This window comes from Vigna umbellata, chromosome 5 (genome assembly GCF_029865625.1).
Source record: "Vigna umbellata cultivar VRB3 chromosome 5, Vumbellata_1.0, whole genome shotgun sequence".
In the NCBI taxonomy this organism is placed as follows: Eukaryota; Viridiplantae; Streptophyta; class Magnoliopsida; order Fabales; family Fabaceae; genus Vigna; species Vigna umbellata.
The window spans coordinates 41524690-41596515 of NC_142169.1; the positions used below are offsets into that span (position 1 = coordinate 41524690).

General features: G+C 36.0%; 5 protein-coding genes and 2 pseudogenes across 12 annotated transcripts; 3 read left to right on the top strand and 4 right to left on the bottom strand.

Moving 5' to 3' along the window:
- Positions 1 to 9310: 9310 nt before the first annotated feature.
- On the bottom strand, positions 9311 to 10086 carry LOC148198365 (uncharacterized; annotated as a pseudogene).
- Positions 10087 to 16528: 6442 nt separating this feature from the next.
- Positions 16529 to 21149, bottom strand: LOC148198366 (uncharacterized; annotated as a pseudogene).
- Positions 21150 to 31541: 10392 nt separating this feature from the next.
- On the top strand, positions 31542 to 35764 carry LOC124843070 (uncharacterized). 6 transcript variants are annotated; one of them, XM_088091765.1, is made up of 10 exons: positions 31543 to 32389; positions 32555 to 32641; positions 32778 to 32842; positions 32987 to 33120; positions 33241 to 33313; positions 33389 to 33466; positions 34192 to 34281; positions 34833 to 34900; positions 35012 to 35138; positions 35369 to 35764. In XM_088091765.1, exons 5-10 carry the CDS (start codon positions 33311 to 33313, stop codon positions 35399 to 35401), a joined length of 399 nt encoding a protein of 132 aa, XP_087947891.1. In that variant the 5' UTR covers positions 31543 to 32389; positions 32555 to 32641; positions 32778 to 32842; positions 32987 to 33120; positions 33241 to 33310; the 3' UTR covers positions 35402 to 35764. The 6 variants fall into 6 exon arrangements, with proteins under 6 accessions (XP_087947894.1, XP_087947891.1, XP_087947892.1 ...); XM_088091766.1 differs by lacking the exon at positions 32555 to 32641 and having other exon boundaries at positions 31543 to 32023; positions 32114 to 32389; XM_088091769.1 differs by lacking the exon at positions 32555 to 32641 and adding an exon at positions 33901 to 33954 and having other exon boundaries at positions 31545 to 32389.
- Positions 32228 to 33118, top strand: LOC148198367 (aspartic proteinase-like). Its single transcript, XM_088115776.1, has 4 exons — positions 32228 to 32389; positions 32482 to 32554; positions 32778 to 32842; positions 32987 to 33118. Exons 1-4 carry the CDS (start codon positions 32228 to 32230, stop codon positions 33116 to 33118), a joined length of 432 nt encoding a protein of 143 aa, XP_087971902.1.
- Positions 35765 to 38909: 3145 nt separating the features above from the next.
- Positions 38910 to 41999, top strand: LOC148198368 (uncharacterized). Its single transcript, XM_088092222.1, has 10 exons — positions 38910 to 39188; positions 39276 to 39812; positions 39904 to 40248; positions 40312 to 40625; positions 40712 to 40947; positions 41022 to 41183; positions 41261 to 41365; positions 41432 to 41507; positions 41596 to 41691; positions 41772 to 41999. Exons 3-10 carry the CDS (start codon positions 40158 to 40160, stop codon positions 41865 to 41867), a joined length of 1176 nt encoding a protein of 391 aa, XP_087948348.1. The 5' UTR covers positions 38910 to 39188; positions 39276 to 39812; positions 39904 to 40157; the 3' UTR covers positions 41868 to 41999.
- Positions 42000 to 46478: 4479 nt separating this feature from the next.
- LOC124842057 (uncharacterized) lies at positions 46479 to 49034 on the bottom strand. Its single transcript, XM_047318468.2, has 6 exons — positions 48751 to 49034; positions 48561 to 48660; positions 48081 to 48475; positions 47040 to 47335; positions 46668 to 46864; positions 46479 to 46589 (listed from the first exon to the last, which is right to left on the bottom strand). Exons 1-6 carry the CDS (start codon positions 49032 to 49034, stop codon positions 46479 to 46481), a joined length of 1383 nt encoding a protein of 460 aa, XP_047174424.2.
- Positions 49035 to 50205: 1171 nt separating this feature from the next.
- On the bottom strand, positions 50206 to 53522 carry LOC124842056 (uncharacterized). 3 transcript variants are annotated; one of them, XR_015779781.1, is made up of 5 exons: positions 51988 to 52095; positions 51301 to 51376; positions 51152 to 51223; positions 50529 to 50577; positions 50206 to 50404 (listed from the first exon to the last, which is right to left on the bottom strand). XR_015779781.1 is itself a non-coding variant. In XM_088091642.1 (4 exons), exons 2-4 carry the CDS (start codon positions 52930 to 52932, stop codon positions 51199 to 51201), a joined length of 378 nt encoding a protein of 125 aa, XP_087947768.1. In that variant the 5' UTR covers positions 52933 to 53262; positions 53369 to 53522; the 3' UTR covers positions 50875 to 51198. The 3 variants fall into 3 exon arrangements, 1 of the variants encoding a protein (XP_087947768.1); XR_015779780.1 differs by having other exon boundaries at positions 50529 to 51223; positions 51988 to 52073; XM_088091642.1 differs by lacking the exons at positions 50206 to 50404; positions 50529 to 50577; positions 51988 to 52095 and adding exons at positions 52656 to 53262; positions 53369 to 53522 and having other exon boundaries at positions 50875 to 51223.
- Positions 53523 to 71826: the final 18304 nt, after the last annotated feature.

Below are 71826 nucleotides of genomic sequence, written 5' to 3' on the forward strand. Positions count from 1 at the left end.
TGGGTTCAAACCTAGTAAAATACATTTCTCCAAAAATATATTTTTATATGTCAAAGCATGCAATGACCGATCACTTGACTCTGATTGTTCGGACTGTATGAATTCTGTGTAGCTACGACGTTTTTGCACTCGGGTTATATAATAGCTGGGATACTCTCAACAGCTGCCACCCATGGTTTAGGACCTCCTGTCATTCCCACACATGAGTTACTCTTCTCTACGTGAGAATGAGCAATCACGGAATATCAGGATAAACGCCAGCTAAGCTTTGTTCACATTCATACTCTACCATTCAATAACCACTCATGAGATATTCCTCCCTGGAATTCTCTTTCATTTCCATACTATTCCATTCATATATCACAATACAATCAAACCGAACCAAAACTGAACAATAACATCTAACCAGAGACAATACCGAACGTTTTGAATACTTTCTAGGCTAACATAGCTGAACACTTAGTGTAAGACCGAGCGGTCTTCCACTTATACACATAATAGAATCGAACAGTTCATTCTAGATAAGACTCATTATAAGCCGTACACTCGTGATACTATTTGGGCATTTACTGGTTACTCAACAGTTACTACAAACGTTATTTTACTAGACAGGACTTCTAAGAATGAATCGAATACTAAAGAATACGTATATTTTAGACTTAACTGAAAATCATAATAGTTATTGAAGAGACCAAAGAACTTAAACCGAACCCTACAAGCTTAAACCGAATACTATTGACTTGGACCGAATACTCTAAGTTCAAATATAGTACACACTGGAATATAATAAAAATACCGAACGCTTGGTTAAAGACCAATCACTATGGAGACCGAGCGCTTGGTTCAAAACCGAGCACTACTGGAACCAAGTTTTACCGAACTTATATAAAAAAACGAAGGAGAATATATATATACAATTACACAACACTTATTTTCAATGAAGGATAAAAATATCGTCTATGACTTTAAATATTATAAAATATATTAAATAACTGATTAGGAAGCATAAAAGAGAAACCATACTTAGACCGAACGCTTACTTACAATTATTCTAAGAGGAAACCGATCGATTATTAACTTAAATTCTTCACAGAAGAAGAATCCAGTTCAGACCAAATACCCAAAGATAAACCGAACGGTCAATAATGACTCTCGGTTACAGTTTACAGAATTCTGCAGATTAATGCAGAATTTGTAACGCCTTGGTAACTTACAGGCCTAGAAGGTCACCCATCCCTAAATTACTCCAGGCTAAGCACGCTTAACCATGAAGTTCTTATGGGTTAAGCTACCGAAAAGCAAATGCATTTTGGTGATATGAGTAGCCAAATCAATTCCTTTTTTAAGCTATCCTTCAACTGTATAGTCCCATACCTATACAGTCTCTAGATCCCTCTCATTCCGATGTATCACAATATACCTCAAACACCTTGTCTATATCTGGAATAATTAGCACTGGAGCGGTTGTCAACCTTTTCTTCATATCTTCAAAGCTTGCTTCACACAGATCAGTCTAGACAAACAGTTGGTCCTTCTACGTCAACTGAGTCAGAGGACCTACTATCTTGGAGAAACCCTCTACAAATCTCCGATAGTAACCTGCTAGTCCAATAAAACTCCTTATCTCCGACACCGATGTAGGACGCTCCCACTTCAACACAGCTTCCACCTTGGTTGGATCAACTGATATTCCTTAAGCAGATATCACCTGACCAAGGAATTGAACTTCATTCAACCAAAACTCACATTTCGACAACTTGCCATACAATTGGTGCTCCCTCAAAATCTCCAACGCTATCCGCAGATGTTCAACATGTTCCTCTCGGTTCTTCGAGTAGATAAGAATATCGTCAATGAATACAACGACAAACTTATCCAAACAAGAACGAAAGATACGATTCATGTAATCCATGAATATAGTTGGAGCATTCGTCACACCGAAAGGCATTACAACATACTCGTAGTGCCCATAGCGTGAGCGAAACACTCTCTTCTGCACATCATCAAGCTTGACAAGAATTTGATGATGTCCTCACCGTAGATCAATCTTTGAAAGCACTCCATCTCCTTTCAACTGGTCTAACAGATAATCAATTCTTAGCAACGGGTACCTGTTCTTGATAGTGACTTTATGAAGCTGTCGGTAATCCCATGGAGACACACTTGGTCAGAGAAAAATATGAATTTTGTTTTAAAGTGAAAAGTGAGAGATGTGTGTTTGAAAGGTCAAAAGTGGAAGAAAGAGTGGAAGTAAGTGTGTGTGTGTGTGATTTTGACGTTAAAAGGGAAAGAATAAATCCGTGAAGAGAAACACTTGGATGTTTCTTCCAGGAAAAAAAGAAGAAGAAGAAAATGAAAGGGAGTAGTTACGTAAATGTTGAAGGAGAAAAAAAATAGAAGAGAGGATGGAAGAGTGGTTGACGTGAAACAAGGGAGAAGAAAGGTTTTTTTTTTGGGTTTTGGTTGAGAAAGAAAAAGTATAAGAAAGAATGGGATTTAGGTGTGTGTGCATGGAGTTCACGTAAATGTGGGTAGAGAGTGAAGAAAGAAATCAAAATAAAATGGAAGTGAGTGTGTGTGAGTTATGTTACGTAAGACAGTGAAGACAAAAAACAATAATAAAATAAAAGAGTGGTGTGTGAGATGGTGTGTGAGATGGTGTGCCTCGTGACATTTAATGTAGAAAGGAAAGAAAAAAGTGGGAGAGTTGGGTGCATGGAGTGTGCTACCTAAACATTGGTGAGAGGAATGAATGATTTTGGTTTGAAAAGTTAAATAAAATGTGAAGTGGGGTACATGGTTTTGTGAGAAAAGAGGAGGGAGTGAAACTTTGTGTTTTAATTGAAAAACAAAAGAGAAGGAGAGGAAAGAAGATAAAAGGTTACGTAAATGGTAAAAAAGGAGAGAGAAAGAGAGAGTTTGGTGAGAAATGAGTGACTTAAAGTGGGACCTACCTTGGAAGTGAGAGAAAATGTAATTTAATGGCCTTGGAGCCCACTTGAAAAGGTAGATATAGAAGGGAGTGTGTTTAGAGTAAAAATGGAGTGTACTGGAATTAGGTGTTTTCTTTGGTGTTGGGAATTTAGTAAAAAGTGGGGGTGCACTAGAAATGTTGTTCTAGTTTATGGAAGTGTGAAATTAGTAATTTCACGGGGGTGTTAGTAGGAAAAATAATTAAATTAAGTTATTTAATTGTTTGTGAATTTTTAATTAATTGTTGGTCAATGACTTTGATTGACTTTGTATATGATGGTGATTTATGTATGGTTGTGATGGTGAAGTTGTGAGAGCAAATGTTCTGTCATTTCCTTAGAATTTTTGTCGAATCGATGGTGTTCGCCTTGCGATACGATAGTGTGTTGAGTCTCTGCGGAGACTGAGATTCGAGTGTCACCCTTTCCTCGTGCGTGAGGACTAGAGTGGGTTGGATTTCTCGCCCAATGACTTCGGCTCGTGTGAGTATAGTGCTCGGCTGGTGCGCCTAACCGTAGTTTTTACTCGTAATTCCTTGAGGAGTCGGGGAGATAGGTTTGAAGTTGCGATGGAAGACGACTCGAATCGCCCTGTTTTGCGAAACAGGTTTGGTACGACAAAATTCAAGGAAAGAACAGAAGCTTGTGATGATTATCTGAGTCATTGTTTCGAATATCGTGATGTATTATGATGTTATGACTATGATAGTTTGGGTGGTGATGATTTGGGATATGGGTTGAATAATGTGATGTATTGTAAGGTTATGACTAGGATCGTCTATGTTATGATGTTTTGACATTGAAATTATATGCTATGTTAGGTTCTTAGTTACTCACCCTTTCCTTTTGTGATTGCGGTTCCACCTACGATGATCGTACTTGTACGGGAGTAGTTGGCGTTGCAGATAAGGAAGAGATGGAGTAGCATGACGAGAGATATGGGAATAGCTATGGGGAATTTATCATGTGTTTAAAGTTATTATATGTTTTTGAATAATGAATTTGATATTTGTAAGGTTTGAACCTTATGTTGTAAGACACTTAGACTTTTAAGGTTTTCTTTCCGCGATGTTATCTTTAAAAGAAAAAAAAAACTGGCGTAAATTTTGGTGTTTTTTTTATTTTCTAGTGGCACTCCGTTAGGGGTGTTACATTTGGTATCAGAGCTAGGTTTTCAAAAAAAAAAATTCTTTTGGGGCTTTTGGGGAGTGAGCTCGACTAGTTCGTTTGCGTAATTTTGATGTTTTTTTTTCTTTTTTTGGGTGGTTATTTTTCCTTGCTTATCTTTTGCGTTATAAATGATAAGGATGTCGGGATGACCAAGAAATCCTACTCCAATCGATGCTACTGGAGTGTTGCTTTCCGGCTAGTGGTAAGCAGTAACAAGAGTCACAGTTTCTGGCTCTTTAGTAGGGAAGTATGTCTGTGTAAGACTACAAGGAGAGATTCAAGTATTTTGCTCGTTTCTATACTCAGAATATGAGTGAGGATTGGAAGTGTACGAGGTTTGAGCAAGGATTGTGCCACCATCTTTTGAAGGCACTTGTTCACCTGAAGGTTAATGAATTTCCAGAGTTAGTGGAGCAGGCCACGATAGTTGAGAGGTTGGATGAGTCTGGGCGTGTGATGAGGAACCAGAAGAGAAGCTTTCCAAGGGCAAACAGCAGAACAAACCGTACGAGAGGCCGCACCAGTTTAGGTCAGGTTTGTTGAAGTGCTTTGAGTGTGAAGGAGATCACATCTGAAGAAATTGTCCAAAGTTGAGTGACGTCAAGAAGGAGGTGAGGACGTGTTTCAAATGTAGGAAGCCTGGGCATATCTCTCTTAATTGCCCTCAGAAGAGGTCATTTGGTGGAACGCCTCAGAAGTCAGCTAATAGTGGAAAGTCATAGGCTGCGGGTAGAGTGTTTGCCATGACGGGAGCAGAAGCCGAGAAGTCAGGTAACCTGATACTTGATACTTGTTCTTTGTTTGGTAGAAATGTGAATGTCCTATTTGATTCGGGTGCGACACACTCGTTTATATCATTATTGTGTGTGGAGAATCTTGGACTCTCTATGTTTGACTTGGGGTGCGAGCTTGTTGTCTGTACTCCAACATCCGGACAAGTTTCAACCAGTTCAATCTGTGTTGGGTGTCCGATCGAGGTGGCAGGTCACAAGTCCAGAGTCAACTTGGTGTGCTTATCGCTTAAAGGTCTAGACGTGATCTTGGGGATGGATTGGTTAGGTGATAAGCATGTGATGATTGACTGTGGACGTCAAAGGGTAGTCTTCTAGGAACCAGAAGGCATTAAAATGTCAACATCAAAGGAAGTGGTACAAGATCTCAAGAGTGGAGCTGTTTGCTTTATGTTGATAGTGAAAGAAGTTTGGTGTCTTGTATGGAAGAAGAGAATGAAGGAAGAAAATAAGAAGTGGAAGAAGGAGATGGGCATGGCTATGTGATGAAAAATGGGGGCAAGGAAAAAGAGGGGCTGCAATGGGAAGTTTTCCCAGAAAGTGTACGAGTGAGGACAAAGCACATTGGAAAGCCTCGTGTTGATGTGTGGGGGCAGTCAATATTCCTTGTAAGTTGTCGGGGCGTTACAGATTCAACATTTGATAACTAGTCTGTACAAAACTCGATAGCTTCCTCAGCAATATATCTTTCAACGATTGATGCTTCATGATGATATTGGTTTTATACATAACCTTTTAATATCTTCATGTATCTCTCAATAGGGTACATCCATCTTAAAAATACTGGACCACAAATTCTAACTTCTCTTACTAGATGAATAATTAAGTGTACTATAATATCAAAGAATGATGGAGGAAAGTACATCTTCAACTGACAAAATATGACCATAACCTCATTTTCTAGTTGATCCAACTTCTCAATGTCAATAACTTTACTACATATTGCATTGAAAAAGAAGCACAATCTTGTTAATGTGTATCTAACATTCTTAGGCAATATGCCCTAAATAGCCAGCAGTAGTAGTTGTTGCATCAATACATGACAATCATGAGATTTTAACCCAAGTAATTTATGATCTTTCATGGATACAACTCGTTTAAAATTAGAAGAGTAACCCAGTGGAACTTTCACACCTTGTAAAAACTCACAAAAACTCCTTTTCTCTTGTTTACTGTTAAGACCTCGGCAAGTGTACCGAATCGTATCAAGTAATAAATACGGTAAGACCAAGTATCGTTTCCCAAGATACTCACGGCCTAAACAATTATGTGATTTCTTGATTAAATATGACTTGAGAATAAAATCTTTTGGTTTAAAATGCAGAAAATAAACATGAATGCAAGCGTTGATCAATTGACAATAAGAATGCACAAGTGATTGATTTGTAAAATATGGAATGATTATGTTGTTGGGGGTTTGACTTATCGTATCCACTCTCATATATTTATGAATTCGTCTTCTTCATTAATGTTAATGTCACTTTCTAATTTACTTTAGACCCGATGTCTCGGCGAAGAAAGCCTATCCTTAATTACTAGTTTACAATGTCTTGTCTCCCTAACAATTAATTCTGCATTATAAACGCACAGAAGCTTGTTGGATGATCGACAAGTGTAGCGAATCGCACAAGTAATATAACATCTTAAGACCAAGTATCGTATCCCAGACGACTCTCGGCACTAGAACGTCGTGTGATAACTCGATTAATTAATACTTAAAGAAAACGAGATCATTGGTTTCAAATGCAAAGACAAAAAATTAAATATGAATGCAGTTTGATCAATAACAGAATAGCACAGTGAACGAATGTTGTTTAATATGGGATGAATATGTTGTTGGGGTTAGATTTCACCAAGTTCCCTCTCATGTATGTAACACTTCTTCTTTATGCATTAATGTCAACGTCACTCACTAAATCACTTAAACCTGATCCCTCGACGAAGAAGTCTGTCCTTAATCACCAGTTCATGAAATTCCTAGCATTCCTAGTAATTAATTGTGAAGATAAAGAGCTTTAAGATGACCAAGATTCATACCCTCATCCGTGAGAAATATTACTATTCGGAGAATTCTAAAAGAACCTGAATTGTAAGGAACCTCCCACAACTCATGCAATTCATACATCATGCTATGAATGAGTTAAACAGAGCATGTAATAAGCACAGATGAATTACTCTAACAATTAATGAAAAAACATGTTATTGAGAATCAATTGAAATACATGAGAGTTGACAAGGTTACATCATTCCCCAACAACAAATAGATTTTAGTTCACCATAGACATGATGAAACTAGATGAATAATGGAAAACCATGAGATAGCAAAACCCTAAAAGTAGAGGATGGAAGCTCCCGCATCCAAATCCACCTTCAGAGAGTGGAAGAGTGTGGTGTTGTGCTGCTCTAGCCAGAGATACAAAACATAGGACGCTTGGGTCCTTTAAATAGAGCGAAGACAGAACAAAAACAAAGCCCAGGCTCGTATCGCTGGCGCTCAAGCGCCCCACTTAGGGCGCCCGGAGCGGTGATCTTCCACGATCAAGCCTAAGAGAGGATGCCCAAGCTTCGTGCTTCTGACGCTCAAGCACCCAAAAAGGGGCGCCCGGGCTGTGAGCGGTGGTCTTCCACGCTTAAGCCTTCCAGATGGCGCCCAAGCTTCGTGCCTCCAGCGCTCAAGCGCCCCAAAAAGGGTGCCCGGGCGGTGAACGACACTCTTCTACGTTCAAGGCTCCAAAAAAGGCGCTCAAGCTTCCATCATTCCTCCTTTCTAGTGCTTTTCCAGGCCTTTTTGAGCTTCATCTTCTTAGCGCTTCATCCCTGCTTTTCATATTATCTCATTTTCAACCAAAACAAGGATAATTAGTCATAAAACCATCAAATTCAACCTCAACTCTCTTATTCACAAAACTTAACCGAAAATCATGATTCCAAGCAAGTTTCTAAGCAGAAAAGGGTGCATTTAGTATCAAAATTACATCATAAATAACGGTATTTTCAACCGTTATCACAACCCCAAACTTAGAATTTTTCTTGTCCTCAAGAAAAACAGATTGTAACTCAGCTTTTCAAAACAATCACTACAATGACTCAACATTTTTCAAAAACTGTTTCTTCGAGGAGAGGAGATCACTTTTATCAACTCAGCATACAGTTGTCAGTCAAGATGTACAGATGCCTTAATTCAATCAAAATCAATGTAATGCTCATACACTTAAACAGATTCTATTCTTAAGAATGATCAATCAACCAAGCAAAGAAGCAATCATAAATTCAAAGGACTACTCCTCACCAAAGAAAGTGTTTCACTCAAGCACTCAAAAGTGTATCACTCAAGCACTCAAAAGTGTATCACTCAACTCACAGGTGTATAGTGAGGTGTTGGTGTCTTTTTCACTCTGCTATCATAATGTCGCACAAATTAACTTTGCCTTTCATTTAACCACAATCAAACATACTCACAAGCAAGTTGTCATCACAACGACTTTTCATGGCTTGTAACTCGGCTGGGCTAAGAAGGAAATTGGTTTTTCTGGTCAGCAAAATCCTTGAGTTAACAGAGAAATTTATGATTTCATCATTCAAGCACAAACTTTCTTTCCAGCTTTCCCTTGCATTGAGCTTTTCTTTTCATTTTTCTTTTTCTTTTCATGTATTCACTGTTTAGCTTAATGTTTTTTTTTTCTTTTCCTTTCCCAATCTTTTCAGCAACCTCAAACTTGAACCTTTATCAATACTTCATAAATGTTCTCATCTTAACTCAAGGTAAAGATTTTCACAAAGCGTTTTCAAAAAGTGCGTAAGGCTCAAGGTTCAAAGGTTAAAACAATTTGTTTTCTTTTCAGTGCACAAAAATCATGTGAAAGCTAAGAAAAATAAGGGATAATAAAAGATGGCCTTGATCATATGAAATCTACTAGCAAGTAGTTCAATCACAAAAAATTTGGGCAAAATCATTCATGCTTCCAAAGCAATAGCAGTTATTCACAAAAAACTCTGAAGCCCAAAACTGACATAGATAAAATCTCAAGTCCCAAAATTCAGAAAAACACCCTGCTCAGTATCGCAATCAAATTTTACCTCAAGCACTTGTTTCATACACTGTGAGCCATCACCTGTATATCAACAAATCATGCATCATCTCAACAACAATCAACACAATAGAGCATCACAAAGCAGTACTCATCACAAAACACAGTAGTTGAACCAAAGCAGTATAATTTATCCAAGCAAAGTACAATAACAAAACAAATAATTAAAGGAAAACAATAAAAACAGAAACAAAATCAAGTCTAACAATCCAAACAATAAACAGTAAAATAACAAAGATCCTATTCTGAAACAAAAGTGGCATCCATCAGTAGATGCCAAGTACACTCATCACTCGTCATAAGAGTCCTCCTCCTCAGCCTCATCATCCTCATCCTCAGCATCCTCATCCATGGCTGAAGCTTCAGCTCTACCACCCTCCTGTGCTGGGTCAACGGGCCATGCCACATGGGCTGCAAAGTCATCCTGAGATATGAGATGTCTCTCAAGGAATGTGGACGTCAATGTCCTCAGCAATGCCTGCTCGCCCTTGTATAAGGCAGCCAATCTAGAATCAGGAAAATAATAGTACATGTCCCGCATCTGAAAAGGAGCAAAATCATGAATTGGCTCCTGGGCAGGTGGTGGTGCTCTCATGTGTTGCCTAAGCTGCTGTGGTGGTGGCACTGGGTGGCCTGGCTCATCCACTGCACAGTAGTGTGTAAAGTAAGCTGCGTCCATCTCCTTTCTTAGACGCTCTAGTGGTGGCCTAGAAACATCAATACTAGCAGCCTCAAAAAGATGGGTGACCAAGGAGGGATGTCCCAGGGTCTCTTGCTGGTTATACCGCGGGCACAACTTTGGATCTCATCGGCTATAACCTGCCCAATATTAATGTTGAGGCCCCTGAGAACACAGTAGAGGAAGATGGACCTCTGGACAATGATGTCGGACACATGGGAGCATGGTTGAATGTTGGCATGAGAAAATGCCATCCAATACTTTGCCAGAGGCGTCAGATGGGGTCTAATGATAAGGATGGGTGCCCCAGACCTTTTCCTCTGAAAGTGCCCTCTAAGCACACATGAAGTCCGCTCTACGTCCTCATAGTCAACTCCTTCCAGCATGGACGTGGCAAACTGACATTGCTCCCCCTCTCACTCTACACCAAGAAAAGTGCCAATGATGTCAGCATCAAAGGCGACCCTCTTACCTCTTACGTAGCTAAAGTAATTTTCATCCTCTCCTCCCAATGCTTTTGCATTAGTGTAGAACTCTTTGACAATGTCAACATTGGCGGTAGAGGGGTAGGTTGCCAGGTGGCCCTAGTCTCTGTTGTTTAGCACCCTTTCAAATTGAGGAGCCAAAGAAGGTATTTTGGCCACCTTCCTTTCCATCAGTAATCTCCTTCCCTCCACAACTGGGAAGTATCTCTCATGAGCAGGAGTTTTGAACTTATTTGAATAGAAATGCTCCTTCTCCTTCCTCTTTGTTCCCTGGTCTTTGGTACCAAGGGTTTTTATCCTTTTACCTGTAGATGAAACCGTTCATGCACATAGAGATTCACAAAACAAACACAAAAATCATCAAGCATTAGTTCCCAAAAATCAACATATTCTTCTCATTCAAAAAGAGGGCAAAACAGAGAGCCCTCAACATCACCTGCACAGACCCAAAAAACCAAAAAAACACTAATACAGCAATTGCCGCTCACCGCTTGGGCGCCCCTTAGGGGGCACTTGAGCGACGCGCAATGTAGAAAAGCGTGGCTTTGCTATTTTTTCTCTTCCCAAATCAATTTCAACAAAGTCCAGACCTCAATTAGAACAATTTAATTGGTCCAAACAGTGGTAAATCATGCATAGATAGTGCCAATCATCAAAAAATCAAACTTTTTCATAATATTCTTCAAAAATCAAACTTGTAAGAGCTTATAAAATTAAATGGCATGACTTACTTGGTTGGAGACAAGGAATTAGTGGAATTAGTGCACTTCAAACCTCCCCACACACCAAAACCCCAAACTTGAATGATTGGATTGTGTAAAAATGGTGAGAAAGAAGGTTTTTTGGTGTATGAATGAGGGGAAAAGTAAGGAGAGAACTTAGGAGGGGTGTTTAGGGAGGCTAGAGTGAAGGAAATCTGAGAGCGGAGGCTTGGGCGAACCCTATGGCGTAAAAAGAAGGAAGTGGGCCGAAATCCCGCTTGAGCCCCAAACTTCCACCTCTGCACTTGCGCCGCCCGGCGCGTCTCAGGGGGCGCTCAAGCGGCGAGCGACACTTTCCTACCTTAGTTTTTTGGCTTGTTTTGGGTATTCCTGGCCTTGGGTTCTCAGATTCAACTTTGAAATTTTCTATTTTCTTTTCCCTAGCTCACAAAACAACACTCAAACCAAACAATTAATCTTTCACCACCCCTCAAACATTCAATTATTATAGACTAAGCACACTAGAATTACAAAAACACAAATTAAACAGAAACAAAATTCAAATGACAAAAAATAAAGAAACAAAATAACACTTTGTAAAACACTGGGTTGCCTCCCAGCAAGCGCTTCTTTAACGTCACTAGCTTGACCCAGAAAGTTCATGTCACATCTTTTATTTTGGTGTCATCTTGCCTTTCTCCAGACCAACAGTTCTTCAGTAATTTCCTGTTCACCTTTTTGATTCTCCTGGAAATTGGAGATTCAATCCCTATCAGTCCATCAGTTCTGAGTTCTTTCACAACCCACAGCTTTTTGTTGAATCTCATTGGAATACCTGGTCTAAATTCTTCATATTTCTCCAGGGAGTCTTGATGAACACTTTTTCCTTTGCTATCTTTTTGTTCTTCTTTTACCTGTGATAGAAAATACTTTTTACCTTTCTTGCCTGGCTTGGCAACTTTAGTACTAATCTCTGGTGCATCTCCACATGCAGCTTTGAGACTAGTCTTCTTCACCTGGATTTGTTGCTCAGCATTGAAGACATTGAAAATCACCTTATCCTCTTGGTCTTTGAGTGCTATAGTTCCCTCATCAACATTAATGATCACCTTGGCCGTTTTCATGAAAGGCCTACCATAAATAATAGGCATCTCCAAATCTTCCTCAATCTCCATTACAACAAATTTCACCAAGAATATGAGATTGTCAGTTTGTACCATCACATTCTCCACCACATCATAGGGCTTTCTGATGGATCCATCCGCTATAAACAGAGTCATCTTTGTAGGCTGGACTTCAAGACCACCAATCTTTTCAAGAACAGATAAGGGCATCAAATTGATATTGGACCCTTCCCTATTTTATGGCCCTTGATAGCGCAAGGAATGGTGAAACTTCCTGGGTCTTTAAACTTAGGAGGATGTGCCTTCTGCAAGATTACACTACACTCTCCTTATACCTCAATTGTTTCCTCGTCTAGATATTTCTTTCTTTTGAGAAGTTTCTTCAAAAACTTAGCATATTCAGGAATCTGTTGCAAGACCTCTAATTGTTGAGTTATAATCTTATTTTGAGTTATACTGTTGCTTCATCAAAACCATGAGTAAGTGTCTTTCTCAACAAGCTCTTGTATCTATCCCATGCTTGCCCCAAGGTTTTCTCCACGCCTTGCCTTAAGGAAGAGATTTCCTGCTTCCCTTTGTTGATCTTTGACTGTGGGAAATATTTATTCAAGAACTTTGCAACCACATCTTCCTACTCAGTCAAGCTATTTTCAGAAAAGAGTTCAACCACAGTTTAGCATTGCCTCCCAGTGAGAAAGGAAACAAGCTTAGTTTAATAGCATCATCTGGAACTCCATTCAGCTTCACAGTATTACAGATCTCATTAAACGTTGATGCTCATATGGACTTTCATTTGACAGTCTATTGAATTGGTTGCTCTTCACTAGATGGATCAACGTAGGCTTCATCTCCATACTTGCGACATTGACCCTCGGCCTTTCAATGCTGTTAAAATGATGAGGGCCAACAGTTGTTGCATAATCTACCAAAGTACGTCTACCACCATTGTTGTCCATGCTTTCCTGATCAGATTGTAAGGCCTATGAAATTCTCTCTAGAGAAGGTTCTCTAGATAATCTGCTTCTTCTTGGCCTTTTGTTAGTCTCAAGTCCTTCAAGAAGAGGTTCATAACTTTTGTTGCTCCTTATCCTGATTGTATCCTGCATAAACTAGACACAAAACCCTAGAAAACTTTGTTAGCACAAAAACAAAAATAAACGACCCTAGACACAAATTAAAAATTAGACAAAAATTAAAATTAAAATATAAAAACAAAGTTAAAGTTAATAAAAAATCACACAAATAGAATAGTTTAAACCGTGAGTCCCCGACAACGGCGCCAAAAACTTGTTGGATGATCGACAAGTGTACCAAATAGCACAAGTAATATAAAATGGTAAGACCAAGTATCGTATTCCAGAAGACTCTCGACGCTAGACCTTGGTGTGATAACTCGATTAATTAAGACTTAAAGAAAACGAGATCATTGGTTTCCAATGCAAAGACAAAAAATTAAATATGAATGCAATTTGATCAATTGCAGAATAGCACAGTGAACAGATGTTGTTTAATATGAGATGAATATGTTGTTGGGGTTAGATTTCACCAAGTTCCTTCTCATGTATGCAAGAATTCTTCTTTATGCATTAATGTCAATGTCACTCACTAAGTCACTTAAACCCGATCCCTCGGCGAAGAAGCCCGTCCTTAATCACCAGTTCATGCAATTCCTAACATTCCTAGTAATTAAATGTGAAGATAAAGAGCTTTAAGACGACCAAGATTCATACCCTCATCCCTGAGCAATATTACTCTTGGGAGAATTCAACAAGAACCTGAATTGTAAGGAACCTCTTGACACTCATGCAATTCAAACATCATGCTATGAATGAGTTAAACAGAGCATGTAATAAGCACAAATGAATTACTCTCTCAATTAATGAAAAAGCATATGTTATTGAGAATCAATTCAAATAAATGAGAGTTCACAAGGTTACATCATTCCCAACAACAAATAGAGTTTAGTTCACCATACACATGATGAAACTAGATGAATAATGGAAAAGCATGAGGTAGCAAAACCCTAAAAGTAAAGGATGGAAGCTCCTGCATCCAAATCCACCTTCAGAGAGTGGAAGTGTGGTGTTGTGCTGCTCCAGCCAGAGATACAAAATATAGGACGCCAGGGTCCTTTAAATAGAGCGAAGACAAAACAGAAACAAAGCCCAAGCCGTGTCGCTGGCGCTCAAGCGTCCCACTTAGGGCGCCCGGGCTGTGAGCGGTGATCTTGCACACTCAAGCCTTAGAGAGGATGCCCAAGCTTCGTGCTTTTGGCGCTCAAGCGCCCCAAAAAGGGCGCCCGGGCAGTGAGCGACACTCTTCTGCGCTTAAGCCTCCAAAAAGGGCGCCCAAGCTTCAAGCATCCCTCCCTTCTGGTGCTTTTCCAGGCCCTTCTGAGCTCCATCTCCTTAGCACTTCATCCCTGCTTTCCATATGATCTCATTTTCAACCAAAACAAGGATAATTGTTCATAAAACCATCAAATTCAACCTTAACTCTCTAATTCACACAACTTAACAAAAACCCATGATTCCAAGCAAGTCTCTAAGAAGAAAAGGGTACATTTAGTATCAAAATTACATTACAAATAACGATATTTTCAACCTTTATCAAAGCTTAAAGGCAACCAACCCTCATATCCCTATGTCTAGGCAATACTGCTTTTGGGAGAGATTTCCCGAATCTAGATTTCCCCGTATGTGTCCATATCGACAAAATCAATTATCATGCTATGAATGAGTTAAACAAAAGCAAACATAGAGTATAGAGGAAAAACCCTAACAATTAATGAACAAAGCATTTAAAATAAGAATCAGCTCAATCCATGAGAGTTTCAAAGGATTACATCGTTTTCCCAACAAAAATTGAAGTTTAGTTCACCATAGACATGGTGAAACTAGATGAATAATAGAAAAGAATGATATTGAAAAACCCTAAAAGTTGAAGATAGGAGCTTCTGCCGCCTCCAGGAGAGTGTTTCTGCACCTCTTTTGTTAAAAGATACCAAGCTTAGGACGTCCAAATCCTTCAATAGAGCACAGAAAAAGTCCAAACCCACGAGACTAGTGCTCAACGCCCCAACATAGGGCGCCCAAATGATAACAGTTGAAAAACTATTATTTTCATGCTTAAAGTTGATACTAAAAGCAACCTTTAACACTTAGAAACTAGCTTGAAATCATGCTTTTGGGTATATTTTTAGAAATAAGAGAGCTGGACAGGTTTATGCTTGATTTCAGTGTTTTATGCAGGTTTTAAGGTGAATTTGGTGAAAGAAGTGAAGAAGGATAGAGATGGAATCAGAAAAGACATAAAAAGTGCAAAAGGAGAAGCCGTAATTACCGCTCAGCGACAGTTTACTGCTGAGCGACACTCAGAAACCCACATTGGCTCCGCTGAGGGGTGAAAAGGCCTCTGAGGGGAGGAAAATAACTCACGCACTTACCACTGAGCGGTAGTTTACCGCTGAGCGGCATTATTTTGGGCTTGGGCCTAATTTTCTGTATATTTTAGAATAGTATATAAGCTTTAAGAAGTCCTAGGGTTTGTATCTTTGGCTGAGACGAAGCAAACACTCTCTTTTCCACCCCTTGAAGGAAGATCTTGGATGCTCAGGCTACCTCCTCATCTTTCTAGGGTTCTATCTTTCTTTCATTCATTATTGTTCATCTAGTTTCACCATGAATATGGTGAACTAAACCTTGTATTGTTGTTGGGGAATCAATGTAGTCTTGTGAAACTCTCGTATATGGAATTTGTGTTTTAACATCTTATATTAAGATACATGCTTTCTTTCATCTTTAGTTAGGGATTTTCCTCTTTGCTTAATGCTTGCTTTGTTTAACTCATTCATTGCCATGATTATTGATTTTGTCGATATGGGAACGTACGGGGAAATCTAGATCCGGGGAATTTCTCCCAATAGCATATTGGTTGCCTTTAAGCTCCTGCACTTCAGAACTAATTACTAGGAATGCTAGGAATTGTATGAACTCGTAATTAAGGATAGACCTTCTTGCAAGGTGATTTAGAGAGTGGCATTAGCAATTGATGTAAAGAATGATGAATTCCTAAAGTATATGAGAGTGAACAAGATGAAATTGATAACCCCAACAACATACTCATCCATTTAATTCATTAAAGTGTTTGTTTTCCTCTTTTCCATTGATCAAATTCATGCATACATGTTTAATTACTGTCTTTTGCATTTAAACCTACAATCAATTGTTTACAAGTCTCAAATAATCAACAAATCATATAACTAACTAGGCCGTGAGTTCTTTGGGAGAACGATACTTGGTTTTACCTAGTTTTATTACTTGGTACGATTCGGTCACACTTGCCGATTGTTAAACAAGTTTGTGGCGTCGTTTTTCGGTGTTCATAAATTTGTCATCACCAAGCGTGAATGCGGAAGCATATACGCTCAGCGTCATTGGAAGGGCGCCAAGGTGTGAGTTCCGATACTAACCAGCGCTCAGCGACACAAAAAGGGCGCTCAGGCGCCAAGGCGAGACTTCAGCGCTGAGGGCCTCCAACGATCCTTCTCTCTAATGATTTTCCAGCTTTTCCTGAGTTCCAACTCCTTAATACTTCAACTCTTCTTCCAAACCATCCTACTTCCTGTTAAAACAAAGAAAACCAAGCGTAAAACCAATAATTCCACCTTCAATACTCTTATTCTCATAACTAAAGCAAAAACATGATTTCAAGCTAGTTTTTAAGTCATAAAGGGTGGTTTTAGTATCAAAGTTAAGTATCAAATAACGATATTTTCAACCGTTATCATTTACCTAATGTGTGACATGCTGGAGGCAAGTATGTCTGCTTACCATGTGATATTAGAGCTAATTGTTCTCGTATACCCATTTCAACTAGGTTTAAGCGAGCATTCAGTCCATCTTTCATTTTTCCTTGAATATTGAGGAGTGTTCCGATAATACTGTCACAAAATATTTTCTCTAATGCATAACATCTAAACAATGTCAGACATTAAGCACCCTCAAATATGGGAGATCAAAGAAAATTGACCTTTTCTTCCATATGTTGCTTGAAGTGCCTCTTTTTTTGTGTCTTTCCAAGAACAATCCCAATGTCCTTCACACACTCATATACTTGTGATCCACTGAAATCCATTGGAGCTAATTCATTTTCTTGACACCCATTAAATGCTTTCTTTAATTTATGATATGGATGGTTTGTACCAAGAAACCTTCAATGTCCAAAGTATATTATTTTCCTTCCATGCTGTAATTGATGATGACATGTGCCTTCTTCACATATAAGGCATGCTTTATGACCCTTAGTGCTATAGTCGCTTAAAATTACCATAAGCTGGAAAGTCGTTGATTGTACAAAATACCATGGCATGCAACTTGAATGAATCACCAGTGTACCCATCAAACATATATCAACACCTTCTTCCCATAACACCTTTAAATCTTCAACTAATGCGGCTAAATAAACATCAATGTTGTTTCCTGATTGTCTTGGACCCGAGATCATCAAGGATAACATCACATATTTGTGTTTCATGCACAACCATGGAGGTAAATTGTAAATCACTAACATCACAGGCCACGAGCTATGTTTACTGCTCAAGTTGCCATATGGATTCATTCCATCTATAGCAAGTCCAAACCTAATGTTTCTTGAATCTTTACAGAAATTAGGGAACATGGAATCAATATTCTTCCACTACATTGCATCTGTTGGATGCCTCAAATTCCCATCTTTTATACGTCCATCTGCATGCCATCTTATGAGTTTTGCATAGTTTGGGTTACTAAACAAACGTTTCAACCGTGGAACAAGAGAAAGATACCATAAGACTTTTGCAGGAGGACTTCTTACTATCACATTCAGACTCACCCTCTTTTTGTTTGTATCGTGATACCCCACATTGTGGACATTGATGTAACTTGGCAAACTCGCTCATGTACAAAATACAATCATTTGGGTATGCATGAATTTTTTTATACTCCATACCCATGGGACACAATATCTTCTTCACATCATAATTGCATGTTGGCAATGTGTTACCTTCAGGAAGCATGTCACTCAACAACTCAAGCAACTTTGTGAAGTTTTTATCAGTCCACCCATTTCTTGCCTTCACATTGAACAATTTTAACACAGCTGACAATCGAGTATACTTAGTGCATTCTGGATATAAAGGTTTTTCTGCGTCACAGCACAAGTTGTCATACACATGAGCATGTTGAAAGGAATCATGTTGGACATCATGTATCATGTCCACTATCCGATCACCCATCTCTAAATCAACTTCTTCTACTTCTACTTGAGAGTCACTTACACTTGGCATGTTTATTAATTCACCATGCCATGTCCACTTTGTGAAGCTCTTTAGGAATCCATCGTATAGAACATGCTCTCGAATAACTTTAGTTGGTAGTTTTCTCTCATTCACACAATTAACACACGGACAATAAAATCTCCTATTATTGTCTGGAACATTCATCTTTGCAAATTCAAGAAATTGTTCTACTCCACTCTCATATTCATTTGTTGTGCATATCAAATTTATCTAACTCCGATCCATTATTATCTGTAAAAGCAACCACCTTTACAATAGTCAAAAGTAGAAATACGACTTTTACAACATGAGCAAGAGAAGTGGGAGTTTTTGATTGGGAAGAGTTATCCCATATAATAAAAGGGTGTTAATTGTTAACAACATTCTACAAGTCTAAAATATAAGTTCTCCATGTAAGTGTTAAAAATCTGGACAATATACAACACTGTTGGATTTGGTACATTAGACAAGAATATCTTTGTAAGTAATAAATTTCTATGTGCTTTTGTACAGTTAGAAGTCTCTAACAGTATATTCAACAATATTGAATATTCAAAGGAAAATAAACAATATTCAACAATATTTTGTTGATTTAAAATTGTGGGGGAACTTTGTAAAGTCATTGCATCTTTTTTATTTTATCATTTTATTTCTAAATAACATATTATAACACAAAAATAAATCATTTTCGCATTCAATATGTGGGGAGCTTTGTAAAATCAAATTTCCCTACTTTTAAAAATTTGTGTGGACTATACTTTTAAAAGTATGTTTGGACTGTGCTATTAAAAAATGTCCACATCTTTGAACAATCGGCTTTTAGTTGACTTGGTTTAAGTCATTCAAATTAGAAGTATATGGGTTTTTCTTCTAGTAGAACAAAAAAGATATTTAAACCTTAGCTGAATTTATTTTAAGCAGTTTGTCGAGCTGCACTCACTTTGTTTGAGTCATTTTCTGGTTTTTAATCTTGTTTAGCATTAGTTCATTGTTGAAGTTCTTGTCAATTTGTGCTAAAGTCATTGCAAACCTTTCCTTCACATTCCAAATTGCAGAACTAGCTTGTTTAAATGCTTGTTACTCAGTATATTGGTCAGAAACAAATTTAAGCTATGTGAGTTGATCAAACTAGGAAAAGGCAAAGCTGAAAAAAGAACTACACATGTGATTTGGAGAAAAAGCCTATAAACTGTTGAAATCTGACCTTGTTTGGTTGTAAAAAGTGTAATTAAACTTGCTTGGATGGTTTTTATGATCTAAATGTGCATAGAATTGAATTTATGCAAAATAGCTACTGCACTAAATCATGATAGCTTGTTTTTAACTTGAAATCAACAAGGTTGATTCTATTTATGCAGTCCTTTGCTTAATTAGTTTTCTTTGTTTCTTTAATTCATTCTAGAGCATTTTATAGGTTCCACTTGTGTGCCTACTTGTTTTAGAACCTTTGTTTCTTGTTTGTTTCAACTTTTGGCCCTCTAAGTGCCAATTTATTTGCTAAAATTGGTGTTGTCAAATGCTATTTTTTGGTGCTATTTTGGAATCCTTTTTGGTGCTAACCAAGTAGTAAAATGTGATGCTATGAAGTTCTTATGATGCAGAATTTGTGATTTGGAGTAGGAGCAGAATTTTTGATACCTATTCCAACTAAGGTTAGGCAGTGGAGTAGGAGCAGAATTTGTGATTTGGAGAGGCTGTCATAGTAGGGAAACATCATTTTCCAATAACTGATTTCTGAATCGTGCACGTATAACCGCATTGGTCGAACCTGATGGTGATGGAGATGAATTACAAGCAACAATACAAGGTGATGAAGAACAAGAAGAAGGGGAAGAAGAAGAAGAAGACGAACAAGAAGATGATGATGATGATGATGACGACGACGAAGAAGAAGACGAAGATGATGATGATAAAGACGATGATGAAGAAGAAGATGAAGATGACGATCATGATGACGACGATTGAATGTTGGACATCCATTGTAGCAAATTGAACTGTCATTTCAATACAGTTATCTAAAATACCATGTTAAAAGTTGTATGCAATTATTTATACATTTACTTTAAAAAGCATTGATCCTTCGTTAATCATTTCTATTTTTTCGCTTTATTTGTAACCATTTCAATGCAGTAATGACAGGACAAGGTTCAGAACGTCCTGATAAAGGAAAGGAGGTAGCAAGGCCTAGAAAGAGGCAACGACAGGCACCAAAGTATGTACTTAGGGTGCCTGCTAGACTACCTACCACTACTGCCGGCACTACATCATCTGTGGGGCCTCCTCTTACCCCTACAGTACAGCCTCCTACACCTGCAGTAGACCCTACTCCTACCCCTGCTGCAGTACACCCTACTCCTACCCCTGCTGCAGTACACCCTTCTACTACCTCTGCTGCAGTACACCCTTCTACTACCCCTGCAACAGACCCTCTTCCTCCTCCTGTAATTATAACCCCCACTCCTCCCCCTATGGTTATAACCCCCACTCCTGTCCCTGACCCTACTTCTATACTTTCCTCATCTGTTATACCGCCTTCTGACACTGTCACACCATCTTCTGATCAAGATTCAAGTGGTGATGGTGAAGGTCTTGACCCCCCCCCCCTCCATGATCGACCATGGATTGAGTCGTATGGTAAAGGGTAAGTTTTTAATCTCTTGATATAATTTGATGTTTAAACCCTATTGTAATTCAAATGACTTTTATCCTATAGGTTTATTCCATCTAGGGTTGCTTCCCAGGCCATCACACATTCAATTAAGCAACAATTTCTAAGTCCATGGCCTACTTGGGGAGCAATTCCTGATGACAACAGAAAGGCATTCTGGGAGCGCTTTCAGGTGAACAATCTATTTAACTAATTGTCCCTCTTATTTGAGTATGTTCTGTAATCAATGTTTGTTCTCTTTAATGTTACAGATGAAGGTGCAGTGGAAACCTGAACATGAAAGTCACATACACAGAAATTTCCACATGAAAGCATCTCATCGACTGTCAGAGATGTTTAGGGATGCCCGCAATGCAGGACAGTGCCCTTACTGGCTGGGTGAACAAATTTGGAACTCTTTACTGGCTCATTGGAATACGGTAGAGTTTCGCAATAAATGTGCCAAAGCCCAGAGGAACAGAGCGTCTGAAAGGGGTGGCACCCTGCATACTGGTGGGTCGATCACCATTCATGAGCATGCCATTCGTATGGTATAATCTCATTACATAACTTTTTCTTTCATACATAAGTTATGTATATTCTATTTCATATGTACGCTTGTAATTCTTAATTATGTTACAGGCACAGGCTCTAGGACGGGCGGTCCATGTTGATGAGGTCTTTGCACAGACTCATGTTCGGAAGGGAACTAATCAATTTGTTGATGAAAGATCTCGGAAGACTCATGTAAGCAAATAACACTATTACTATTACTAATTTTTCATTTATGTTATACTATCGTTCCCTGACATTGCTTTTAATGTTTAAACAGGAAGACTTTTCTACGAGACTTTCACAGGTTAGATCTGAACATGAGTCAGCTCCTACACCGGATGATGCCAGTAATGCAGATGATGACATTCGTAGGACATAGTGCTGGATCGACATCGTTGGTGGGAAGAAAAAAATACGAGTGTATGGTGCGGGACAGCTTGCTGCAAACTATACAGCATCCAGAGGAGGTACTCTGAAGCACCAGCCTTCTTCTTCCACCAGTACTCCTGACGAGGTCATTCTTCGCCTCACGCAGGAACTCCGGCAACGTGACCAGGAGATCACTGATCTCAGAGCAGAGTTTACAAACTTTAAGGCCCTGATCATGAGAGTCTTGCCTGAAACCTCACAGGACGTACAAAATATCCCTCCGACCCAGCCACGACCCTCCTCTTCACCTGCTGCCACTCAGCAGCCCACATCAGTCCAACCCTCATCAGTCCAACCCTCATCAGTCCAACGCACACCAGTCCAACCATCAGTACAGGAGCAGGATGATGAAGATCATTCTGATGATAGTTATGTACATTATTAGTTTCATTTTCTTATTACTTGTTACACAAACATTTGGATATTAGAACATTTTTGACTTGATCTGATTTCAATGTTAGTTAGATCTACTTCCAGACTTTGGATGTTAGAACATCCTTTTGTTACATTATTTTATATTTGCACTATAATTACATTATTTATACATTAATGGATGTTCGTTGGATTAATTGATGTTCAATGGATATTGATAATTGATTGCATCTTTGAGATGCAGATTATGCATGTTTGTATGTGCTTGAAAATTGATATGTAGGTCTGTTTGTAATTGAAATTTGATATACAGGTCTGGGTTGAACAAGAAATACCATTTCTCTGAAACCTTCTCTGCAATTTACCGAAGGCTTTTGCCCTTCGGTAAATGCCCACAGTAGGTCATTACCGAAGGCTTCTGCCCTTCGGTAAATACCCTCGTATGGTCATTACCGAAGGCTTTAGCCCTTCGGAAATTACCGAGGGCTTTTGCGCTTCGGTAATTACCGAAGGCTTTTGGCCCTCGGTAATTACCGAAGGGCAAAAGCCCTCGGTAATTGTTAGCGACAAGAGATTTACCGAAGGATTTTTGGCCGTCGATAAGCCTTCGGTAAACACCCTTTATCGACGGCTTATGGCAGTTTCCGAGGGCTTCTGGCCTTCGGTAATGCCCAACTTTTTTGTAGTGGTGATGAGTGTTTTCATATTCTGTTTTGAAAGGATCAAACACAATAAAAGGAACTACAGATTGTGAGTTGCACATCCTCAACCAAACAATAAATAAAACAACGAAACAGATGTTTGCAATAGGATAAATATTTTGCACACAAGCGAAATTGATTGCCTTAACAGAAAATTACACAAAAGGCTTTCGGTTAGAGAAGAATTATCTATATAAACTCTAATTCATAAAATTGTACTCACTTGCGGTAGACCACCTGACGACAACACACCACGGCAAGGGTTTCACCCAGCACATCCAAAAACTTTAACCACGACGAATAACTTCAAACGTTGAACAACAACTTCACCCAACCACCTCGACAACTTCGATAATAGCAACGAACGAGAACAATGGCAGGAGAATGAAGATGAATGAAGGAGAAGGAAAGGAGGGAGAATGAAGGAGAAGGAAGGAGGGAGAATGAAGGAGGGGGAAGGAAGGAGGGAGAACAAATGAGGCAGAACAAGAGAGGGAGAACGAAAAAAATTGCACAGAAGAAGAAGACTTGCGGGAAGGAAAAGAAATTGAATATATAAAGTAATTCATACGTGTTATAATATTTAACCGGTATAGATCAATAATTTATACTTGTTTTATGGTTAACAGGTATAAAATAAAGGACTTTCTATACCTATTCTCATTGAAATCGATATAAAACTATTTGTATTTTTTACAATATTACCACCGTATCACTTTTTATACCTGATTTTATTATAATCGGTGTAGAACAGTTTGTCATATTTACAAAACTGCCACCGCGTCACTTTCTATAGCTGGTGGATACAAGCCCAACGTATATTTGATTATTTTTAGTCGGATTTCAACATATTAGAATCTTTAATTAAAATTCTTATTAATAAAGTGTCTAACACACATCATTTTAGAACACAATTCCATTCAAAGCTCATATTATCCCTTTTAAACAAATCTTAGTTAAATTAATGGATTTAAAAACAATTAAAGTTCAAGAAAGCTAAGATTAGGTCATGTATGAATGCGCTAAAAATGCACTCAGTTCAAAACTTGTGTATTACCTATATTCATACTTGTATCTAGTAAACGTAGAAATTTCCGTTGAACTTGAGATAGATTTGAACAATACCCACGAGATGAGTTTATTTATTATATCTATTGATATATAGGGATGACAACGGAACAATGGTAATTCATTCATGAAATTAAAATTCATCCCATCATCATCCTCGTACTCAACAACTATGAAGATTTTGTCTCGTCTTTATCTCCGTTAAAGAACGAGTATATATCCATATTCATATTCATGTATGTATTTGTGCCTTTATTTCAAATATTAAATAAATAAGTTTAAAAAAAAATCCCAACAAAAAAAAACATGATATTAATAATTATTCAATTTCAAAAAGGTATAAATTTTTCTTTAATATCAAAAATATCAAGAAAAATTATAATTATACAATTTCAAATATGAATATTAAATAACAATGAAATAAATGTAAAAAAATTATAGAATAAATGAGACTAACTAAAGACCAAAGTTAATATAAAGTTTTTATATTACTTAAATGAAAGGTGTTTTAATAATTTAAAATAATTACAAATGTAAAAAAAAAAAACAGAATAAATATATACATATTTATCTTCATTCTTTCTAATTTTAAAAATTAGGTATTATCCATATTCGTACAGTAATTGTCAAAATGAAGAAGAATTTGCGAAATATCCAATAACTGTTATTTTAAAGTTAAGGTTTAAACCGATAGTAGTAATGATAGACATTAATTAACATGTAATTAATGTTGAAATGATTGAGCAATTAAATGCTTAAAATAGTAACGTGCTAACTTGGAAGGATATACATAAATAATTAATTAGTTTTAAGTGTTTGAATTATGTGATAAAAAAAAATTTGAACTATTTCAAGCTTAATATTAGGTCTATATAAGTAATGACATGCAAAGAAAGATCATACAAGTTGATAAGAGTGAAAGCAAAGAAGCATAAATAATAAAAAAAAAAGATGGTGAAGAAGAAGGTTTTGGCTTCAGTGATGTTTGTTATAGTTTATGGTTTGGCCTTAACAAGATTGGGTGAAGGTCAGCTTCCTGACATGTGTTACGAGTATAAACCAATGTATGCTCCATGTGTGCCTTATTTGGCTAATGAAAACACTGGGCCTCCAGATCCAAGATGTTGTGCTGGAGCTTCTCAGCAGTTTAAAAAGGCAATCAATCCTCCAGGCAGAAAAAAATTTTGTGCTTGTATGTTTGACAGTTTGCTAAATTTAGGGTTTTATCCTAAAAAATGGATACAGCTCCCAGGAGCATGCAGGTTTTCGATTTCATTTTCTATTGAAAAGTGTGTAACTGGTGTAGGTAGTTATTCAACCGCTAAAACCACACATTCACGACAGTTGAATAATGCATAAGTTTTGATGTATGTAAAAAATAAATAAATACTGAGAAATTTGATGTATTTGCAATGATTATTGTTGGTGATGACATCTGCATAAGTATTTATTTATGGATCTTATGGATAGTTCTGTAATGAAACTAATAATCTCTTGCAAAAAGATAATAATAAAACAACGAATTAATATTCATTTTAATGATTCATAGAAGGTTATAAGTACTTGAAGCATATTTGTGGCCATGACGGCTTGCTTGTTCCTCAAATGTATTAGAGATAAAAGATTTTGCCTGTCGATCATGGATAGATAGACAATAAAATATATTCTTTCGTTTAAATTAATAATAAATTGAAACTATTGTCGTTGCACTGTCTTACAACAGTAAATATTTGCTTGACTAATGCAGAACAAATTGTGCTAATACAAATATAATTGGCTATTGAGTACAGGTAAAACATGCCATCATTCAATTATAACCATTAAATATATATTGAAATAATTGGCTGGAATCCTTTTTTAAAATTTATTGAAATAAGTAAATTTTTTGAAAATTAAGTAAATGGATAAGTCGTCTTTTAAAAATCGAGCTTTAAAATTGCAGGTATAATTTTTTTAACACCCTAAAGCGAAATATAGAATATATAACATCGTTCAATAGCAGACGTATACTGTCACGTCTCATTTATTACTGTGATGAGTCACCACTGTGCTTCCATAAATGCACCCATGTCCCACGTGCATGCCATTAAAACGCACTCACGTTCCCTGATCCCTCTCTGCCATGTGTCAAATTGGAAGGTTCTGAACTCAAGTCTGGAAGCCAGGTGTCAGCGCATGAGGGAACGTCCGTTTGACTTGGGAAGAGAATTAAAACTTTTCTGCAACACTCTTCCCCTTCTCTGCGTGCACTTTCATCTTCCTCAGAAATTCAGAACCTCCATTTTCTCCTCCTTCTCTCTAGAACCCCCTTCTTCTCTCTTCGGTAACTTACCACTCTTTTACTCCGTTCACGTTTCAGCACCGTAGAAACGTCCCCTGCACCGTGAACTCCATATTGGACCGAACAACTTCCGGTTCTGGTAAGTTTACACTTGGACGCTCTTTTCTGGAATCCTGCAAACCAGTTCCGTTTGCATGCATGGGTTTAAACCGAGCTCTTTATGTTTCTTTTAGTTTTAGTAGAAGAGTTCAAGAGAAAAGTTGATAGAACCATATTTGGACAAGCCAAGACCACTCGTTTTAGAACGATCACTACTAATTCGGGTAAGGGAAGCTTATTAAGTTTAATTCTTGTAAGTTACTGTGATGTATGAATGTAATAGGAATTACATGTTTTGTATGAGCGTTCTGAAAATATGTATGCAGCATGATGTTTGATATTTGATTTTTGAAAGTATATGAGTATGATCTGAATTGATGCATGGAAATGATGAAATATGCTATGGTTTGATTAAATTGAAAATGAGCTGTATGATGAGATGATGTATGAGGAGTATGATTTGTACTATGATATGAGTGATTTAATGTATGAAAGTATACTGAAAAATATGGTTACTGTATGTTGAATTTGAACATGAAAATCTTATGAAAATGAATGTTCGTTATCGAAACGGTCTTTAACCGTTCGGTATTCGTAGTAAATTCTTTGAAGTAGTCGAACCCTTTCATTTGGAAAGGATTATCCTTGAGGACGAACGCCCTCTTATATATAGTTTACGTTTGAGCGTTCGGCCAGACGTAAACATCATGAGTGTTGTATGAGAATTTGAGAAGCCTGAAAATATCCCTTTGAACTATTAGTCAAATTTTTAAAACTTAAACTTTAAGTATCTCATCTTATATAAATCCCAATTTTCTATGATTTTGAATCAACGAATAGCCTCGACCTAAAAGCGTACGTCCTAAGTGGCGCTCGGTCTTATACCGAACGCTCGTCCCAAAGCGTAAGTATAAGTAGCGTTTAGTCTTGCACTGAACGTTCGTTCCTTCCGGTATTTTTAACGAACAGAAATAGCGTTCGTCCTAATTTTCATAGCGTTCGTCCTAACTTTCAGTAAAATTGTGTACCGCATTCGGTCAGTTAATGACAGGCGCTTATTCCAACTAAATTGTACTTAGTACATTTAGTACTCGTATTTTATCTTCATTCAAATGAATCTGAAATCTTGTCAAGTGAATTAGTCTAAGTATAATTTGAATTGTTCTAGGATCAGTTCATTTAACTGATTCAAACTTTTAATAACGTTCGTCATGAAAGAAGAGTCAGCTTTATTCCTTCAGAAAAGAAGTCCTTTCGGTCTCGCTCTTGACGTTCGTCCTCGTTTTGAAGAGGATTGAACGTTCGTCTTTTTATGCGAGTGGGTCATAGAATGAAAATGTATTTAAGAGGAAGAATTAAGATGTGCGAACACTATAAGAGTTGAATTTGTGATTGTGGTTTTTGAACGAGCGTTCCAGGGTGGAACGACTCTTGAATGGAAATTGAGATTTGTAAGTATGAACGTGGTAAGCTTAGATGGTGGTTCATCCTGATATTCCGTGAGTGCTCGTTCTCAAGTAGAGAGGAGTAGGTCATGCGTGGGAATGGCAGGAGGTCTAGTCCATAACTGTAACTTGGACAGAACAGACTAACCTCAGGTGGCTACTGATGAGTATTCCAGTTACCCCACCTGAGTGCACGGACGCCTTAGCTACACAGGATTCATACAGTCCGGACGGTCGGTCTAGTATCAGGATTTGGATGGAATTTATGTATAAATTGAATGTATATGTTGTGAGTTTACTTGCTGAATTTGATAAGTGTGAAATATATGTTTGACTTGAATTAAATTCAATAAGCTTACCCTTGCATTTTCCATTGTGTTGTCTGTATATGTATATCTGTCATGTCCTTGCAATGATCATCCGCGTGGATGTGAGCAGAGGGAGATGCTTCTCTGGAGCAAGCGCTTGAAGAAGAAATCATAACTGAAGAAAATCTCGTAGACGTGGAAGTGAAGGCCGAACAGTAGGTCGTTCGGTTTTTAGTTAGTGTAATTAGAATAGTGGGCCGCTGGAGGGCGAGCGCCCTTTTGTTGATTGTAAATACTTGGACGTTCGGCATTTTATTTTGTAAACCGTTCGTCCTTATTGTTTTGTAAACGCTCGTAACTTATGAATGCATTTAAGGCCGTTCGGCTATTCTCGAATTTAATCCTTGTTATTTTAAGACTGTTTTGCCATATTGATAAATGTGATTATTCTAAGTATATAGTTGATGACTGTATAATTTTGGGATGTTACATATACACAACATATAAAATATTTCAAAATATCAGTAAACATAAACGTTTCTATATATATATATATATACATATATATATATATATATACATATATATATATATATATACATATATATATATATATACATATATATATATATATATACATATATATATATATATATATACATATATATATATATATATATATACATATATATATATATATATACATATATATATATATATATACATATATATATATATATATATACATATATATATATATATATATATATATATATTATGCTTGCAAGCTGTTCAAATTAGTCACAATGGATTTTACTTCATGGATGACGATGATAAATGAGTAATACGAATTCATTTACCATTCATACTAATATTTAGGGATGACAATAGGACATGACTATTCAATTTCTGAAATAAAAATTAATCGTATTCTCATCCTCTTATTAAATAAATAAGAAATTTTTATCTCATTTTCACCACCATAAGAAACAAGTATACTCATACTCATAATAACATATTCATCTTCCCTTCACTATATCCAAATCAATTAAATAATTTTAAATTATATAAACAATTATGTTAATAGACATTAATTAACATATGTAAGAATAGACATTAAATAAAATATAATTAATGCTAAAACATTAATTACCATATGATTAATGTTGAAATATTAATTAACATGTGAGTAATGATGAAAGATTAATTAACATATTATTATGGTTGAAACATTAATTAACATACGATTATGGTTGAAACATTAATTAACGTATGATTAATGTTGAAACCAACACTCTCGAATTAAATGTTCAAAATAGTATTGTACTTACATGGAAGGAAGTACATAAATCATTAATTAATTTCAAGTGTTTTAATATAATATATGATGAGATTGCTTTTCTTGTTTTAGATCACTTTTAAATTTTATTGACGTCAGTAAACTATCAGAATTTTTTTCCAATCTAGGCTATTTTACTATTCAAGTGCATTTTAATTTTGATTTTTTTATATTTTTATTTATATTTGTATTTTCTTTTTCTTTTTCTTTTTACTTTTTTATTTTTTTGAATATTTGTAAGGACCTGAAAAATGGGCCAAGAGCAGTTGGACCTTATGTTGAGGCAGCCAAACCCGTAAAACTAAGGACATCATGACCTTAGAAGGGACCTTTCAAAATCTGAGTTCATTAACCAACTTTCCCTTCTCTCTCTAGAACTCTTATTTTCCCTAACCTTGTTCTGTCTTCTCTCTACCATTCCTTCACATTCAGTCATTGCATGTTAGATTAGGTGGTGCTCAAGTGACCGCGACACAGTGAGCTTCGCAACCATCCGATTAGATTTTCCTTCTTCTGCGGGCTTCGGTGGGGTCCTTTTTGTGTGAGGCACTATTAGAGATTCTAGTGGGCTGTACTGCTCAACTCCAAGGTAAGGGGACCTAGATATTGTTTTCAATTTGCTTGCAGTATTTGTATGTATGTTAAATTCCTTAATGAGTGTGCTATTTGGTTTGCTTGTTTAAGCTCTAAAGTAAGTGAAATTATGGTGTTTTAGGTCACTTTGAGAAGAAGTGAGGTAGTGATTTTGGGCATTTGAGGTCTAAAGCGCAACTAGGCTATTGGGGCAGTCTTAGCAAGTGGATTGTGACTTCTTTGAGTCACTAAATTGATCAAAATAGGTGCAAAGCAGTAGGATTGGGTTTTGGATCCCTAAGTTGGGAAAATTGGTGTTTTAGAGTTGAAATTGAGTCTTAATCACTTTATAATGGTAGTAGGAATGTTCAGAATCATTTAGATGAGTTTAATTAAGTACAAAACTAGAATTAAGGGTGTTAAAAGTTAGTAAAAATGGTAGGGAATGGTTATGTTAGGTGTTGTTCATAATTTTGTAGTTTCCGCAGAATTATGCAATTTGGCCGAGAGTGAACTTATAATCGTTTGGTCATGCGTTGTTGAGCGTTCGCTTTTAACGTTCGGTTGTAGTAGCATTCGGCTTTAGTGCTCGGTCTTAAGTAGAGTTTAGCCTTAGTGCTCGGTCATAAGTAGAGTTCGACCTTAGTGCTCGTTCTTATGTAGCGTTCGGTCTTAGTGCTCGGTCTCAGGTAGCGTTCGGTCTCTTAGGTAGCGTTCGGTCTTAGGTAGCGTTCAGTCTTGATAGTGCTCGGTCTCAGGTAGCGTTCGGTCTCTTAGGTAGCGTTCGGTCTTAGGTAGCGTTCGGTCTTGATAGTGCTCGGTCTCAGGTAGCGTTCGGTCTCTTAGGAAGCGTTCGGTCTTAGGTAGCGTTTAGTCTTGATAGTGCTCGGTCTCAGGTAGCGTTCGGTCTCTTAGGTAGCGTTCGGTCTTAGGTACCGTTCAGTCTTGATAGTGCTCGGTCTCAGGTAGCGTTAGGTCTCTTAGGTAGCGTTCGGTCTCTTAGGTAGCGTTCAGTCTTGATAGTGCTCAGTCTCAGGTAGCGTTCGGTCTCTTACACTACAAGAAAAATGAGCATTACCTACTGATATTTACATACGGATTTTGATCCGTATGTAATATAAGTATTACATACAGATTTTATATACGGATCACAAAAAAGAAGTTAAATACTGATTTTATATACGGATTTTTTTTATGTATATAAAATATGTAATGTTGACGCGTAAGACGGAAAGATTGATTACCTGAAGATATAATCCATGTGTAACCATTTAAAATTGGCATGTAATCTGATATACATTACCTTCTAATATTACTTATGGAATTTTAAAATGAATTATTACAAATTAATAAAAAGTAAAACTAAAAGGATAGGTTTTCGTTTTTCTGTTTTTCCTCCATGCTTCTTTCATTTGTCTCCAAGCTTCTTTCATTTGTCTCAGTGTTAAAAAACCTAGGGTTTTAGGAAGAAGAGCGAGGAGTGTGACGACGACACCATCCATCTCTACGACCTCTCCACCGCCTCCTCCCTCAGTTCCCTCCACCAACACTCTGCCTTTGTCACCGCCTTCTCCTTCTACGCCCCTACCAATCTTCCGTTCCCCCGCAACCTCATCTCCGCCAACGTCGCTGGCTCTCTCACCATTTTTTACGCGGACGGCTTCGTCCATCTTACTACGCTTTTCTTCCACTGCCACGCCGCTATCAACGACCTTGCCCTGAACCGTTCGGTGAGTGCGCCCTCACGTTGCTTGTGACAACTGCCTCGCCATCATCAACCTCGTCCGCGGCCGCCGCAACTGCTTCTTGCGCCTCGACAAGGAAGCTACTCTGGTCAAGTTTAATGTGTCCGGCGACCACTTTTTTATGCAAAGAAGAAGGTTTCTGTCCACCACTTTTTGTTAAGCTTTATGGGATTCTTGTGATGCATCTTTAGGAGATCTTCATTGTGCTACCGGTGTTGCGTTTAGGGGGTGTTGCATTTAGGGAAGATTCAGAGGGCTTTTAAGGTATGTTTTGTTTTATGTGTTTGGTGATTGAGAATATTATTGAATGAGTCGCAAATGCAAGATCACAGGTACAAAATGGTAGAGCAAAATCTTATCAGTGAGAAGGTGTTTTCCTTTTTGTTGAATGGGGATCCAAATGCGAAAAAAGGTGGTGAAATGGTTTTCGGTGGTGTTAACCTAAAGCACTTTAAAGGAGACCACACTTATATTCCAGTTACTAAAAAAGGTTACTGGCAGGTTAGCAAAAACACAATTTATTTGATTAGGAATTCCTTTTAAATACACAGACACATATATGTATGTATGTTGTATGTATGTATTCACACCAGAAAATTCTTGAGCATGAAAGTTATCTTTTGCATATTGAAATTGGAGAGTTTTTCATTGGAGGTGCTTCTACAGGTGATTTTATTGTTCCTCGACAATAAAAACTTCTATTTTGGGATTTACTAGTGGAGTCATTGAGTGGTTAAGATGCTTTGGAATATGGTATAAGGAGTGAATCTAGACTGAATTTTTTACTTCCTAATACTTGAATTTATTTTCAAGAAATGCAGGGTCAAAAAACTATATCTTTACATCAATGTTTGTGAAATGAGACTGAAACATATCAATGTTCTTTTAGGTGTTTGTGAGGGTGGTTGTGCTGCTATTGTGGATTCAGGAACATCTTTGCTTGCTGGTCCAACCGTATGTGCTTCGATAGTTATTATACCTTAGGCTGCACCGCTATCCTTGGGATTTTATAGACCCTAATTTTTCTAATGTTTTGTTTTCCTATATTATTTGATGCTTTGCTAAATGATTTTTCTCTCTTCTTTTTTATTTATATAGCTGGAAAATTATTCAAAAATTGAAGAGGCTAAAATAGAGGAGCTCATGAAGGCAGTAGCAGATTCTAGTGCCAAAGTGATTGTCAATGGAGGAGTAGTTGGAGAGATGGCTTTGCATTTCTGTGACCGTTAAGAGTGTGTGAAGTCTTTTATCCCTTATGGATGGTTTTAGTTGTTTCTCGCTATTGAATTAATATGAACATTATAAGTATTCAAGTCTAGATTGTTTTCTAACTTAAATATTATTGCATATAGGCTTATGGTTCTGAAAATCAGCTCAAAGTTTGAACTATGAGGATTTTGCAGAACAACTGGTTCTGTTGCTATGGTTTGTGTTTTTGCTTATTTGGTTATGAAAATGTTTTATGCTTTCCGTCTAATCAATTTTATTTTCCTGCTATAGTTGAAACTCAACCAACCGAATGCAAATGATCTTGGATATGTGGATTCTGTTTCAGTTCAGGAAATTGGTGGTGTCAGGGTATGTTCAAACCTGAATGAGCTCTGTTGTCTTCTTTGTTCCACGTTTCTTGTTTATACTAGTAAAAGAAAATATGTTATGCACGAGAAAATACACTGGTTTATTCCAACTATGGTATGCACTTAATTGATTGGAGGCATTTCTTTTAAAAGCAATTTAATGCTTAAGCTAATTGAAATATGGATTAATTGTTTGGAGGCACGTTTTTAGAAACAATTGAAATATGGATTGATTGTAAATAAATTAAAAATGTCATCTAATTATAACTTCTATGTAATTATAATGTCAATTGTAAATAAATTAAAAATATATCATATACAAGTATACTTTGATACTTTAAAGTTTTTCAAGATTTAAACCAAAAGAAAATACAAATTTTGAAATAATGCTTTCAATTACATTTTAGGAATTAATTTAATTTGATATTTTTGTAGGAATTAAAGATGAGACCTTGGTTATGATGAGAAGGATTAGATTTATGATGAATGGTATGAGTAAAGATATCCTTGATTTCTTCTATTTGTTTTTAGATGCGGCTTGGTTTCTACTATTTAACCATTTAACCTATTTAGATTACTTAGTGTGTTTATAAAGAAATTTACTTATTGTGTTTCAGTTCAATCATTTCTATAAGAATAAGAATCAATTAAAAAGAAAAAAGGCTTTATCATTTTTCTGTTAACTGTTCTAACTATATAGTATTTATAATTTGTCTATTAATGCAGGTGCTTCATGCTACAATGATGAAGCGGTTTGAGATTGCAGAGCTGGTGGAGAATTTGAATGCATCAAATAGTCAAGTAAATTTCTTTTTGGTAATATTTTACATTCTAACATTTTATATGTACCAATATTTTACCCTCCACTTAATACTTTTTTATATATAAGCTTTTCTCAGCTTTGCAATCAATATTATCTACACATTTATATTGTAATTAATTTATTAATTTGATTTATGTTACTGGTTTGATTTTGAACCCAGTAAGTTATACATATTATACTATTTGCCAAAGAAATTAATTTTAATGTTTGAATACTAAATTAGAAATTAATGTGATTAAATAATTGATTAATTATTGATCAAATGTTATTACATTATTTGTTAGCTCTAAAAATATAAATAATGTGAAGATGCAATATTAGAAAATATTTTAGTTATGACAAAAGCTTTGGACTTAGTCAAAGTTGTTTTGATTTTGATTATGGTGAAGAAAGTCCGTATAGTTGATTTGTCTATGCAGACCTACATAATTATCATACTATAATATTACAAATCGTTTTCTTATATATTAGTAGTAAATGTTCAAATTTTACTTTATTACGTTCACTAAAAAAACTTACAGATTGTATGACTTTTTGTTTTTAGATTGGCAGTTTGATGTATCAGCCTCGACATCTTCGTTGCCTCCTATTAGTGGTGGTGATATTTACACGGTGAGATAGACTCACTAAAAGAACTTTTCAGAACTTATACCACTGAATCGACTCACCGAGGCTTTGGAGAAGTTTATATCTCATCTATATCATCTATTGGTTTTTTTGCAGAAGTCAAGGAAGTCTTGGTTTCAATTTCAGTCTTCGTAGAAGCACTTCTTTCAGTAATTCTTTTCTGCATCTGAATCATCATATCCTCCTTTCTCTTTCTATTTTCCTCCTTCTACAACATACCAAGGTAAGTTGAACTATAAAGGCAATGATTTTAGTTTATAATAATTATTTGTCAATGGAATTTGAGATCACGTCTATAATCATTATTCATAAATGATATTGGATTGGTTTTAGGCTTGTTAGTTATCTTGTAAGTTCATAATGAACTGTCATCATTATATTATGATAGATGCAAATCGTTACCTTAAATATTTTTGTGATGAAAACATGTTGGTTGGTGTTATACACTATAAGGGTTGGAGGATGAGCAACATACAACCAGCTTAGCAGAATGAAGAACAATGTCTTTTTTGAAGAATATCAAGGTTCTTTCTTTCATGAAGCAAACAAACCTAAAGATGAGCATGACAAGATATTCATAGTACATGGAGTCTCTAGAAGCAAAAATAGAAGCAAGTGATACTTTTGTAGTCTTAGCTGAACTAAATAAATCTACTACTGTCTAGTATGGTATTTATCATTGTAAATGGTTTTGACATAGTGCCAACTTAGATTTAGATTGATAAGTTTGTTTATTATGAGTATATATTAAAATTGTGGTTGTTGAATAGGTAACACATTATAATAGATTCATTAATGTAATTGTTCAAGAGTTTGTTAAAGAAAAAGAGTTGTACTTGTTTCTTTGAATTCTATTTATAAAAGATAATTCTTACTATTTGAAAATTTGGCAACTGTATTTGATATTTATCAACTATATAGAACTTTTAATTATTGAGTGCATACGAGAAATCAGTTTTTTTTTTTGTAAAATAAAAAATTACATACGGATTTTTCCGTATATAATTATATATAGATTTTTCTTATATAATTATATACGGATTTTTCTGTATATAATTATATACGGATTTTATATACGGATTTTTCCGTATATAAATTATATACGGATTTTTCCGTATGTAAATTATATACGGATATATCCGTATATAATTTAGCTACACCTTTTTTATATACGGATTTTTGACCGTATATAATCCGTATGTAATATCATGTTATATACGGATTTTTGATATTATATACGGATTTTGACTGTATGTAATTTGAATTTTTCTTGTAGTGTTAGGTAGCGTTCGATCTTAGGTAGCGTTCAGTCTTGATAGTGCTCGGTCTCAAGTAGCGTTCGATCTCTTAGGTAGCATTCGATCTTAGGTAGCGTTCGGTCTTGATAGTGCTCGGTCTTAGGTAGCGTTCAGTCTCTTAGGTAGCGTTCGGCCTCTGTGGTAGCGTTTGGTCTTGATAGTGCTCGGTCTTGGGTAGCGTTCGGTCTCTTAAGTAGCGTTCGGTCTTAGTGGGTGGTCTTAAGTAGCGTTCGGTCTTAATGGGTGGTCTTGGTAGCGTTAGGTCTTAGTGGATGGTCTTAAATAGTGTTCGACCACTTCTTCAGTCTTACCTTTTATGGACCGTTCGGTCCTGTCCTTTGGGAAGTGAGATACCTTTCGGTCTCCACCATTCCAGGGTGTTCGGTCTTGCTCATTATGTGTTGATATTTTCTGTTCGGCATGTATTCCTATTTATTCCAGTATGCTATTTTACTTAATTGTTTCAGTTGCTTTAAGGGCTTATGTGTGCATTATCATGTTGGTGTTAAGGTGAAAAGTATCAGTATTGGACGTAATTCCATGATCTTCAAGGGGGATACATGGTGGTTCCCTTAGTGTTTAGAATGATTTGCATGGTAGCTCAGTCTTGGGAGTTATCCTGAAACTACAATGGTCGATCATTCTCAAGTAGATAGGATTGAACCATGTCGTGAGTAGTAGTAGGAGGTCCTAGTCTTGGGTGCTTCCAATATGGCCCAAGGTGAGTGATAACAGACTAACCTCGTGAATGTGGTAGGGTGAAACCCATTGGCAATGACTTTGCAAAGCAGTAGAGGCCACCACGAGTGCACGACCCGCCATAGCTCGACAATCACTCTAAGTCCGGACGAGTCAAATTTAAGTGCCACAAGTCATGTTTGTATAATATAGTATATCTGTCTTTACTTGCATGTTGCCTATTATAACATGATTTTTATATCTAGCTCACCCTTGCTTGTGTGTTTGTGTTTGCTTGGGTATGCTTTCTTTTACAACGATCATCCACTTGGATGTGAGCAGAGATGGATGAGGTGCCTCAGGAGTAGGCTTTGGAAGAAGATGATGCTGCTTAGTCTCCTTAGGATTCTACAATTATTCCTTATCTTTTGAAATACTCTAGTATGCTTAAGTTTTAAATTCTGACTTCTTATCGGATGACTGTGCGCGTAACAAACTTTATTTACAGTCTACTCTGTTCTCTTTTATTTAAATGTGGACTTACTATGTTATATGCTTCTATATAATCTGGGATGTTACAATATTTATCTCACCCAATTTTATTTATGTAATAAATAGAATATTTATTGTTTTCTTATTATTGTGATTTATAATATTCTATGGTTTTTATTAGTTATACGTTATTTTAGGAGAGAGAAAGAGGTTTATTTTCTTTTAATTGGTTTACTGCTTTTGTGTGGCAGAGGGTATAGGAGTGTAATTTTGGCATTATTTATTTTTACATGTTTTACGAATAATGCAGGGTGTGCATTTTTTTTAAGCTTTGACCATTTGACCGGTTAGAAAAATAATATCTTCAGGGTTTTTTTTTTTTTTTAATTTGTTAACATTTTTGTTTAGATTTCATAGGTTTAAGAGAGAGAAACGTAAGCTCTCTATATCTTTTCTTCATCAGCCAGAGAGCAGGAGTTAGTTTTATTTTTCTCTTCTTGGCTCAAGCATACGGGAGGCAAAAGAGAGAAAAATAACGGAAATATTTTAAGGATAAGGGGAAAGATTTTTGGGCTGATAAGGGTAGACTTGGAGAAGGATATAAGGAGAGGAAACCCTAGTTTACTTCTTGGAAAAATCCAGAGAAGTTTCTTCTGCATACGGCGTGAAGCTGCTGGAGGATTTGGGAGCCAAAACCGTGAGAGACCAAGAACTTAGCAACCCTTTTGAATCCCGGTAAAGGGAGAAATCCAGATTTATTATTTGTGTATAAGCGTTTAATAAGTATTTGGTGCATTTCCTTGTTGGTTTCGTCATGAGGTTTGAGTTTTACGTAGCCTAGGTTTTTGGGTTCAATGGGTATATCTTTAGTTGCATGTGGATTTTTATCTGGATGTTATTAGACAAAGTATCACGTCAACTAAAGATAAGGTCAAATTATAATATATAAGTGGGATGCAAATCTCACCTTACAAGTCGGTTTTGTGGGGTTGAGTTAGGCTTAAGAAAATCACTCTCTAATATGATATCACTAAGTTTTCCGTTGATTACACTAAGTTTTCCGTTGCACTCTTCAAATGTAAGTGGGTAGACAATAAGAGTGGTGTCAAAATAGATGAATCTGGTATGACACTTGTTGATTTTCGAAAGGTTGGTTATAGAGATAAACCGTTCATCATGGCATATCAAGCAAGTCAGGTTTTTTATGTTAAAGATCCTGCGTCTGACCATTGGTATGTTGCTCTCTAAGGAAAAAGGCAAATTGAAGATAAAGAAGAGAATCTAAGTAATCTTCATATCGTTGACAACCATCCATTTAAAACGACAATAAATTTGGATGATGACCCTTTAATTGATGATATACAAGCAATACGAGAAGATCACAATGAGCGAATATATATATGACCAATCCATATGATTATGTATGAATTTCATGTTTGTGTAAATATTTATGGCTTTTGTTAAATAATATATGTTATTTTATAAGTGTTTTATTTATATTTCATCTTATTTATTGTGACAGATATATGGCTGAGTCACCTCATTCGTCAGGCGATGAAGTCCCCACCACTTCTAGACGGACGAGAGGAGCAACGAGGTTACGACAGCTTATACTTAGAAGAAATGCAGGTGAGAGGACACCTGTCATTATTGACGTGGTCAGTACTGGAGTTGCATTTGGCCCAAATGCAGATGTATTTAGGTCTTACCTTGGAGTACTAGCACGTGATCGTATCTCTATGCTTACTCCATCCTTTGACCATGTTTCTGAGGTTGATCGGAATCTCATCTGGCAAGATCTATTGGTAAGTTAAGCAATATTGCTCCAAATTCTATATTCATTATATTGATAAATCTGTATTGATATAAGGTTATTACTTTCTTTGTTGCAGATAACATTTGATATGCCAAACGTCGAGAGCTTAAGGAATAAATGTTTATCTGCAATTGCAATTGCAGAAAGATTTCGAGGGTTTAAGACAAAATTGACGTCTAGATATATATTTGAACCAAAAAGTAACGAAAATCCATGTTCCAAATATTCAGCAATTGACGAAGAAACATGGCGTCAGTTTGTAGAGCTTCGTTCATCCGAGGCGTGACAGGTAAGTGCAGTAAAATCATTCAATTCATCATTCATAATTCTCTACTATGACAATTGTTTCATTTTGTCATAGGAAAAAAGGTCAAAAGCACAGGGAATAAGCGCTCAGAATAAAAATCCACACCTACTGTCCCGTGGTGGATATAGGAAGCTTGAAGAAAAAATAATGAAGCAGAAGTCAGATAGTAGACTTCCACTTTCTGAGGGTGGTGACCCTCCTCCTCCTCCTTCACCACCATCTCGGCACGACAAGTGGAAGTTAGCCCGTATAAGACCATTGGGCTTCTACACTTCCGAGTCTGCTAGAGAACTATCTGAAAGAATTGTAAGATGTCATTTCTTATATTTTTACATTAATTTTGTTATATATACTACATAGATCTTTCAAATGATTTTGAACTTTTGTTATGTGACAGGACTCCTTGGTTGAGCAGAGCTCCCAAGGTCAATTCACACAAGAAGGTCGTCAAGATATTCTTGCCACAACTATTGGACGACCTGAGCACCCAGGACGGGTGCCTGATGCTGGGACTAGCATAGGCATACGACAGTTTTTTGGGTCTTCCTCGCGTCCATATTCATACGAAAAATGAAGGAGGACATAAGAAAAGAGATGACGTAGGAGATCACAAAGAAGGTTCGAGCAGAGTTGTATGATGAAGTTGCTGAAATGGTTGCGCGCCAGTTCCAGCAGCATTATGAGGATTATGGCAATCGTCCTCTGCCATCTCCTGTAGCGGAACATGTTGTGCCCCCTACAGGTAAACTTATTTATTTTTGGTTACTAATTTACTTTTTGCATAACCTAACATTTAATTTGACAGGTAGAAGCGGTAAAGGAAGTTGTTCAGCTGTCGGTGCCCCAGGGGATGACATGGATGAAACTCGTCCATGTCAGTTATATATTCTTTCTGATACTGGGACCATGCTAGTGGCTCGTGGTACAGTTTATGAGACAACCACTGTAGTGCGTGGTGTACAACTTTCAGAAGATGAGTTCAAGGTCACGGTGGATGAAGTTGTCATAGCGGATGTCATTCTTGCTGTGCCTGCAGATGAGTTCTTCACTGTGGAAGAAGCATTTAAGTCCTTTGTCGCCTGGCCTAGACATTTGGTTGGTGATGTATGTAATCCCCCGGTAAACACTCGTACTATATACTTCTCAATTTTAATATTTACTTCTAATTGACGTTATAACATAACCATTTTTGCATTTAACAACAGATAGGTCAAGAGGGAAGTCCTACACCGAAGAAGACTCATTTATCTGAGGATGACCCTTTTGGTGCGTTAGACGAGCTTGCTAAAATCATTTCAGATGTGCCGATGAATGTACGCTGGGATTCTACTACATTTGGAAGAGAAGCTCAGATCCCATTGTACTTGCATCAACAAGATGTTAGGGAGCTTGCATCGGGTAGAGAAGAAATTAATGTTACACTCATTCAGCTGTGGATGATGTAAGTTTATGAAAACTTTTTTATATAATTCTATTTTATCAACTTACTTATATCAGATTATTTCTTCATTTTAGGTATATGTTTGATGTTAGTAACAAGAAGGGGTTCAACGATGTATATGGGTTCATTGACCCCTCTATGACTTATGAAAGAAATAAATTTCATGATATCCAAACATACATCACCACCTGCTTTGGAATGGGGAAGGAGATATATTTTCTCCCTTATATACATGGGTAAGTGAAGTTTGTTAACTTCAACACATTCATTTATTAATTTTGGTATATGATTCATAAGTTATTACCAATTTCAGGTGTCACTGGCAGCTACTTCTGATCTCCATACCGGAGAACACTGTTGTCTGGTTTTGTTCATTGCAGAAGTCTCCTCCCAGCCCTCTTAGACATGTAGTAGATTGGTAAGAATCTCAATGTTTCGACTTTTTTGTTATATAAATTTATGCTAAAGGAATGTTTTTTAATAGTTCCTTTGCAACACATATGATGTTATCTGGGAGATATACTGCTACAGCTAAAAAGCTTGCATGGGTTGCCCTTAAGGTTTGGTATTTTAGTCCATACTTTGTTACATTTGGTTCCATTCAAATGATGTTACTTAACATTTTATAATTATGATGATATATTGTAGTGTAATAGAAAAATGGGGTCATATGAATGTGGTTACTACGTTATGTTTTGGATGATGACCATCATTCGTGCACATTACACCAGTGGATGGGAAACGGTAATATTTAGGTTTGAATTTTATTTTCTCTATAGTTTGGATTTCATATACACTAATTGAAATCATTGTGTTTTATGCAGAGATTTAATAGGACTGCTCCAATTCCAGAGAAGTCAATTCAACTTGTGAGGAAAACACTTGCTAAATATGTAATTCATTTATATAATAGTATGTAGTAGATATTAGGATATAGTAAGTTCTAAGTTTATGTTTCTAAGTTGTTTTATGCTTTTCTACATTATTATAAGTTTAACTTTGTACATTGCATTGATTTATGCTTGAAACTTGATTTATGATTACATTGGATTGATTTATGCTTCTAAGAAGTTGATTTATGATTCCATTCAATATATTTATGTTTTAATATAATTTTTATTTAAAATATACGTTTCTGCATTATTCTGGACTATTCTGGGTATAAAAATATATGCAGGTCTGTTTCTGTGGTTGGGAATGTTGCAGAAACAGACCTCATTTAAAAAAAAAACAAGGATATATGCCTTGGTTCAGGTCATAACCGAAGTAGAAAGACCCCTTATGGCCTCGGTTATGGTCACACCCGAAGCAGAAAGTCTTGCGGATGAGAAAAAAAAAAGTCTACTACCTCGGTTCCAACTACAACCGAGGCAGTAGAGTGGGACATACTGCCTCGGTTCAAGGGAACCGAGGCATAAAGTCCTACGGAAAAAAAATTAAAAAAACCAAAAACTTTACTGCTTCGGTTAAGGATGAACCGAGGCAAAATCCTCTCCTTTTATGCCTCGGTTCTCAACTGATGCCAAAAGTATTAGACTTTTTGCCTCGCCTGAATATGCCTCGGTTCGAAAACCGCTGCCTATAGACAAAAATAATCGCTGTCGTTTCCCCTGACTGTACTAGTTTATGTTTATGATTTCGTTATTATTGTAGTTAATATGAGTATTGTATATTATGTGATATGATAATTCTGGTTGCTCACCCTAAAATGTTGTGGTTGTGGTTTTCACCTATGATCGTACTTATAGGAGAGTAGATGATTTGCAAATAAGATCGAATCTAGTAGCTGACGAGAGTTGGTATGTTATGTTCAAAGATTTATTATTTATTTTCTATTATTTAAAAGTTTTCCGATTTGGTATTTTTATGTAAAAGTGATATTTTGAGATTTCCAGACAACATTTATGGTTACGTTTAGCTTCCACAATTTTAATCTAATATAATTTATTATTTTTCATAAATATTTTATAGAAAAGTTTTGAAAAAATTGCACCGTGACATCTGAAAAAAAAATCGAGATGTTACAATTTACATGCTATTATTTTTGGAAGGGTTAAATATGTTTTTAGTCCCTAAACTATTGGCCGTTTCTGGTTTTCGTCTCTCTTTCAAAGTAAGGTACAATTTGGTCCTCATTCTTTTCGAAACGTTTGTTTTAGTCCTCGGAATTTTGGTTTTAGTCCTCATTTGTTGCTAAATGAGGACCAAATTTTTAAACAGTGTTTAGTTTTCGAGGACTAAAACGAACATTTCGAAAAGAATGAGGACCAAACTGTACCTTATTTTGAAAGAGGGACGAAAACCAGAAACGGCCAATAGTTTAGGGACTAAAAACATATTTAACCCTTTTTGGAATTTTCTTTCAACTTATAAATTTGTTTTATTTTTTTAACCCATCAAGTCATATATACTTTACCTAAATAAAAATACGTTTATAATATATTACTTTACAAAATCCAATCATAAATACAAATATTATTTCTTCTCATACACATTTATTATTTTCTTTTTATTTTTCTCCACCTTTTTAAAAATATTTGAAAAAAAAAATCAGAATTTGGTTCCCACCTACAATCATATTATTAAAGTTTATTTTTCTAATAACTTATTTCACTAAAATAAACTATTACATAAATTATTTCAACCAAATAACTATAGATTTATAAAAATTAAGTTTACAGAAAACAACCATAATTACAATAATTTATTATCATAATTTTTTAATACAATAATTATAATATATTTAAATTATCTTATTTATTATAATCACTTTTCAAAATTTTTATTCACAATTAATTTATTAATATTAAATTAAACATATTTTTTTATTTATATTTATATCAGTTTATCAAAATATTAAATTTATATACAAATAATTTATGATAGACAAATATACATGTTTATAAAACTAGAAAAAAATAAATGATGCTAAAAATTTGATTCTTTTAAACAAAAGGAAAAATTAGAAAAAACATGTTGATGAGAATTTGGCCTCTCGGAAAATAAAATTGTGTTTGAACAATAAAATGGTATAGATTAGGAAATCAATTTTCTAATAGTCTACTTAAGTTAATAAAATTAAAAAGTGGTATAAGCTGACAGGCGAAACAAAGAGATAAATTATGATAAAAATCTATTTGAATTATTTCAAGCTTAATATTGAGGACCTTGATAGTTTTATACACTTAGATATTATTATTTTATTTCAAAATTTTGTTTATATATATTTTTATTTATTAAATATAACATTTTATTTTTAAAAGAAGGAGTGAATGGAAAATAAGACATTGGATATAAAAATATAATTTTCCTAATTTTAAGTCTATATAAGTAACCAGATGTTAAGAAAGATGGTTCCATAATTCGAAAAGAATGAAAGCAAAGAACACTAAGGGGAAAAGACACTAATTCTGCAACCGAGACATATACAAGTAAGATAAAAAGAGATAATTTTTTGTCTTGGGTATGAACCGAATCAAAAGAGAGTAGGATTATGTCTCGATTTTTACGTAACCGAGGTAGTAACGTAGTTTTTTTTTCTTATATTTTAGGCCAGACTGAAGCAATCCGTTATTCATGGAAAAGTAAACCACTAACAGAAGTAAAATAACAGTGAAATTCTAGCTCACCATATCCTGTTAATTATTTTTTAACAAAATATAACAAGACTAAATCCCCAATTCTCCTTCCATTCCACATAAAATTGTAATAACAAACCTGCATAAATACAAATTTAAACACGAAACAATTTCGATGCTTCACCACTTAAAGTTCCTTTACGAAAAGATAACTTCATTTCATTTAAAAATTGATAAATTCAAATTAAAATTTAGAAAAAATAGAAAAAAAAAGGCACTAAAAAAAAACATTAATTTAAAAAAAAAAGGCACTAAAAAAAGGTACATGTGGGTAAGACTATAACCTTAATGCTTTGTTTTTCATGTTGTTTTGTCTTGGAGACGGTACACAAATGCTCAATACTGGCTTTTCAAATTACTATTTTTATTTACAAATGCTGTTATTTAATTTACAAGTAAATATATTTGTATGTCCAGTAATAAGCTTTAATCATTTCCAGAATTCACTAGCAATACGCATGCGTCATATTTACTTGTAAATGCGAAACAAGTTCTTAATCTGGACATTGCTGGCTATAACTTTTTTATCCTTGGTTCTTCACATCATCTTTACTTAGCAAATTGGGAATTCGAATATCTTGTGCATATGAATATATCAGATACGATTGCTATTGATGTTAAAGGTTTTTGTTTTGTGCAGTGTTTGCTTTTGAGCTTTAATTCTTCCTTTCTTGTTTTTGGATTTATAACCCTCAACGTTTAGAACCTAGTTTTCTCATGTTCCAATCATTTTGAATATATCAGACTTACTTGAACTTGTTTAAAGGGAAATAAATGGGAGATATTAACATTTGGAGTGTCTTGTGTTCTTTTATTGAGGTTAATCAGGTTATATTAATATGTTACAGTCTGTTAATTCCATATTTTAGTGCCTTTTTTGAGTTCTGTTAATTCCAGGCTAAGTTAAGGTGTTATAATTCAAAGACCAAAATGATGGTTTTCTCTTTCAGTTGTATGGAGATGTCTGTTGTGTGACAGCATATCAAGTCTGCTTGATTCTTTAGACAATGTGATGATTATTTACATCAAGTCTATGGTTGAAGATGATGACAAGGAAGTGGTTGCTCAAGCATGCACTAGTCTATCATAGATTATGGTTTTGCAACTCTTGAGCCTTGTAAGCATATAATTATTTTACCAATTTGTAAGAGTCATTTTGCTGGTGAACTGATGCTAATGTTGAGATTTCTATACTTGCAGACTTGGCACAGCTTGTTGATGCAACTTCATTGTTGCCTCGGGAGCATTCTGCTTGGCAATAGAGTCAGACACTGGAATTGGCATAGCTTACTAGAATACTAGTTTAAAGTGAATGCATATATAGATTGATGTTAGTAATCACATATCAAACTTACTATTTATTTGTGCAGGGATTTAATGTTATGTGACTAGGATATCTGACGAAAAAATTACTTCATAGCATTTGAGTTCTGAGAAAAGTTCGTAATTGAGTTTACGTCTATCAATTATGGAGTAGAATGAACAAGAACATACATTGATCTTAGTATTGATTGATACTGGTGTGTAGGTTTCTTGTTTTTGAAGCAGATTAGACTTATTGCAGCAGTGAATTTTGCTCTAACTTCCTGTTTATTGGACTTGAGCAATTGAATCTGTTGTCCACTTCCCAATTGAAAGGTCCATATATAGTTAGTAGTTCAGTTCAGTTTAAAATTAGTATAGTTAGTAGTTCAGTTCAGTTTAAAATTAGTATAGTTAGTAGTTCAGTTCAGTTTATATTGTAGTTTAGTACAATTTAGTACAGTACAGTTCAGTACAGTTTGATAAAACAAAAAACAGTTCAGTTCAGTTTGTTTGAACTGTTTTACAGTTCAGTTCAGTTTAGACAAATTAGTTTTTAGTTCAGTACAGTTTTTAGTAGTGCAGTGCAGTTCAGTTCCATTTGCCCAGCCCTACTAAAAACATTAATTCTAGAGCGGTTTGGCCTCTGAGTGCAGCAATCTCGTCCTTCCTCGTATTGTCGTTATCTTCATATATTCCAATCTGAAACGTAAAAAAGCAAGCTAGGTCACGATGTGAGAATGGAAAAAGAAGGAAAAACCTAATAACAAGAAAACGCACAAGCTTTTCAATGGTGGAGGTAACGGTATCGATCATGTTTCGCACACGCTGACTATGATACAGATGCTCCTTGTTGGTGTCGGGCTCATTCTGGAGCTCCTTCACTATCAGCCGCTCCAACCATTCAACCTCGCGAGCTCCATGAGGCCGCCGCCATGACCACCGCGAGAGCTCTCTCTCTCTCTCCGTCGCACAACCTGTAATCACAAAGGTAACCAGCAGATCGCGCCATCACCGCCTTCACCGCCACCATCATCGTGCGCAGAGAACTCGCGGTAAAGCATAACAGTTTCCTCCAATCTTCACCCGCCGTCATCAAACCTTATTTCCCCCAATCTTCATGTTCGTCTCCATGGTGCAACCCCGTTCAACCTCCATGGTCGCCGCTCATCAGCAACCTCACTTTACTCCCAACAGCCACCACTTGCTCTTCCTTCCAGAGGCAACGCACTCGCAGGCGACGAAGAGGTGGCGGTGGCTCCCGACGGTAGGATTTGGCGAACAAAGAGAAAGGCAAAAGGATATTGTTTTCGGTTTCGGGTTTGGTCTCTGCGTGGAGGGGGAGATTTTGGTTGCTGACGAGAAAAGAAGAGGAAAATGGGAAAGGGGCGAGAGCGAGAACAGTTGTTTCTCGAGGAAGAAGGAAATGAAACACTTGTAGGTTAACACTACAAAAATAAAGGGCATTACCGAAGGTTAGAAGCCCTCGGAAACAGCCCAAAACCATCGATAAAAGGTAATTACAGACGATTTATCGACGGCCAAAGAGCCCTCGGTAAATCCCTTGTTGCTAACATTTACCGAGGGCTTTAGCCCTTCGGTAATTACCGAGGGCCAAAAGCCTTCGGTAATTCCCGAGGGCCAAAAGCCTTCTGTAATTACCGAGGGCCAGAAGCCTTCAGTAATTTCCGAAGGGCTAAAGCCTTCGGTAAGTTGGAGGGAAATGTAAGAGACAATTGTATTTCTTATGAAACCAACAACATAAACAAACCTGCATAATAGTGTTCAAGCACAAACAGACATGCATAACAGTTTTCAAGCACATACAGACATGCATAATGTGCATCTCAAAGATGCAATCATTGATCAATATCCATAGAACATCTAGTAATCCATAGAACATCCATTAATCCATAGAACATGTATTTATAGTTAAAACATAAAACAATGTAACATAATGATGTTCTAACATCCAAAGTCATCCAGTTGATCTAACATTGAAATGATCTAAACTCCAAATGTTCTAATATCCAAATGTTTCTATAACAAGTAATAACAAAATGAAACTAATAATGTACATAGTTATCATCAGAATGATCTTCATCATTCTGCTCCTCTATTGATGGTTGGACTGTTGATGGCTGGACTGGTGTGGGTTGGACTGATGTGGGCTGCTGAGGGGCAGCGGGTGACAAGGAGGGTCGTGGCTGGGTTGGAGGGATATTGAATTCATCCTGTGAAGTTTCAGGCAACACTCTCATGACCAGGGCCTTAAAGTTTGTAAACTCTGCTCTCAGATCAGTGATTTCCTGGTCACGTTGCTCTAGTGCCTGCGTGAGGCGGAGAACGACCTCGTTAGGAGCAGTGGTGGAAGAAGAAGGTTGGTGCTTCAGAGTACCTCCTCTCGATGTTGTATAGTTTGCAGCAAGTTGTCCTGCACCGTACAGTCTACCCTTTTTCTTCCCACCAACGATCTCGACCCAACACTGTGTCCTACGTATGTCGTCTTCTGCATTACTGCCATCATCCGGTGTAGGAGCTGACTCATGTTCAAATATAACCTGTGAAAGTCTCATAGAAAATTCTTCCTGTTGAAACATTAAAAGCAATGTTAGGGAATGATAGAATAACATAAATGAAAAATTAGTAATAGTAATAGTGTTATTTGCTTACATGAGTCTTCCGAGATCTTTCATCAACGAATTGATTAGTGCCCTTCCTTACATGAGTCTGTGCAAAGATCTCATCAACATGGACCGCCGTCCCAGAGCTTGTGCCTGTAACATAATTTACAATTAGAAGTGTACATATGGAATAGAAAATACATAACTTATATATGAAAGAAAAAGTTATGTAATGAAATTTTACCATACGAATGGCATGCTCATGAATGATTATCGACCCACCAGTATGTAGGGTGCCATCCTTTTCAGATGCTCTATTTCTCTGCGTCTTGGCACACTTATTGCGAAACTCTACAGTATTCCAATGAGCCAGTAAAGAGTTCCAAATTTGTTCGCCCAGCCAGTAAGGGCGCTCCCCTGCATTGCGGGCATCCCTAAACATCTCTGACAGCCGATGAGATGCTTTCATGTAGAAATTTCTGTGTATCTGTGTTTCATGTTCAGGTTTCCACTGCACCTTCATCTATAACATTAAACAGAACAAACATTGATTAATGAACATACTAAAATAAGAGGGACAATTAGTTTATAAGATTGTTGACCTGAAAGCGTTCCCAGAATGGCTTTCTGTCGTCATCAAGTATTGCTCCCCAAGTAGGCCATGGACTTAAAAACTGTTGCTTAATTGAACGTGTGATGGCCTGGGAAGCAACCCTAGATGGAATAAACCTGCAAAATAAAAGTCATTTCAATTACCAGTAAGGTATAAACATCAAATTATATGAAGAGATTAAAATCTTACCCTTTACCATACGGCTCAATCCATGGTCGATCATGGAGGGGCGGGTCAAGACCTTCACCATCACCACTTGAATCTAGATTAGCAGATGGTGTGACAGTCTCAGAAGGCGGTATAGAAGATGACGAAGATATAGAAGTAGGGTCTGCTGTAGGGGTAATAACCACAGGGGAGGAGTGAGGGTTATAATCACAGGAGGAGGAAGAGGGTCTGCTAGAGGGGTAGTAGAAGGGTGTGCTGCAGGAGTAGGAGAAGGGTGTACTGTAGGGGTAGGATAACGGTGTATTGTAGAGGTAGGAGTAGGGTCTACTACAGGGGTAAGAGGCTGTATTGTAGGGGTAGGAGGAGGCCCCACAGATGATGTACTAGGGGCAGCAATGGTAGGTAGTCTAGCAGGCACCCTAAGTACATACTTTGGTGCCTGCCGTTGCCTCTTTTTAGGCCTTGCTACCCCCTTTCCTTTATTAGGACGTTCTGAACCTTGTCCTTTCATTCACTAGTGGAAAAATGACATTTTATAACGTACAAAAATGACTTTTTATAACGTAGTTACTGGGGATATAGTTCTGGGCGATATAGTAAGTCTGCGGATTTTATAACGTAGCAGAAATTTACGTTATAATATGTTGAACATATTACATCGTAGTTTTGCGCGTTATAAAAGGTGGGAGGTATAATGACGTAGAAATTTTTGTACGTTATAATATGTGATCAACTTATCATAACGTACATTGTTTAGTACGTTATAATATGTTTTTTTTAAAAAAAAATGATTATTACATTTGACATCCAAGAAAATTATAATAATATTCATGTATTATCTCTCATTCAATCAATTTATAATCAATATAGCTTCAAATAAACAAATTTAATGATACTAACAAAATAGAATTCATTTCAAACATTAAATCATCTAATAATTTAATACCATTTATACATGAAACTATATATTAAATCCAAATATTACATTAATGTATTAATGTACATACACTATTGAATTGTAGCCAAATTTCTACTAACACTTAAAATAAAATAAAAGAAGCCCAATTCCTTCCAATGTCTGTCAGCTCCCATGGAGATGAATCATTAAAGATCTACAAATAAAATAATAAAATTAAAATTGTAATGAAACACATTATGAAAATACATTTAAACCAGCAACTGATACAACATCTTAGCAACGGATACAACATCTTAGTAATATGAAGAGTCTCTTACTTGAAATTTGAAATAGGAACATAATAAAAATAGGTCAACAACCAGCCACCTGCAAAACAAATGTAAAATTAAAATAAAAATAATTGATATAAATAGTAAAATAATGAGAGTAATTTCCCATTTTTTTCCAATAAATAAACTATTTGTTAGTTCACATTAATTCAACTTTATTCTTCATGCCATCCTTGCAAATCTTATTATACACCCTTCCTTTTTACAAAATTTAATATGCTGCAAATTAGAAATGGTGCTGCAAATAAACTAAACCAACATTATTATACTTCACACCAGTAATAGACAAAATAAAGGATAACACTAACTGATTCTAAAACTAATGAATAAACAATAACAGAACCATATGCTGATATTACACATTACTTTTGAGAATATACAATTCAGAACACAATAAATGAGAAACAGCTACACATACATTAGAAGATGCAGCAAATGTAACACAAATAACCAAACACCTATTTATTTAACAATTATATGACACGAATAATAATAATTTTCCTGTAAAGTAATGGAGAACACTATGACTTGCTTTTGAATAAAAATAGAAATACAAGACTAAGCTAAAGTTGTACGCTATTTTAACATGCTTATTTAATCTTCCTTCGTACATGTTGCATAGATTATCTACACTAGTGGCTTGCTTTAGTAGATAATCTCATTGTTCTGCAATATCATTTTCTCTGCAATCCAAAGAAGGCCCAACATTAATAAAACAATTCAGTAGAAGATTTTGTGATTGTGAAAATACCCTACCTACCTGCTTTCAGAGATATCTCGACCATCAATTTTCATCTCAACCCGCCATAACACTGACAAGGCATAAGCATTTTTACCTAGCATAAAGTTCAAATATATAAACAAATGAAGAAGAGCATGTCAATTCCTTTACATTCAATCACATAAGAAATTATGATGTCTGAACGACATAGTAATAATGAGGTACTAATAGGAGTAAAAGATTACTTGGTGGTTTTAGTATTGTTTCTTATCTATTTTTTTCAAAAAATACAGTTCATGAATATCATTGGATATCAACATACAATCTCCATAACTTGTTTCATAGTCAAATTAAAACATTTTAGATGATTTTAACTGTGATCAAGACAAGATCTGGACAATAAATCAGTCTCTTCTAAAACGAGCAAGCAAATGAAAGGAAAAACATATCATAAAACCAGACTTCCTCCTTACTTTTTACATTTAAAAGAAGAAAAAACTCAAAGTAAGATCAAAGTAAAGAAAAAGAATCTGTCTACTCAACGGCTCATTACAACTCCTTGCCAACTTAATTTTGCCCCACAAAATAATTGTGTAATCAGTATACAAGAGACAAATGGCAAATTATTAAAACAAGATGTATGAGTTTTAATCCAAGAAAAGTATTTAAAACAATTGCAAGATGCTATTGTGAAATAAGAAGGAAATAATCTTAGAAGGAAAGAACCTTAGAAGCATGGTCATGAAAATAAGGAAAGTTTTTGGCAACAGTGCGCTTCATCTCCATCTCCAATCGCATGCTCTCAATCTCCCTTGTTTAAAGGCTGACCCAAATGACAGATTCATTGCAATCTACTTTCACCTTTGCATATACAAGTACACATGTCACCACTCATAATAATACTAATCTATGAGGACAAAACAAAACAACCGACAACAACAATTGAATAATACCATAATCTTTTTCATCTCCCATAAATCTCTCTCTCATTTTTCATTCATCCTTTTCATAATCCAAAAAAAAAACATGTTCATTCCTCTCTTTGCATTTTATTAACAGCTGCTTTGTCTTAGTACTAGTATTTAGAAAATGAAAGAGAAAAGACAAGAAAGTAAAAGCGGAACTTGCATTCTTGATGGAAAATTTTAAACTATGCTTTCATAGAGGGTGTTGAACCAATTTGATGAAAAGGGAACTGTCTTAAAATTGGACCCTGCTGTGTACATTTTCGGGCACATATGATGCATGCATGATGTAAGCCAAAGGTCTAATAACTTCACTTTTGCAATCATGGAGCGAATCAACAACCAGAAGCACAAAAGTTAACTTAGTGAAATGAATGATATGAAGATATTAACATGAGATTCCAATAAAAACTAGCAAAAAGCTTATACCTTTATTTTCAGAAGGTGGTGTTGGTGTGGGGTTTGTTGGGGCCTTCTTCCATGGAATCCATGGATTTAAAGTGAACCCAGGAGGAGGGTGAAGTGGTGATGGAGTTATTGATGAGGCGAGGGAGAGGGAGGGAGCGGAGACATTGGATTTCGGTGCGGTAGTATTTGCGGAGTTTTTCCATTTTGTGGCGGCACTGGACGACAGTTTTGGCAGTGGCGGAAGTGTTGGGGCACTGGGCAGTGGCAGAAGTGTTGGGGCACTGGGCAGTGACGACATCGGCAACCTCTTCCAGTGGGTGACTTTGAGGTTAGTACGGCCGAGGGAGTACCACTTGTCGCGGTAGGCGTCGATGATGGCAAATTTCCTCCGGGGTCCAGCATGACGGGGGAGACAGCGGGAGGACGTGGAGGGAGGAGCGGCGAGAGTGAGGGGGAGGCCGTCTTGTGCTTAGTGAAGTGAAGTGGTTGTTCAGAAGAAATTGAAGGGACCACGTTACTTGCAGCACTCAAAAACGCACCTCACACAGAAAAATAGGAATCGCGATAATCACCAAGATGGAACCGGTACTAAGGTTTTGACCTACCCAAGGATGCCAAAATCGCAATCCTACAACAACAACGATACCTGTTAAACCAAAAACCAGTAGGACCAAAGACAAACCCAAAAAGGGAAATCAATCAACGAAAAAATGCAAAACAGTGCACAATCATACCTTCGTACTGCTTCAATGCGAGTGAAAACCAACCACAATAATGCCCCTTCCTGCCCTAATTTTAAAGACGAAGAAATGCGAGTGAGGAGTGCCGAGTGAGAGCGATGAGACGAACGGAAGAGAAGAATGAGAGTGAGAGGCAAAGTAAAATGAAATCTAGGGAAAGGGAAATGTGAAAAATAAGCGAGCAAGAGATATTATATCTGATTTTTAAAACCCCGTTATAATAAGTCAATAATAGGTTTTGTATTTATTTACAAGTTTGCCACCGTATTTTATATTATAACTGACTTTTAAAACTACGTTATAATATGTCTTAAACTTATTTACAAGTTTGCCACCGCATTTTATATTATAACTGATTTTCAAAACTACGTTATAATATGTCTTAAACTTATTTACAAGTTTGCCATCGCGTTTCATATTATAACTGATTTACAAAACTACGTTATAATATGTCATATTATAATGGATAATTTTTATCCGTTATAATAGGTTCGTTATAAAAAGGTCTTTTTCTACTAGTGATTACTGCATTGAAATGGTTACAAATAAAGGGAAAAAAAAGAAATGAATATGGTAGGATCAATGGTTTTTAAAGTCAATGAATAAATAATTGCATACAACTTTTAAGATAGTATTTTAGATAACTCTATTCAAATGATAGTTCAATTTGCTACAATAGATGTCCAACATTCAATCGTCGTCATCATGATCTTCATCTTCATCTTCTTCTTCTTCATCATCATCATTATCATCGTCATCTTCTTCTTCTTCGTCGTCATCATCATCATCATCATCATCATCATCATCATCATCTTCTTCTTCTTCTTCTTCTTCTTCTTCTTCCTCTTGTTCTTGTTCTTCATCACCTTGTATAGTTGCTTCTAATTCATCTTCATCACCATCAGGGTCGACCAATGCGGTTATACGTTCAACTTCAATAATTTCTTGTGGTTGTGACATTTGGTCAAGTTGGTAGGCAACATCTTCCTCAACATCATTTGAGTCAATGCGACCTCTAGGCTTGGTTTGTATTGCTACAGGCCAACCACGCTTGTCAATATTGCGGAATGGTGGATATGGCACATAATAAACCTGTCTGACATTAGCTGGTAGAATGAAAGGATCAAACGGACCATATCTTAATCTCTGGTTGAGTTCGACAATATTAAAGCGTGGATCAACTCTAGTACCAACTCTAGAAGGATCAAACCATTCACAATAAAAAAGTACTACTCTGTTTGGAGAAGTAGTGTTGTTGTACTCTAGCTCATATATTTTATGAATGATGCCGTATAAATCATCATAACAACCCTCTGTTAGGCCCTTCACATACACACCACAATTTGATGTTTTCTTTCCTTTAGACCATTCATGTGTATGGAATTTGTAACCATTGGTGAAGTAAGTGTGCCATTCTTTGACACATCTCATTGGCCAATTCGAGAGATGTCTTAACTCTTGAATTGTGGGAGTTAATGCCTGATTAAAAACCTACAAATACACTAAACGTAGGAAAAACTACAGACCTGATTTCTAAACCAATGGGGAAACTCAGAGTGTATTCTAGCAGAAGTATTTCCGTCTGCGACTTGCTCGGCGACAAGAAATGAGCTGGTACAAATGAAATTCATTAGTGTATAACAATTGTGTCGTTGGAAAGATAAGAGATGGATGATGACATACTCAAGGTACGACTTAACTTCACTGCAATTGATTAAGACATGGACATGAGCAGAATTGAATTCAGCATCAGTTAACCAATGTGTGAATTCTTTCCCTGCGCGACGGCCTGATTGTCAGAAAACTGATAATGCACCTTCACGTGGTTCAACTTTCCATTGCATTTCATTTCTGACATGAGTAGGGGACAACATGAAGTTTTTGAAATAATGTGAACAAAAATACGTTGTCTCTCTGTGCAAGTAAGCTGCACAAATTGAGCCTTCTACTCTAGCTTTATTTTTAACTGAACGTTTGGATTCTCCCATAAACCTTTCAAATGGATACATCCACCTGTATTGCATCAGTCCCCCAAGCCAAGCTTCATATGCAAGATGAATAGGAATATGCTCCATTGAATCAAAGAATGCAGGAGGGAATATTCTTTCCAATTTGTAGAGAATAACTGGGATATTTTCATCCATCTTTTTAAGGGAATTCTCCTTTAGTGTCTTGCAACACAAATCTTTAAAGAAGTTACTAATTTCTATTAGTGGATTTAACATGTGCATTGGAAAACAACTGAACGCAAGAGGGATGAAAGTCTCCATGAATACATGACAATCATGACTCTTCAACCCTTGAATAGTACTGTTCTGAACATTGGCACATATGGACAAGTTAGAAGCATATCCATCTGGTATTCTAAGCTCCTTGATCCATCCACACACTATTCTTGTCTCGTCTTTTGACATGGTGTAATTTGCTTTTGGTTTAAAGAATCGACCGTTACCTTGTGCCTTCAACTCTAAGTCTTTTCGTCCACAATACAAAGGTAAATCTTTTCTTGCTTTCTCATTATCTTTTGTCTTACCTATAACATTCATAACTGTGTTGAAGACATTGTCAAAGAAATTTTTTTCTGTGTGCATGACATCGAGGTTGTGTCTTAGCAAGTTGTCTTTCCAGTAGGGAAGTTCCCAGAATATGCTTCTTTTAGTCCAATTAATCCATTCTCCAAACCCTTCTATCCTATTCTGACCATATTCAGTGACTTTTGGATAGTTTTTAACTCTTCTCCAAACGTGTGTTTCAGTCAACTTCGGCGGGGGCAAATCCGTTTCAACTTGCCCTTTGCGAAATGTCTTTTTGTTTCTTCTAAAGGGGTGATCAATGGGCAAGAATCGTCAATGGCAGTCAAACCAACTACTTTTCCGACCATAACTCAATTGGAATGACTTTGTATGTTCCATGCAATGTGGACAAGCTAATCGACCATGCGTGCTCCAACCAGATAACATGCCGTATGTTGGGATGTCATTAATAGTCCACATCAAGGCTGCCCTCATAAGGAACACCATTCCATAACTTCTTCAAATCATCAATCAAAGGCTCCAAATAAACATCAATCAATGATTTGGGATTAGATGGACCTGGTATTATACATGATAAAAACATGTAAGGCTTTGTCATACACATCTCAGGTGGTAGATTGTATGGGGTAACTATCACGGGCCAACATGAATATGGTGATGCAGAGGCCTGAACGTACGGGGTAAACCCATCAGAGCATAGACCAAGTCTGACGTTGCGCGGCTCATTGGCAAAGGATGAATGTTTACGATTGAAGTGCTTCCAAGCTTCATCATCAGAAGGATGACACAAAAATCCTTCAGTTTTGTTACCATCATGCCATGTCATGTGTTCTGATGTTTGCATTGAAGTAAACATTCTTTGTAATCTTGGAATTATAGGCAAGTAGAACATGGACTTTAAGGGAATGGGTTGTTTTTGCCTCCGGCCAACATGCATCGTATGATATCGAGGTGAGCCACAAAACTTGCATTCAACCAAGAATGCATCATTTTTGCCACTGTCATTGTCGTAGAATAACATACATCCATTAACACAACAATCAATCTTCTTTACTTCCAATCCCAACTTTGAAACACATTTTTTGGCTTGGTAATAATTCTTCGGCATAAAATTGTTTGGTGGTGTCAAATCTAACATCAATTTTGTATAAAAGTCCACTGCTTCAATGGCACGTTCCAATTAGATTTGCCAGCCATGAGTCTAATGCACACTGATAATTTTGACTCAGATGAACCTTCAAATACAAGTAGATTTGCCTTTGTCAGTAAATTGTAAAACCTCTGAGTGGTTTCATTTGGAGGCTCTTGATAATGACTATCGTTTGCTTCTTGTTCAGCATGGCGACGAAGAGCATTGTCGACCATCTCTTGCATATCGGCAAATTGATCTATCTCAGATGTATGTACAATAGTATTCAAACCTGATGCAAGCCGCTTTTCAGCTGCAGTGGAGGTCGAAGGAATTTCTTCACCACGAAATGTCCAAACCGAGTAATTAGGCATGAACTCTTTTTGGTATAGGTGAAGTTTGACGACTTCATCTTTCAAAAATCCTTGTACATTCGCACTTGATGCATGGACATCGAATCCCTCAATCAACAGCATAATATTGATATCGTCGGGCCGTCTCCACAAACTCTTCAACTCCGATGAGAAAAGATTCCTTCAAACCTCTCCTTCCAATATAACAACGGTCGTACATCCATCCACGATGGTTGGGAAAATGGGCCATGTTCTGTGACAAGCCAAACAAATAAAAACTTAGCCAAAACAGCAACACTCCATGTGACATAAGTAATAAACCTATTACTACTCAAGTCAAACCTGGAAGGCAATTTCAACACTATTGTCATAGCCATTCAATAAGGGCATCCAAAGAGAAGTCGTCAGTATTGAAATGCCTTTGACATCCTAAGTGGTTGTGTATACAATTTGGGGGAGTCAATAATCTGACATTACTCAAGTTCTCTTTTATAGAGTACTTTGACATATTTTGTACATTGTAAGTGTTTAAGGTATTGTTACCCTTCTCATTCCATTGAGAGTGTGTGTAATACCATAAAACTTTAAATGGCTACTTAACTTAATGAAGTTGTAGCATAATAAATGAACATACATTATACAGGAACATACAATATATACATCAACATACTTAGGTTAGTTAAGGTGAATTTCAAAATTTTCACCTATTTAGTACACTTTTTAGGTTATAGGGTGCCATATTTCGAGCTCTACGTTGTTTTTGTAGTTAGCCTTCTTTTACCATTCTAAACTTCTTAGGACAGTTTCTTTGTAGTTTCTTAGGCTAGTTCAGTGTAGTTAGTAAAATTTGACCAATTGTACCATTCTAATTTAGTGCAATTTGGACTCTGTTGTTTCAGTTGTGTGTGAGTCTAATTTGAGTTGAACTCCACCTAGGTGTTGTTTTCCAGCTTGGTCTTGTGTAGTTACATAGTCTACAGTCACTTCTAACATTGCCTAGTCCATTGAATCTTATAAACTCAGTTTTGGTGGTGTGATTGAGTGATTTTTCTGCATTTTTGTCCATAACAAAGTCAGATTTTGAATGCTAGCATTTCTATGTTCTGTGACAGTTTGAGCAAGTCTAAAATGATGTTAAAACCTTGCTACCAGAGTTCAATTACTGATATAATGGTCTAAGTGCATAATAGTATACTAAACCATCAATTTTGAGTCAAATTAGAGCAATGGCAAGGTGTTTTTCATTAACAGTTTGGATTTGACCCAATTCAAAGTTTGAACAAGTTTAAAAACACTAAATCAAGTTTAAAAACATTATATCACTACTTCTACCATCACACACGACATTACCAGTTCCACTTTCTAAACTACACACACTTCCTTTTTACAACTAAGTTTGTTTTCTTGCTTTAGCTTGCAATCACAACTTACACTACTACTTTGACTTTACCCTATTTGAAAGACCCACTTGGTCCTGGTCCTGGTTAGTTACACTATTGGCGTTGTTGGAACTGCGTGCTCCCGTGCATGTCTTAAACCCTTTTCGGCCACGTTCAATTTTAGTTGTGGTGTGCGGCATTATATATGTCATGCAACCCACATGGAGGAAGAAGATGTGCCTAAAGCCCAGAAGGCACGAAACTATTGTCTACGTGGAAGGGTGCTTGCTAAGTGACCAAGCCTTAAGAAATAAAAAAAAAATAGTGATCACTCTGGTTGTAATAACAACACACATTATGTTTTGTTTAGGCCTTAATTAGTGTCACCGTTCCACAATGTCAATAAGTTCTTTCTTTCTGTCTCTCTCTCTATTTATTATCCTACAAACAAAGAGTGTCAAAACAGACACTGATATAGAGTTATCTAAAATGATAAAAAAGTTTTGAATTGAGTTTGATTCAACTTGAAATATGTTTATTTGCTTTATTAATATGATCTAGAGCATTTCCTAGGTTACATTTCAGTGCCTACTTCGTTTCTAAACTTTTCTTAATTGCCTATTCAATCTTTGGCCATCAATGTTGTCAATTTGAAGTCTAAAATTTTCTGTTGTCCAGTAACCAATTATGGTGCAGTTTATGATCTGCTTTGGTGCTAATTTTGTGTGATTTTTTATTACTCTCCTGCATTGTGGTTCAATCCAGTAGCTTCAATGTTACCAAAAGAGTGTTTCTCAATCTGTTTTGAAGTAGCATCAAAATAATTTTAAACTTTCAATCATCCAAGTATATTACAGGTTGTTTGTACTTTACTGTTGTATATCACAACCTTTTAATTGTAACCATGTTTTTTGTTGTTTTGTGTACTTGTGACTACATACATACACGTTCTGGTCTAGTGACAAGAAAACTAGGCTCTAGATATCACTAATGTAGGATACTGATTGAAAGAGAAAGAAACAAAAAAGAAAGAGGGAATAAGAGCAAAACACAAGATAGAAATAGGGAAATGAGAGAAACCGAGAGAATTCTGCTCTATATATCAAGTGCTGAAAAATCCATTTTGCCTAATCCAGTGCATCAAACAGCAGAGAGAACACTCATTTTTTTTACCTTTGTGTGGCTAACTTGGCCTCATATCTTTGGAAATAAGAGAGAGTGTTATGTGGAGAGTTTACTGTAGGGGTAACAAACCTTTCTGATTTGAAAAGCCAAAACTGTTTACATTCATTTTGAGTGTTGAATTAACTTTGATTAGGTGGTCCAAAACCATGCTGATATGGTCACATGCACCTTGCTTTACACAAGGAATTTGGACCACAAACTAAATTGTAGCAGCAGTGGGCAGTAACATAGCTTTTGTTTTCTTTCAATTTGTTTTTGAGTAATGTGATTTTTGATAGGTTAGATTTCTTTTAGTTTCATTTTAAGTTGTAAAAGGCCTTTTTAAAAGTCCAAGTATTTGGAAGAGTCCTTGGTGCTCTTTCAACTCTTGGCAACTTTCTTGCTTTAAATTTAGCATACCTACACAGGGGAGTGTGTCTTGTTAGCCAAAGCTACAAGCCAAATGGTCATCTGAACCTAAAGCTTATTTTGTGTTGTATTCAAACAACCAATTTGGAAACACTGTAAACTTTTTTTAATGTAGAAGAAACTTGGGAAGTGGAACAAAATTCACTTCAGTTGTTGAAGGCAAATTGCTCTGATTCTAGTCAAGTTGGTTTGATGTAGAAGACATTACTAAACTGAAAAGGATAATCTAAACCTACACATTCTATGATCTTACAAACATGGTAAGATGTCTCATGGCTAATTCTGACAGATTAGAACCAATGGAAGAGGCCATTGTACATGCTTTATTTTTTCAAATTCATCATTCACAAATTGAAGCACCAAAACAAACCTCATACATATTTGGCAATCAGTTTCAAACCATTCACAACAAAGTTTGACAAACCTCAATGTTTACAATATCATAAAACTTCAATCAATATAACTTAACATTCAAACTCAACATTCACAACATCTAAGAACAAGTATAAAATCATGAAATAAGAATGAAAATAATAGGACAGAATTACAATCATGCAATTTCAGTTTAGGTCCCCATACCTTTGCCTTTGCTTTCCTTTCCTAGTTAAGTCTTCTCCGTAGACTCTCGTCCTCCCTTTCTGGCCACAATTCAAACTCCTTTAAAAGCTCACCCTAACACATCAAATGGAAAGTACAGTCATTCCAAATAGCCTAACACTTTAACATATATAAAATTTTCCTAATGAACTTCCTAACAAAAACCAGTAAAGCTCCGTACCTTGGTTTTCCATAACACATTATGCCAAATTTACAATAAAATAAAATCACATGCAACCCATCCTCACATTGCCACAATGACACCTACTCTTCCCTTTTCAGAAACTCATATGCTTCAAATTATCTAGTATTACTTAATATTGGTTCAAGAATATTACTTTTTAATGATTATTAGAGAGATTATTACAACTATAAAAAGCATATGGAAGTGATTTCAACAAAGAAAGTAGAGAAGTGTGTTAAGGATGAAAGAGTAATTTGAGAAAGATGGAGTTGTGCCACTAATTAGCTAACACTTAATTCTCAAACAGAGCCCGTGCCACTAAAACAACCCTGCTTTAGTATAATGACAATGCATAACACCCATCCATCCTTTTATTTTTTGCCCTTTTCTGGAACCTTTTTAATCATTTCACATTTACTTTGTTGAAAAGTTAAAGCACTCTGTCAACCATATAAAAACAAAGCATGCAAATTAACACATGAGCTAAGGCAGCTGGATTTGGTTTTGGACATCTCACTCATATCATTATTCATCATTACGACAACAACAATTATTACTGCCAACACTTCCCAACACATGAAAATTACACAAACGAAACTCTAAATTATGGAGACCTCAAAATAAAACAACCAAAGCATAAATAAAACAAGAGTAATTGATGATGGGGGTGAGGGGGTAAGGAAGGGTGCTGATGGTGGTTTTGGACCCAATCCAAACCATCATTAATTATCTTGGGACGGCCTACCCCATAATCATTTTCCAGACCCTAAACTCAAAGCCCCCATTATTGTTCCTCTCCTCTTCTCTCCCATTATAACAACTTTTATTCCCACTCTACCCTCCCTATACACATTTTTCTTTGTTTTCTTCTGTCTTAAACCAGATTAGTTTCTTACCAAATTGCTTTTTTTTTGTTTCTGTTCAATTCGACATAAAGTTCAAGAGTGATATCTAAACATACTTCTAACAAATCTAGAATACATATATATGTACCAATCATGTCAAAGTATAGTTGGTGGCAAATGTGAATCCTGACCAACATTACAGTGTTGAAAGAACAAATAAAGTACCTTAAAAAAATATAAAAGCAAAATGAAAGGTAGAGGGGCACGTCCCCCCCCCCCCCCACTCTCTCTCTTTTTTATTTATTTATGTTTTTATTTTCATCCTTTGTGTGTCTGTGTGAGTAAATTAAAAAATTTAACCACATGGCTACCACTGTTGAACTCAGATGTATTCACACCATCTGCACAAACTGTTTCAATTGTTAATTACTCTTCCTAAACAATTAAACAGCTCATATTCAATTAATCCAATAAATTAAACAATTTGATATGAATTTTAAAATAATAAATTTAGCTTATAATAGATTGGTCAGGTTAGATCAATCCATTCGACCGATGCTCATCCCTAATCTAAGGTATTGAGGTAGATGGAATAGTAAAGCATGGAACACACTAGGAGATGTGGGGTGATCTAAGAAGGTTAAAACAAATGAGAGATATCCTGCTACGTATAAAAGAGTAACCTATACATGGGGACTATGGAAGGAATAAATTGCAAATGCTTCAACTATATTCAAACCTGTTATGATTAAACATCAGTATAACTAGTTACAATTCTGACTTAACATTAGCATAGAAGGGTAGCTTCCGCATTGATTAAGGATAATATGTTTCATTAAAATTAAGGATTTGTCGGATTTAACCTCAAAGATTATCCAAAGTGTGGGATTTTTGGAAAGCACAGTTAGTAATACAAAATGAAAGCTCTTGACATGATCATGCTAAGCTTTGCAAAACTAAGAACAATATAGAACTGGATAAAAGTGAAAAAAAAAACAGGGCGCTGCTGCTGCAGAATGTGATGCTAGAGTGTTAAACGTATGATTGAAAATTAAGAGATATTATACAATAAAATTAAGAGATATAAACCTCAATCTGGATTATGTATTTTACTACTGCAACTTGAAGAGAACCAAAACCAACATCAACATAGGGCTGACCCAGATACAGAAAATGAAGGTTAAGTAATGATTGAGACAATCAACAATTATACTGTGGACTGTTTAAGAGACCTCACACAAGTACAGGTTTTAATAATTCTTAGGATGAAGTTTTCACCATGATCACTAGCTGCATATATAAAATTTAGTTTCCAATGACTAGTTTTCCTCACTACTTCACATAGCTCTGATGTTCACATCACAAGTGTCAAAGACAAGTACAACTACTTACCCAACTTTGTGTCATGTTAGAGCAAAATATTATCATAATATTGCTCTTAAAAAGTTACAAACAAAAGACAACTTAAAAAATATCATTTCCTATTATTCCAATGATGAAGATCAATTTCCTTTGACTAAACTGTCAAAATTAAGTTCCTATTATGTATATTTACTTCAGATCCCACTGTTTTTAGTATTTCTTGATATACATTACATTAAAAATATATTGCTAAGTGTATGTATAATTTACTAGTATAAAAATATACTTAATGCTGACAAAATGTTTCAAGTTTTAAATTAACATTTTGATGTTTAAAGTTCTATTACGAATTAGTTTTTGAGGAAGTTTTTGGTTATTTTGAGCTAAATAGAACTTTTGTACATAGTTTAGTCACTGTTTCTGGTGTCCGTTGTACATTTTCCACCTTTACTATTGCATTGTTGTCAATTTCATGATGTGTATATATGTACAAATTTCTGAACTCAGTACACAACTTTCCAACTTGCTTTTACACTCCTTTCATCGTTGGATAGGTATCTTATATGTTCAAACACTATGCACCTATTCTGGCACATTCTATAGTTAGAGAAATTTGACCCTAATTGTTTGATTCTACTGTGATCCACTTGTGTAAGCTACATTGTACAACTTGTGGACATTTTTCTTAATGCCAATTGTTTTGAGCACACTTGAGGTACCAAAGGAAAATGTAGTTAAGTTTGGTGTTGAAGAAAAGTAGGAGTGATTGTTGTATTGTGGTGTGCAAGGTGAATGATGAAGCGGAAGTCTTATTGTTAATAGAGGGAACTTCCAGGGGACAGAGAGTGTGGGAAAATAAGAGATGAAGAAAGGATAACCATAAGATATAGAATGGAGAAATAGAAAAGAGAAAGAATAAATTAAGTGAAATACAAGTAGAAGTAAGGTCAGTGGCAATGTGATAATAAATTGGTCATGAGCTTAAAGGAGTGAGAAAAGGCAAATGTTGTGGACTGTATTATTCTCTTTCGGATTTAATAATGAGATAGGAAGATGGGAAATTTTGCATAGGGGAAAACAACATTCCAGGAGTAGGAAATGGGTGGGGTTTTAAGTTGAAGAAATATCCCATTTGGCAGGATCTTTAATTATGCCTCACTGTTCAATTGCTCTATTTCAGAATCATGTTCTAGGTCCATTAACAAAAGATAAAGTTAAATCCTTATAACTAAAACATACATAAATTCAGAACCACAGAATGATAAATGTTGATTAAATTTTATATAGGTCACAGATAAATATGGGCCAAGGACAACTAAAAAGAGCACTGGTATCCTTCTAAATTCTAAGGTGGCAGATAAGGCACCAATTATTAGAATAAGACATATATCAAATCAAAACGTTTATAATTTTCCTACTTCTATCACATTTTAGGTTGATTTTTATACTCTTTCTTTGCACTCATAACACGATGATGGTGTTTGAGTCAAGATCCATGTTTGGGAAACTTAGAAAGTGGAGGCCAAGTGGCCCAGTATGAAATTATGTAAATGGTAAATGAGAGAGGGAAAATAAAAGGTAACTGTAAATTTATTTCTGGTCATGGTGAAGGGCACACTTAACTGGTTTAAAGGTATGAAAAGAAGGGTAATGTGCACTGAGTACATTGTATGAATATAATATTATATTGAAGAAGAGGACTCAACCTAAAGAGAATTAAACCTCTAGGCTGATGTTGATTTGGTTATGAAGTCTGGGAACTTCATTTATTGGTTCACTTAGTACTAGTTTAGTTCTGAATAAGGAATTCTAAATTAGACTGTATCTTACTCATGTATAAAAAATGTTTTATAAGGAACTTATTTAAAAACAACAAAAGAAACTGTGCAACAAACAAGCCATTCAATCATAAGTATTGGTTATTACTTGGCTGTAATGTATAGATTCAGATAAAACAACCAGAAAATCCAATACATAGTTTTGACATAGTGATGTACAGTTTCATATCAAATCAAGAAGTAGAAGCTAATGATATTTGATGGTGTTCGACAAAAACAAACATACAACTTTGTGCATAAATCTTCTGTTACATTTTGATATAGTGTTTAAATTCTTCCAGAACATAAATAAGGAAAAATCATGCTATTATCCAGCACTAAAAGAGGAACTTGTAAATGCAGTTAACTACAGCGGTGGAAGTTAGCAAACTTGATAAAAAGCTCCACAGCACCTCTGCAATGGCAGCCCCAGCCCAAGTAGACCACCACTTAAAGCAGCATCCACAATACGTCACCACCGGAATGCCCTCGTTATGCTATCCACGAAGCACGACCCCTGCTGCGACAACCACAATCCAATATAGAATGACTTGCAAGGAATTGCAAGAAATTGGAAGCACGAAAACAAATAGCAATCAATTAAGGAGCAAGCCCCAAACCTAAAATTCACATGAACAGAACACTAACCTTACTGCAATCCTAGCGGCAACACCCTCCCTACTCCACGGCAGCCGCAATAAATGCCCCAATCACCGTCCACCAACACCCTTCCCGGAGAATCACTCAACAACAGCTCCAAGCGTACCAAATGAAGGATGACGCCTCAGTCACCAACCGTCCCTACTCCACGGCAGTGACCTCAGTCATCAACCGTCCTCACACCGTCAACGACAACCGCTGTCCCGCCTCACTAACACGACCGAATGAAGGATGACGCAGTTACGCCCTTAGAACAACCGTGACGACAAAGACAATGCGCCTAAGGAGATGATTCGCAGGGAGAGGGAAATAAGGTTTGGTCGACGAGCTCGAAATGGGAGAGGGAAATCAGAAGTTTTGGTTTTAATTCACCCTCAAACATACCGACGGCCTAAGACCCTGGGTTTTTAAAATCACCACTTCATTACCAAGGGCCTAAGGACCTTCGGTAAAAGGCCACCGGTATTTTACGCTTTTTTTGTATTGTAAGTTTTTTTGAGGCAGCTGGGTTAAGAGGTAAGCAATACTACCTCGGTTATATGCTCAGCCCCAAGCAATACACACATATATGCCTCGATTCTACTCTCAACCGAGGCCATATAGTCCTTAGAAAAAAATAAAAAGAAAATATGAAATGGTTATACGCCTCGTCTCCCACCTAAACCCCACCTAAACCGATGCATAAACATGGTTTCGCACCGGTTCTGAATGAACCGAAGCCATAGGCTCTATGCAGATTTCAAATTTCAGAGACCTATTAGGGGGCAGGTGGGCTTTTAGGCATTGGTTGTAGTATCAACCGAGGTAATATGTCTTATATGCTTCGGTTCCCCTTGAACCGAGGTTTATAAGTTCGCTTAAACTACAAAAATGCCACCGCGTTTTGATAGGTTTCGATTTCACCTAAATCGAAGCCTATAATGCGAGTTAAAAAACAATTTTTTTACTAGTGGAAGCGTACATAATTAAGAACAAAGATTAAAAGGTGGTTTTTGCTTTGGTCATGATAGCTTATGGTTTGACCATAACAAAATTGAGTGAAGGTTAACTTCTTGACATTGTGTTATGATTATAAACCAATGTTTGTCTCATGTATACCTTGTTTGGCTTCCAAACTTTGGGCCAAGCTGCTTATATGTTTGTACTAACAATCCTTAAGCCATAGATAAAATAAGTAAAACAAAAATCATGAATAAATATACAAAATTCTTGATAAAAAAAAATATAAGATACGCCTCATACGAAGTTAAACATCCTCTGTGGATATTCGTGTCTATTATAAAAATAAATCAAACTAATGCTAGAAGGCATAAAAGAATACCATTTAAATTGTACCGTATTTATCAAGTCCGAATTGGCTATTTCATTAACTCAATTGTACCATTTATTAAAAATGTGAAACTCTAAATTCCATATCACCTATAAATCTTGATAATGTTTTTCAATCTACATATGTGAATTCAAGGAATAATCTTTTGCAAAGAGAATGTTTTGCACACCAAAATAGAATCACATCCAACCAAAGACATCTAAATCCATCATTTCAATAATACTTCATTGTATAAATGGTTCCCATAAGTTTCACATAAAAAGAGTTTTGAAGTCCATAAATATAAGTAAAGTTTCCTTATGATTATACACTTTTAGAACACTTAATCTTAGTTTTCTTGAAGGATAATTTTCTTTAAATACATTATTTAAATTTATATTCACTAACACAAAAGTAGTTTTTAACGTATGTTATTTTAGACTTTTGATATTTGTTAAATGTCCGATGTTATAGTGGGAGACATAAAATTAACTTCTGTTGTCTTTGAACTGACGTCAATTAACATCTATTGCACTTATAACAGGCGTTAATTGACATTTGTTGTTCTTACAACATACATCAATTTATAGGCTTGTTTTTTTAATTTTTTCTCCAATATTTTTCACCACTAAAACAATGGAAAATCAATATATAATACAAGAATACTCAACAAAAATTTCAAGAATTTTAAAAGTAGTAACAACCAATGAAAAGTGCAACAACCAATGAAAATGCAACAACAAATATACATAAAAAACCGAAAGTGAAACTAACCGTGAGGGTGAGGGAGTACACATGTGCCGCTGTGAGATGAGGAGAAGACAACCACCGCCAAAGAGGGAAAAAAGAGAACTCAATGGTGCTCCAAATGTTGTCTATGCACGAAACTAATCGGTTAAAAAGAAAGAAAATCATACATAAAGCCATCAATCAACAAACATTTCTTTTAAGTGGAAGAAACATTACCTTTGGTGGTCGCTGAAAGCTTCCCCGAAGACATTCGACCCGTAATGAAGAAAGTGCGCACAAAAACATTAAAGCAAGTCTTCTTTCTCGTGCTTTTAAAATATCTTCACGCTCAAGTTTTTATTAATTTGAACCAATAGATGTATGTTCTTTTACCAACTGACATCTAATGGGTCTCTAAAAATATCTTCGCGCTTAAATTTTTATGAATTTGAACACCAATAGACATATGTAGCTTGACCAAGAGACCTCAAAAAGGCAATTAACGTTTGTTCTTCTAACCAACAGACGTCTAATGAGTCTCTTAAAATATCTTTGTGCTTAATTTTTTATTAATTTGGGCACCAATAGACGTGTGTATAAGAGATGTCAAAAAGGCAATTAACGTTTGTTCCTCTGACTAACAAACGTTTAATGAGTCTCTTAAAATATCTTCGTGCTCAAATTTTATGATTTTAAACACCAATACACGTATGTTCTTTAACCAACAAATGTCAAAAAGGAAATTAACGTCTATTCTTCCGACCAACAAACGTCTAACAGGTCTCCCAAAATATCTTCGTGCTCAAATTTTTATGAATTTGAACACCAATAGATGTCTGTTCTTTGACCAACAGCCGTAAAAAAGGCAATGAACGTCTGTTCCTCTAACCAACCGACGTCAATCGCGTGATTTTATTTACGATATTGCCACCGGTCATTTTTAACGTTGGGTTCTTAGTTTTCAAAGGTTGAACGTTAGACGTTGTATGCCCATTTTACACTAGAGATTTGTCCAAATGGGGTTAAAATGAGCTTTGAATGAAATTGTGTGCTATAATTAGAATTTTAAGCCTTATTAGACAACTTTTGGTTTAGGTAGAAGATATGTACTACATGTTCTAATTAGAATAGTCTAATTAAAGAGTGTAACATCACTATTGCAAAAAGGCAAAGATATAGAAAGTATTCAACTTTTTATATCGATTCTGGAACCAATATAGAAGGTTCGCTAGGGAAGGGTTAAATATGTATATGATTTAGACTTTTTGTACCAGTTAAGGCCTTAATCGTTATAAAATATGTAACTTTTTATACTAGTTAGTATTACAATTCGTATAAAAAGTCCCTTTCTATACTAATTCTAGCCTTAAATGGTATATAAAGTGACGTCTCTTTTCCATACCAAGTCCATATGTCGTACCTACCACATACATACCTGCATAAAAGTCAATTTCAAAATATTCTTAGAATACAATCCATATATATATACAAGGAATAAAATAATCACTATACTTCCTACTATTTACACATCACATAATAGTTCTTAACCTCATTTTATAATGAATACATCTAATATTTACCTAACATCATTTATACACATTTTTAAAAGGAATGTAGCCCACTACTCTCAAATATCATTTAAGACCTCTAGTCCCTTAGAGACACGTTATCGAATATCTACCTAATGAATAGCTTGAGTTTGTAACACCTCGATTTAGTATGCCAAGTGTAAGTAAAAGAGTGTTTCTTTATTACAATAATTATAACTCTGATATCATCACAATATAATGAAAATTTTAAAAGCTTCCCAATGTCATCGTAAGATTAATTAAAACTCGTACAAATACTAAACAATCTCACTACAACTTGAAATATTCTACTAAAATTCCTCAACATAATTTAGTTAAACGAAATAAAGTTTGAAAAACCCCAAAAATAATTCTCTACTCATCTCTCGATCTATACCACATTAGCATCATCAACAATATTCTTTGTAACATCATCTGCTCTCGTATAAATATGATTATTGTAAGTGGAAACAATCACCACAAATGCAAGAGTGAGCTAACAACATCAACATCCAAAAACATATATAATAATACAATTATCTAATAATTTATAACTTCATAACATTAGTCCATTTCACAACAAGAACACATTGTTAATCCAAACTCTTATCAAGATAAACCATACTACCACCACCAATCACTATTGCTATATGTCATCTTTCGTACTCTAGCACACACAACCAGTTCAACAAAACCAAGCCTACACACTAATGTACGAAATTCCCATTCACAAAAATGGGGCCCATGCACTGATGTAGCTCTTGCCTTTTACCAAAACAGGGCTAAGGCACCAAGGCGGGACTTCTTTGTTCACCAAAGCAAGGACTTTCTCGCATCATGGCTAAAGAGTATGTAAGACTACATATGATCCACCACCTCAACCACAATGAACTCATCAACATGGTTTATCGACAAAAGTAGGGAAAACAATTCAACCAATACTACAACCACTCCAAACAACTCGACACATGCAATACAATACTTGGCAATCACATCACACAACTTAGAAATTAATTTAAACAAATTAGCCTCACCTAGACCACTCGACAAAGTGCCTAAAGAGCTTCGCCAATACAAATAAACAACTCGACCAAGTGTTGAAAACCCCAAGTCGACCTAATCCACACCTTAAAACAAGTTCCAGAACCCTCAAAGTGGGATCCCCAGACAACTCAACTATACAACTCGGCCAAAACATTAAAAATTCAAACAACACTTTAAACAACTCAAACAACATTACTAGGAGGTCGACCAACATAAAAAACCATAAAACGACCCTAAGAACGTCCAAATCGAAGCTCTATAACATCAAAATTGAGGTCTAGAACATCCTAGAGCTGAGTAGCCTATAATGCCCTAAATTCCAAGGAGTCACGTGTTATTCAAAAACTAGTAAATTTCAAACTTTAACATATTTGTAGGTTGAAACAATCACCACAAAGGCAAGAGTGAGCTAACATCATCAACATCGAAAAACATATATAATAATACAACTATTATAACACAATTATCTAATAATGTATAAGTTCATAACATCAATCCATTTAACACCAAGAAACACATTGTTAATTCAAACTCTTATCTAGATAAACCATACTACCACCGCGAAACACTATCTCTATAAGTCGTCTTTCGTACTCCAGCACACACAACCAGTTCAACAAAACCAAGCCTACACACTAATGTATGAATTTCCCATTCACAGAAAGGGGGTCTACGTACCGATGTGATTCTTTCCTTTTAGTAAAACAGGGGTCAGGCACCAACGCGGGACTTCCTTGTTCACCAAAGTAAGGCCTGCACCAAAGCAATGACTTTCTCGCATCATGGCTAAAGAGTATGTAAAACTACATACGATCCACCACCTCAACCATAGTGAACACATCAACATGGTTTATTAGACAAAAGTAAGGAAAACAATTCAGCCAATACTGAAAACACTCCAAAAAACTCGACACGCATTACAATACTTGGCAATCACATCACACCACTCATAAAGTAATTTAAACAACTTAGCCTCACCTAGACCAACTCGGCAAATTGCTCAAAGAGCTTGGCAAATACAAATAGACAGCTTGACCAAGTGTTGAAAACCCAAGCTGACCTAAAACACACCTCAAAACAAGTTCTAGAACCCTCAAACTGGGATCCCCACACAATTCAACTATACAACTCGTCAAAACATTGAAAGTTCAAACAACACCTTAAACAACTCGACCAACATTACCAGGAGGTCGACCATCATAAAAAACCCTAAAACGACCCTAAGAACGTCCCAATCCGAGTTCTATAACCTCAAAATTGAGGTCTAGAACATTGTGGAGTTGAACAACCTGTAAGGCCCTAAATTCCAAGGTCTTACAAGTTATTTAAAAACCAATAAATTTCAAACT

Coding starts and splice junctions, on each gene's coding strand:
- LOC124842056 (XM_088091642.1), bottom strand. CDS start 52,932: ATGTCGTCACTGCCCAGTGCCCCAACACTTCTGCCACTGCCCAGTGCC. Junction 51,377..52,655: donor ACCACCTTCTGAAAATAAAG/GTATAAGCTTTT, acceptor ACTTTATGCTAG/GTAAAAATGCTTATGCCTTG. Junction 51,224..51,300: donor CGAGATATCTCTGAAAGCAG/GTAGGTAGGGTA, acceptor TTTGGATTGCAG/AGAAAATGATATTGCAGAAC.
- LOC124843070 (XM_088091765.1), top strand. Junction 33,467..34,191: donor AGGAAATTGGTGGTGTCAGG/GTATGTTCAAAC, acceptor CTATTAATGCAG/GTGCTTCATGCTACAATGAT. Junction 34,282..34,832: donor GTCAAGTAAATTTCTTTTTG/GTAATATTTTAC, acceptor TTTTGTTTTTAG/ATTGGCAGTTTGATGTATCA.
- LOC148198367 (XM_088115776.1), top strand. CDS start 32,228: ATGGTAGAGCAAAATCTTATCAGTGAGAAGGTGTTTTCCTTTTTGTTG. Junction 32,390..32,481: donor CTAAAAAAGGTTACTGGCAG/GTTAGCAAAAAC, acceptor TATTCACACCAG/AAAATTCTTGAGCATGAAAG. Junction 32,555..32,777: donor CATTGGAGGTGCTTCTACAG/GTGATTTTATTG, acceptor ATGTTCTTTTAG/GTGTTTGTGAGGGTGGTTGT.
- LOC124842057 (XM_047318468.2), bottom strand. CDS start 49,034: ATGAAGGTGCAGTGGAAACCTGAACATGAAACACAGATACACAGAAAT. Junction 48,661..48,750: donor CATGCCATTCGTATGGTAAA/ATTTCATTACAT, acceptor TGTTACAGGCAC/AAGCTCTGGGACGGCGGTCC. Junction 47,336..48,080: donor ACCCAGCCACGACCCTCCTT/GTCACCCGCTGC, acceptor TTATTTTTGTAG/TGTTAACCTACAAGTGTTTC.
- LOC148198368 (XM_088092222.1), top strand. CDS start 40,158: ATGGTTGCGCGCCAGTTCCAGCAGCATTATGAGGATTATGGCAATCGT. Junction 40,249..40,311: donor ACATGTTGTGCCCCCTACAG/GTAAACTTATTT, acceptor TTAATTTGACAG/GTAGAAGCGGTAAAGGAAGT. Junction 40,626..40,711: donor GTGATGTATGTAATCCCCCG/GTAAACACTCGT, acceptor ATTTAACAACAG/ATAGGTCAAGAGGGAAGTCC.